The 60,084-nt window shown below is 41.5% G+C and overlaps 3 non-coding genes across 3 annotated transcripts; 1 reads left to right on the top strand and 2 right to left on the bottom strand.

Moving 5' to 3' along the window:
- The first annotated feature begins 21,033 nt into the window (after positions 1-21,033).
- TRNAV-UAC (transfer RNA valine (anticodon UAC)) lies at positions 21,034-21,106 on the top strand. The gene has a single exon. It is a non-coding gene; the product is annotated as a tRNA-Val (tRNA).
- A 15,571-nt stretch (positions 21,107-36,677) lies between these two features.
- TRNAV-UAC (transfer RNA valine (anticodon UAC)) lies at positions 36,678-36,750 on the bottom strand. The gene has a single exon. It is a non-coding gene; the product is annotated as a tRNA-Val (tRNA).
- Positions 36,751-49,044: 12,294 nt separating this feature from the next.
- On the bottom strand, positions 49,045-49,117 carry TRNAV-UAC (transfer RNA valine (anticodon UAC)). The gene has a single exon. It is a non-coding gene; the product is annotated as a tRNA-Val (tRNA).
- Between the last annotated feature and the right edge of the window lie 10,967 nt (positions 49,118-60,084).

The raw sequence follows: 60,084 nt of genomic DNA, 5'->3' as shown, positions 1-60,084 counted from the left end.
CAAGCTTCCGTCTAGCTGAATCGGTAAGTTTCTTGTTTTTCTTTTTGTAGTTTCTTGAAGCGAGTAATGGCGGACGATAGGGCTTTTTTTGTACCCCTTGTTGGTAATAGCAGGTGATGCTTTTGCCTCTCTGCTCCCCGAGCAGTCGGATAGTGATAACAAAATCCCTAACTGTCCTCGGCAAGAGTTCGCTGAAGTTTCTCAAAAGGTTTTGAAAGAAAAAACGAAACTTCTCTGTCCTTCTCGAGTCCGGATCTTCCAAGATTGTCGAGTCTTCTAGGCGCGTCAAACCTCCGGGTCCAATGGTGGACCTGGCTCTGCTTCCCTCCATTTATAATGAGGAAACCCTTCTTTCAGCTGTCCAAGATTTTGATCTTCCTTCCTCATGTCGGGTTAGGGCTCCCCACCCGATGAGAGGGTTGATTCATCCCTTTCGGGTGAATTTTCTCTGTATATAGATGCCTTTGGAAAGCGGGGTTCGCTTTCCCTTTTTTAATCCTTTGTTCTCCATGAGTTTTGAATCACTGGAACATTTGTCCCGGAATGCTCCTCCCCAATAGCTGGCGTCTCATCGTCGACTTCTTGGGTTTGTGTTTTGAGCTTGGCATTACGCCATCTCTTTCTCTCTTTGTACATTTTCATGTTCTTTCTATCTCCCATCCTCCCGGATGGGTTTTTCTTTCCAAACGCAATAAGGCTGAACTTGATTGGAGGGGCAGCATCCTTGTCAAAGGAACTTGCCCTTCTAACCACAAAAGATGGCGCGAACGATACTTTTTCCGTCGAGCGCCTCCATCGAGATCTTAACTTCCCAACCACCGGAGGAGGTTTACTTCTTCTTCCGAGAGTAACCGGGGCCTTCCCTTATCCAGAGAAGGCGAGGCGGCCATCGGGAAGATCAAATCCATTCCGTGGTATCAAGAGATACATGGATTTGAAGTGGAGTATAACTCCATCCTTCGATCTTGGGGCTTGGCTCATTGTGAGCTTCTAACCATCATCCTTTGATTTGGTGAAGTGATATGTTTTGAATTCGACTCTTGTCCTTCTTCTTTGCGGTGCCTCCCAGGAATGAACAACGAAAGCCTGCGGGTGAAGGCCGCTAGGGCCGTTGTGACAGCCGAGCAACGATCGCCCGGGGTCTTGACCATAGATCAAGAGGCTTCTCTTCCCTCTCCCGACCCCTCTTATAGGGGTATCGGGGAATATCGGGCACATGTGGCGATGCTTCGGGTAAAGGGAAGAAACCGATGGTGGAGAGGTCTAATGTCTCTTCCTCTGCCCGAAGCAAGAGGAGGCATGACACAATTGATGCTCCCTCCAACAAAAAATCCAAAGCTTTGACGGATGGTGAGGAGGTCTTCACCCCACGGTGGACCACGAAGATGACCGACGGGGTTACTCGGGATCCCGAGAAAGGCTGCAGAATGGAGCTCCCTCGGTCTTGCTCCTTCGATCGCCGGGAGTTTGAAGCCCTGGATGACACCTCCCTTGTTAGTCAATCTACAAGGTACCGGTCTTCTTGCTTAGTTATGCTTTCATAATTTCTTATGACTTCTTCTGATATCTTCCGCCTTCCCAGGAATGTTGTGTTGAGCTTTTATCAACACATGGAAGCATTGAGCCGGGTTGGTCGCACCAGCTCCTTGCTGCAAACTTGTGAAGAGAAATTGGCCAAGGCCAATTCCGAAATAGACCAGTGCTGCTGCGGCTACCGTGGAGCTGCAGAAAAAGCATGAGGAAGAAGTGATCTCCCTCAAGGAAGCCCTCGAGCGTCGAAGATTCGTGCTGCTGCTGCCGAGCACGAGGCCAGGAAGCAAAAAGCAGCTGCCACGTTGTTTGGTGACAGCCTTGAAATCAAAAGTAGGGAGCTCGAAGAACATCTGAAGTTGGCGATCCCTAGCAAGCCCGAGCATATTAAGCCAGAGCTTCGGAAGGAGTGCATTCGGAAATACCTGAACAGCGTACCTTTCTCCGAGCTGCTAGGTCTCTACAACATTCAAGCTTATCGCATGGGGCAGAACGACGTTTGGGAGCGAATCCTTGGATCGATCCCTGCCTTTGACACTGCTCCTTTTCGTGAGGTATGCCACAAAGAGGTCTTCGGGAAAGTTGGTATGGATCTCCCGGATTGGGCTCAGGAAGAAGATGATCCTTTTCCAGCTGACCCTCAATATGAGGCATACCTGAATGATGAGCCGGTACTTCCAGAGGAGAAATCAAAAACCGAGTCTCAAGTTGTTGCTGTAGAGGACTCAGCCGATGCCGCTCTTGAGGAAGGCTCTTCTCATGATCCCGAGAAAAGTTCTCCCGACCAAGGTCCCTCGGGCAACAATGAAGAAAAGTCTTAGGGAGTTGTCTTTTTGTTAAGATTTACCCTCAATTTAATGAATAGACATTTCTTTTTTCATGTTGGCCTCTATATTTCCCCGTCTCCTGCCGAAATCTTGCCTTGAATATCAAAGTATTAATGATAAAACTTATCACTTAACTTTTCATTCCTCGCCGAATAATAATCTTGTAGAAAAATTGTGAAGATGCGTTTCGGGAAGATGCATTAATCTTCCCCAGTACTTCATTTATTGCAAAGTCCGCACGTTTCCCTTCTGCGAAGTTCAAACGTTTTCCTCCTGCCTTTGTATACCATTCACTGTTTCCAATGAATCGGAAATACATCCGTTATTTTAATGGCGGTGCGACGATTGGAGGTATCTCTGCATGTTTCCATGTGGCATCCCCCTGACCGTTGATCTTGCTTTCTGCGGATTTCGAAGCGTCATTTCGACCTAGGTCGTCGGTTGTCCTTAGCCTTCAACTGTCGTCTTAATACCTGAGGCTATTTAAAGCCTTCGTGGGTACTCTCCATCTATCCTGACTTCTGCAAGTTAGATTTGCTAAAGTGCCAAAGCGACCTTTCGTCCTTCGGCCTGCTTCCGTATTCCTCGTACTCCAACAACAACTCTATCAACTTCTGAACAAGTGAGTTTTTTGATTACTCATCTCTTTCCCCACTTCCCCCCTGAGTAAACTGCATAGTAGTTATACTTGGGGTTCAGTTTGTTGTTTTGTCAGAAGTTATAGAAAACTAGGGTTTCCCCCCTGTTGTTGTCGTTTTTTTTCTGTCCTGATACGGCTGGTTTTTTTTTTTGCATAGTGGCTCCCAAGATCAACCCGAACTTTATCAGAGCAAAATCTTGCAAGAAAATCGTTCCGTCGGTGGTGGTTGGGGCCAATGTGGTGGTTTCAGCTAGTGAATCCTCCAAGTGTAAGGCGACTGCTGCCGGTGAATCTTCAAATCAGATTCCGGCAGTTTCTGTTGATGCCGTCCCTGCGCCTCCTTTGCCCGAAGTGATCGCTCGTCTTTCCCGGGGAAGATCTTGATCACTCCGTTGCCGATGGTGCTTGCCGGCGCTCCTGTTGGTGAGCTTTGTTGGTGCACCCCCGAAGGAGACTCTTCGGGCATCCGAGGCAACTATGTTGGCATCCGATGAAGGTGTGGTCCCAGCAGGTGTTGCTCCTATTTCTAACTCCAGTGCTTGTTTGGCATCCTCCTCCTCTCCTTGCGAGTTGGAGGATTTTGCCACTAGGAAGCGCCGTCGGGTGACAAGTGATGCAGCTCATCCTTCTCTTGGTGTAGCTCATCCTTCTCATCCTTCGCCTGAATTAGTGTCAAACGAGTTTGACAGAGCGTTGGAATGATGTCTTGCTGCTCGAATGACTTCCGAGAGCGCGGTTCTTTCCAAACTTCCGGATGAAGTCTTTACGAAGTCCCTTGGTGATGTAAGTCTTTCTTCATTATCTTCGATTCTGAAAAATTACTCTTCTTGCTCCTTTTTAACTCGGAAGTTGTTTTGCGGGAGTCTTCTTTGGTAACTTCCACAACCAAGTGGAAGCGGTTACTAGGCTCGGTGGGTTGAGCAATGAAGTTTCCAGGCTTCGGGAAATCTCCGAAGCTAAAGATCCTTGAGATTGCTCGCCTTCGGAAACTAGCTTGGGAGGTGGCGGGGAGAAAAAAATTCGATGATTGGTCGTCTTCGATCGGACTTGGATGATGCCGGGGAGAAGATCCGGTGCCCGGAGCGAACAGTTGGAAAGTCGGGGAGCCAAAGGATCCGAAACGTTACCGAAAGGCAAGATGTCGTTCCTTTGCCCAAATCCCTTCCAACTGATGTTCGCAAAGCTGCGTCTTCAAGTATTTACACGGTAAGCCTTTTGTTGATATGCTTTGAATGCTTATAACTTGCGGGCGTGCGGGATGGTGAGAACGAAGTATGGGAATCAATATTAAGGAAGGATCCTCATTTTGATCGACTCCCCACAGTCTTTGTTTGCCATCCTGAAGTATTTACCGACACGGGTATTCCTCCTCCCGATTGGACCAAGGATAAGATTGATCCTCCACCTTCCGATCCGGATATTATGCAATATCCGGAAGATTCTCCTGTTTATTCTCCGCTGGAAGAAGTCAATTATGACGAGCTTGTCTTGAATGCGAGTTTGGTCGAGGACCATTCTTCTCTGGACAAGCTTTGGACAAAGAGTGTGAAATTGCGGAGGATTTTATGCATACCGAAATATTTTTGTAATCCTCATTTCTTCTCTTCTTTTCCTTGAATCCCCACCAATGATTGACTCATATGTTTGTTCTAGTAAAGTCGCGTCGATCTTGTATAACTTCTTATGAGTCACCTATGATGACTTTCTTCTTTGATCGAAGGTTGTATCCAGCTCTTGTAATTGTTTTGATACTTTGGCCTCTTTGAATCTTTTGAAGAAATAAGAAATTACTTTATCTTTGAACTTTGCTAGCCACTTGAATCGCCGTTGCATTAGGTCTTAGTTGTTTGAAACAATGCCTTTACTTAAGGATTTCCGGAGAAATACAATAAGTCTGAGAAGGAACTCATTCGGGTTTTAAACCGATGCCTTTACTTAAGGATTTCCGGAGAAATACAATAAGTCGAGAAGGAACTCACTCGGGTTTTAAACCGATGCCTTTACTTAAGGATTTCCGGAGAAATACAATAAGTCGAGAAGGAACTCACTCGGGTTTTAAACCGATGCCTTTACTTAAGGATAATTCAAAAATTCAATAAGTCTCGAAGGAACTCACTCGGGTTTCAAACCGACGCCTTGCAAAAGGAACTCACTCGGATTTTCATCCGATGCCTCGACTTAAGAAAGTTCGAAAAATTTCCATAAGTGTTGAAGGACCCATACGAATTTTCATTCGATGCCTTATAGTTGGATCTTGTTCTTGAATGTGGTGTATGATGCCCCCCAATCAAAAGATAGTTTGTTGAAAGCCAAAAATTGCATTGATTGAGTTGAAAATGATTACATCGCGAACAAAATTGAAATCATCCTCAAGGATAAAACTTTTTGAGATGCCTAGCATTCCACGAACGATCCAACTCTTTCTGGGTATTGACGTTCTTCAGCCTCTAAGCTCCTGAACCGACCGGTTTCACAACCATATAAGGTCCTTCCCGGGGAAGGGTCCAATTTTCTTTGGTGACGCGGGTCGGAAGCTAGGGTGTTTCTCAACACCAAATCTCCGGCTAAGTACCGACGATTCTTCACTCGAGTATTATAATGAGACGCTATCCTTCTTTGATAATATTGAGTTCGTGCTATTGCCTTTGCCCGAACTTCGTCCAACAAATCAAGACTATCAAGCAGTCCTTGTTCATTTGCTTTTTCCTCGAACTCACGATCCCGTAACGTCCCTGCCATTATCTCCACTGGTGCCAATGCTTCGGATCCATATGCCAACCTGAATGGAGTTTCTCCTGTGGGTGTTCGAACCGTAGTTCTGTAAGCCCACAGTACATTATGAAGTTCTTCGACCCAAGAAGCTTTGTCGGCTTCGAGTCTTCTCTTTATTCCTTCCGGTAGCGTTCGGTTAGTAACCTCTACCTGTCCATTGCTTTGGGGGTATGCCACCTGAGGACATACGATGCTCGATCATATATGTTCCACAGAAATTGCTCAAATTGTGGACGGTCGAGACCGAGTACCATGGTCGGTGACAATAATCTTTGGAATCCCAAAGCGATATATGATTGATTCAAGCACAAATTTCTCCACTTTTCTCTCAGATAATTGCCGCGCCGGTGCACTCGCTTCTACCCATTTTGTGAAGTAATCAATTGCTACTATCGGATATTCCCGTCCCTTTGATGCCTTGGTGAATTTGCCCATGATATCAATTCCCCACATTGCAAAGGGAATGTGATTTAGAATTGAAGTCATAGTTTCCGCCGGGTGCTTCGATCTTTGTAGCATGAATTTGCGATGTTACCACATCGACGAACGTAGTCCATAGCAGTCTCTTGGACCTTAGGCCAATATAACCCAAGTCTTAGAATTTTGTGGGCCAGGGCTCGGCCACCCATGTGAGCTCCACAAATTCCTTCATGAACCTCAACCAAAGCTGATTTTGCTCCTTCGGGGCCTATACATCTCATAAGGGGTCCAGCATAAGATCTTTTGTATAGTCTCCCATTCTGAATGACAAATCTAGCTGATCGAATCTTGATCAACCTTGCCTCTCTTTGGATCCTCGGGTAATTTGTCATCCCTTAGATACTCGATTATTGGATCCATCCAGCAACGTTCTGCTTCAATATAAGAAATTTCTTTCTCATGATAACTAGGAAAAGTTATCTCTTCAATGTAGACCAAAGGGTCTAGATTCTTTTCCTTCTCATTGGCTAGTCGGGATAGCTCATCTGCCACTGAATTTTCATTCCTCGAAATCTGAGATATCTTCAAATTCCGAAATTGGTTTTGAAATGCCTGCACTATCTCCCGATATTTTTGCAAGCGTGGTTCTTTAATGCCATACTCCCCCTGGACTTGGTTGACTATAAGGTGAGAGTCACTATAAATAGTAACATCTGCAATAGCTAATGCTTTTGACAACCGAAGTCCTGCTATCGAGACCTCATATTCCGCTTCGTTATTACTTGCATCAAATGCGAATCTCAAAGCATATCGAATAATAAATCCTGCTGGACTTTTTAATAGAATTCCAGCTCTTGCTCCATCTTTATTACTCGAACCGTCCACATATACCTCCCAAGTGGTTGGTATAATGGGATCCTCAATGGTGGGTTCCACTGGTGCAGTAGTTTCTACTACAAAGTCGGCTAATGCACGAGCCTTGATTGCGGTTCTGGGCTTAAAGCTCACTTGGAACTCACCGAGCTCAACCGACCAGGACACCATCCTTCCGGACAAATCGGGTTTGTTAAGAACTTTACTAAGAGGAAAAGTTGTAAATACCTCAATTGGATGAGCCTGAAAATATGGCCTTAGCTTCTGGCGGCCATCATGAGAGCCGAGCACTGCTTCTCAATCTGCGAATATCTCGTCTCCGCATCTAGCAACACGTGGCTTACATAGTAAATCGGCCACTTGTTTTTTATCTTTCTCCCGAACAAGTACTTGCACCGACCGTCGAAAGGGACGTCGCTAGATATAGCTGTAATATTTCCCCCTTCTCTCGGCACGGACAGGATCGGTGGTTGTCCAAGTGCTTCTTTTAATTCCTCGAAAGTTTTCGGCACTCTTCGATCCACTTTGCTTCCTTACGCCCTTCGGGTCTTTAAGTGCCTTGAAGAAAGGCAAACATTTTTCTCCAGACTTGGAGATAAATCGATTTAAAGCTGCAACTCTCCCTGTCAAACACTGTACATCCCGAACGGTTTTGGGAGCCTCCATATCAATTAGAGCTTGTATTTTGGCAGGATTAGCCTCAATTCCCCTTTGTGAAACCATGAAGCCCAAAAATTTGCCCTAGGAGACTCCAAAGGCACATTTTTCTGGGTTTAGCTTCATTTGATGTTTCCTTAATACTGAGAAAACCTCAGTCAAATCTGCAATATGATTTGCTTTTGTAAAGCTTTTCACTAGCATGTCGTCAACATAAGCTTCAACATTCTTTCCTATCAGCTCTTTGAAAATCTTGTTGACAGCCCTTTGATATGTTGCTCCTGCATTCTTCCTCTGATATGTTGCTCCTGCATTCTTCAGGCCAAAAGGCATGACCTTGTAATAATAACTCTCACGATCAGTCATGAAAGCTGTATACTTCTCATCCTCCTTATTCATAAGGATCTGATTATACCCTGAGTAGGCATCCATGAAACTTAGAGTTTCATATCCTGCAGTCGCATCTATCAAGAGGTCAATTGGAGGCAAAGATAGCAGTCTTTAGGGCAAGCCTTGTTAAGATCTGTGTAGTCTGTACACATCCTCCACTTCCCATTCGCCTTTTTCACCATCACCACGTTGGCCAACCAAGTTGGGCACTCAATTGGTTCTATGAAACCAGAATTCTTAAGTTTTTCAACTTCGCTTCGCACGGCTTCATACTTTTCAATGGAGAAATTTCTTCTTTTACGTATCACTTGGTTTCGCCTTAGGGTCTATCCGAGTTTGTGCTCTCGCAATGGACCGATCGATTCCGGGCATGTCCTCGGCGGACCATGCGAATACATCTTTATTCTGTTGAAGAAATAACTTCAACTCATCTTTGAACTCTTCCACTTTGTTCGGACCCGATATAAGTAATCTTTTTCTTATCCTCGGTACACGGTTGGATTTGCTCCAGCTTCTCCACTGGTTCAGGCCTTTGCATCTCTGTCCCTTCCCGATCATCTCGAACTTCTATGGGGAGGGCGGTTACCTTCCTCGGACCCTCCTTGTCTTTTAAATAGGCAACATAACACCTGCCGAGAGATCTTCGGTCGAGAGGAGACTTGACCAATTCCCATATCGGTCGGGAATTTTATCTTCAGTGTTTTGTTGAAACAATAGCACCTATCTTGGATAAAGATGGTCGCCGAGAATCATATTATAGGCTGGTAGTTCTCGAACCACCAAAAAATTGATTCGGACAGTTGTTTCCTTAGGAAAACTTCCAATGGATAAATCCAAGCTGGACCGATCCTTCCGCCACTTTGCAGATGACCCTGCAAAGCCATATAGATGTGTGGATGAAGGTTTCATCAAGTCTCGATCCACCTTCAATTTTTGATACACTTCGTAGGAAATTAGGTCAGCTGCAGACCCTGTATCAATCAAAACTCTATGCACTTCCCGCCGTGCAATCTCTACCTTGATGACTATAGCATCATCATGAGGTAAACAAACGTCTCCTTCGTCTTCCTCGCTAAAGGTGATAGAATCTTCACCATTCAGCTTCTTCAGCTTCTGCGTCTCTCCGGTTCCAACAAATTTGGATTTTGTTTTCAGACTCCGGAGTGATTCGGGCTCTGGTCCTCCGAAGATGGTAAGGATCGGTGACCTACTAGCTTCAATCACCTCCTTGCCTTTCTTAGACTTCGGGGCCTCCCTTGATCGTTCCGAACTAACCGAACAATCCCTCTTTGGAGCAGCCGCACGTGGCTCACGTGGCTCCTCCTTTCTCCTGCTAACAAAATTGGACAGATGTCCCTGAGATATCAATCTCTCAATATCTGCCTTCAGATGACGACAATCATTAGTATAATGACCATAGTCCTTGTGGAATCGGCAATACTTTTCCCGATCCTGCTGCTCTCCGGGTTTCAAAAGAATTTTAGGCGGCCACTTAAAAATATTTTTTCTTTTGAGGATATTCAAAATATCAGCCCGAGGAGCATTCAATGGAGTGTACTCACTTTTACCGGGGGACCTTTGGCGCCAAGGCTGGGATTTTCCAACCCGATCGCGAACATTTTTCTTTGGCTTCTGCTTCTGCTCAGGAGCCTTTTGTTCCTTATTGGAGACTTTATTATCTCCTTGGCGCGCATCTAGAATCTCCATGACTTCAGCCTGCTTCGGCATCTCTGTACCAACTCGGCATAAGTCGCGGGCATATCCTGTAGTAATAACTCCGGGGAGTTTCCGATTAGTGAGTCCCGTGAATAGAGCGATTCCGGCTACTTGTTCATCCAAGTTTTCTATCTCCATCGTCACTTTGTTGAATCTTTTCGAGAAACTCTCTGATCGATTAGCTCTTTCCTTGGTTGACAGTAAACAAGGTTTCTTCCGTTTTCTTGACCTGTATTCCACTCTGGAATCGCCCTATGAATTGGCGCACCAATTCGTCAAAGTTTACGATCCTTCCAGAGGGGAGGTTAGAAAACCACTTTTGTGCTTGCTCCGTTAGAGATGAACCAAAAATCCCGCATAAAATTTCATCGAATTACACAGAACTGCCATGGTCTATTGGTAATAGCCGATGTGAGCTGTTGGATCTCCGGAGCCATCGAATGTTGAGAAGGTAGGCAAACGGAAGTTATGGGGAAACCGATATCCCGCAATTGGCTCAGCAAAGGGAGTCTTCCGAATGACTGAGTAAATATCCTCAGTTATTCTTCCCTTAGCCAACTGCCCTAATTTCTCATTGATGTTGGCCAATTCTTGACCAATGCTGGTCGGGTGATCTTCACCAATATGATCACGACCTCGATTAACACGATCATCCCATGCTACTCGATCATCACGAACAGCCCGTCCTTCCCGAGCATTCCTCTCGTCACGAACTGCTCGATCATCACGAACGGTTCTTCTGACAGTGGGTGAGTGAGTTCTTACCCCTGTATCCAACCTTGTGTTTGAATCAGTTGTACTCTCTTGCGGTCTGTCGAACCGATCGTCTCGCCTCGGTTGATCATCGATCCTCCGAAGTCCTCGGTCTCCTTCACGGAAATTCTAATCAATATTCCGGTCTTCAGCCGATCTCTGAGTCACGTGGCAATGCACGTCTCCCTGAATCGCGCCGATCGGGCTCTTGTGGTAAAACCACTCGTCTGCAGTGAGCATGCGGAGTGCTTGGCTCACCTCCAAGAGTTGAATCTTTACCCGATCCAATTGATCTTGGATTGTATCGGGAGGAGGATTACGTCCTCCCGGCCACCATCCACCTCGATAGGATTTTGGCTTTCCTGGGGAATATCTGGATTATTCACTCCAGGTATCTGAACACCGGAATTGCGTTGTGCAGCGGCTGCTGCGGCTGCTGATCTAGTCACCATGGCTTTTCAAGTCGTTTCCCACAGACGGCGCCAATTGATGCATCCAAAATCTGCTCAGCCCTTGGATCTTCACGTGATGTCCTGCAAACGCAAGCGTCGGATGTGGCCCGACCGCTGGGGTCGGGAGTCCACCTCCGAAGGCTAAGTCGGTTGATGAACTTAATCACAAACGGCTCTGCTAGAAGCGCGAGCTAAGGAATGAAGAAGCGGGAAAGGTGATCTAGATAGCAGATCGCTGATAGTTTAGGTCTATCAGTATGTATCTGAACCTGAGTCTCAGATAGTATTCTTTTTTCCCATCTCCCACCTTGTATGGTAGTGAGATTTATATATAGTGTACCTTCTAATCTCTTTCGTTGGATGCACTTGAGCCTTCTTCAGGTAGTCGTTGGATCTTATCAGTGAGATCCGTTGAGCAATAGACTTCTACTAGTTTGGGCTAGTAGAGGACTCTTGAGATAACCTTTAGGTTATACGATGTTTATCCCTTCAATAATGATTATCCGCAGCCGTTAATTCGAGTCTGCCATCATTAGGGTGATTACCCTAATCCATAAGTAGGATTAGGGCACGCTTGCAGCCGAATAAGCTTTCTTCTTCAGCAAGCCATCTTTTGGATCCGGTTTGCTCGGGAGAGAATCGGTTATTTCCATCTCGACCGGGGTCGAGGGTCGGACCAGGTATGAACCCGGTCTGATCATAATCCCTCCGTATCACACAGAAAAAAAGAAAAAAGAGACGAGGATTGAAGAAGATGAGTAGTCGGTTTCCGCACCTCTTTTTTATGAAAAGAAGACCGGTAGATGTATAAAACCACCTAGGTATTTTGCGATTTTAATAATAAGAATTAATTATGGATAATTTGAGGTTTACATTAAATTATATTCTTTTTAAGGGTAGTTTAGGGTTTTAAAAGAATATTTAACAGTGATAGTATACGATAACTGAAAATTTTAACAAAAGGGATGTGTTTGATACCTGGTAGGTAAGAATGGAGGTAAGTGATACTATCCAATCAAGAGGGGGATGTAAGTAATATTTACCTTAAAAATGTTGTCTCTTTACTATTAAAAGGGGTCTATTTGTGTTTCGATTTTAACTTGACTTGTGTAAAAATAAATAAAATGAGTGACCTAGGATCCATTGTCCATTAGGGATTTTAGGGGGGTTTTCTATTTTTTTTTAACAAAAATAAGATTTAAATGGGTACCAACATATTAAAAAAAAAAAGTCCAAAAATGAGAATGAGAATTGATACCAAAAAGGCCCTAAATGGCTAACCCTATACCGAGTCCTCCCTACATGTTTCCCTATATTTACGCACTCGTGTTTAAATGAAAAAGCAACCAAGATTACATGAAAGTTATTTTCCCTGTCATTTCCTTGTAAGGTGGTTGCTCTTCATGGATAAAATCTCTCAATAAGTGCTCAATGAATATAGGATTTTGTCCCGTGTTATATTCTAATCTAAGTGCATTTGTCGAATTTATCCTAACCCTTAAATAAGAATACTACATATAGCTGAATCTTATAATTCATTGGGCAATCATTGGAAGAGCCCCTCCAAGAAGAGGATCTTAATCCTCATTTCATTCTAACAAAGAAATTCATTTAATGGCACTAATTGTAATTATAGTCACAGCAAGTATGGAAATATCTCTTATTAAGTTGCATTGATATAATTTTCACCATGTCTACGACAGATACATAATTCAGTACCTAAATGCACAAATTAACTTATTAAGAAGGAAAGATATTCAGTTAGTGTGAGAAAGCTTTTTGTCGATGGAATGATTTAACCTTCGCAGGGTTGCTCGATTGGTCATGACCAACAACTCTTAGTAAAGTGGTCATAGGTTTGACTTCAGCTAATGGTATATATAATATCCCAATCCCCTATATATAAAAAAAAGTGCGTACAAAAAAAAATCATGATTTAATTCCAATTTACATTGCTAGACATGTATGAGTTCCTAACTGTGTAATTATCTCTGTTGCCTTAGCATAACAATTCTCTTTAGACACTACTTATGCTCCATAGGCACTACCTTAAAATCAATTCACTTTGGATTGTGAGAATTCTCTCTTTATCCTCTTAACTCTCATCAATCTCAAGAGTATCCTAATGTTAAGGATTTCCTTAATCCAATCCTTCAATTCCCTCCTCAATAGCCACAAACAATCATGCCTTCTTTCTTCTAGTCAAATGTTAATGTTCTTCCCTTTTTCTGGAATTGAGGTTTGCTCGGGGCAGCGTACGTGCACACACCTTGACTACTCCTCAGAGGATAGCTGTTACATATATAATTTAAATATATGGCAAGGCTTTGCCCCTAGTCTCGAGGGATTTGAACTCTAACCTCCTACATGAGGCATTAGTGTTTTTTTACTAAACAACCTCTCGAGGTTAATGTAGTGTTGTATATACATATAAAACCCTGCTTCAACAACCCAATTAGAAAGAGAAGAAAGAGTTGATCAATGACTCACAAGCAAAACAGTATGCCCATAAGCATACATAGTAGTTAACAAAGGTACCCCCACAAACAAGTAAAAGTGTAATAACCCAAACCATAGGACTACCAAAGAGAAAAGATTGGCCTACCAAAGATGCAGTGGTCCTGAACTGCAAAAAGTTTGGCCCCATTATGCTGTGAAACAAAACGAGTTCCATGAGATAATGCATTTATTAAGGGGTTTTTCTAGAATTTTCATTGAATTTTTGGATGAAAATGATTAAATAATTATTTCACTTATGTCCTAATACCTATTCTTTGCCAAAATGAATATGATGGTCATGTCAATGCAATATGCAACAACATTAAGAAGGCAGATTAGTAGCAAAAACTAACTTGAAACGCATTATCGTCATTGTAGAAGTACTTCACAATAGGTCCTGCATCATCAAGTGCTAGCTGAAGCAAGCAACTGAAATCTACATGTTTTTCTTTAATGCAAGACTTTCTAGTATGTCATTTCAATGGAAAATATATATAAAATAAAATACCAACTGACATAACAAAGAAAGTAAGAAGATTTTCTTTTATTGGTAAACAATATAGAGGAATTAGGAGATGTATAGACTTTAATTAGAATAATTAAAAAGAAAAAGAAACTGAAACTGTAGAGTAATTTGGATAAATTTTAGGTAAAGAAAATTTTAAAAGGATCTTTACCAATAAAGAAAGGTCTTGACACGCGCACACACACAAGCACATGCACACGCACACCCACATGCGCGTGCACACACATACGCCCACACACACAAGGCATATTAATGGAACTCCCATTAGTTTTGAAGTAGAAAGACAAAGAGTAATACAATGTTTGCAAGCAACTAGTGAAGGAAGGGCATCAGAGGTTGGAATCGTAATTTAGTTTGAAAAATGTTTCCTTGCAAATTTAGAATCTACAATGATTCATATCATGGAGTGAAATTTTCTAAGAAGGTTTTCTTTTTCTGGTGCTAACAGGGTATAAAGCTATAGTTGTACGCAATGGATTAACAGAGTTCTTATCATGTGACTCGCATCTTGTGACAATATGGATCAAATGTATCTAGAGTGGAGATCTCCATGAGTTATATGGCTTTCAATGTCTTCCATGTTATAAATGCAGCCCATAACCTAGTGGAGTAAAAATTGTTCAACTCTCTTTGAGAAAACTTAAGAGTGTAGGAATTGCCATTGATATATCAAAACGAGCAAAAAAAAAAGAGGTAATAACAAAGATTGGCACTAAGGGTGTTGTGCCATTAAATGCAAAAATATTAAGGTAGAGAAAATTGAGTTGAATAGGTTTACTTAAACTTCCAATGTATTCAATACCTTATTTTTATTTTTTTGGGCTCGAAAAACTTAATATTTCAATTTAGTTTTTTTCAAATTATATTGATTATAATGTTGATTTTAATTATTAGTAATTTTCTTTCTTTTTGTAATTTTGCAAACGTGCATCTGCACGTATGAGTTCTAACACAGCATTTGCAAGTGTGAGATTACCACAAAGAAATAAGTTTTGGAGTAAAAAGGTATCAATATTGCTACGTAGTCAATAAGTAATAGTTTGAATAAGTTGACTCTATTCACCAGTGGACTCGTCCACCGTAGGGTTGGATAGTTGTTAACTCTAAAGTAGTAAAAGACAACAAGGGAGGATAGATATAAATATGATGCCACTTGGAGGAACCACCAAGGATAAGTGGGGTTCGCCGCCATTGTTGGCAGTACCTTAGACACCAATATTTTTATTTGTGAGCTCAGAGGAATGTCGAGTTATGAAAAATTCATCGAATAGAATAATCAGCAAATTAGAGAAAAGAATAACACACGAATTTATGTAGAAAACCCTTAAAGGGAAAAAACCACGGGCAAGAGAGAAAACTCCACTATAGAAAAAGAAATATATAAGAAGGGAGATTTTGGGATAAATTACATGTGGAAGGAGAAGCATCATTTTATAGCCTCTCTCCATCCTACCTTCTCCCACATCTACTCGAACTGGGACTAAAATTCTCAACAAACTCCCACTTCATTTCGATGGAGGATAACAACTCCCATTTCTATTAGATGTGGGACTAAAACTATACAACAAGGAATTCTTTCTATATTATTGAGGATTCCCAATGATTGAGGTGAGATCGGATTCCATGACTGTGGTGCAAGTACTTAGCAACTCATGGCCATGTCCTGGTATGCACTAGACTTGGTTGAAGACATTGTTTTATTGAAGAATGGATTCTTGTTACTGTCGATTGATGTACCATGATGTTAAGGAAACAAACCGGTGTGATGATCTCTTGGTTGGTTTGATGCCGTTGCCTTGTGGGGTTTGACTCGACATTTCTTACTTGCCTGCTATCCTTCTCTTCTTATGTGTATATTTGTCAATAGCTTAAGGGCCTGTTTGGTTACATGAATCTAGAGATTTCAAATCTCTGGATTCATGAATCTGAGAATTTTACCCGTTTGGTTGTAAAAATCTCTAGATTCATGAAATCTAGAGATTCACATTTTTACATTAAAAACGTGAATCTGTAGATTTATGGGTAAGGGGTGAAATCTAGAGATTTCAAAAAAGCTATACATTTGTACATTCACAAAAATCACGTCGATCAAATAATTTTTTAGGATGAATCCACAAATTTCATTCCACAACCAAACATCTAATTTTATAAATTATAACTCCATAGACTTGAAATCTATAGATATTTGAAATCTCCAGACTCATGTAACCAAACAGGCCCTAATTTAGTTTTGAGAATGTAGTTTTCATTTGAAGAGATGTATGTTTTGAGAGTATGAAAGGATATTCCTCTTAAGGGGCATTTTTGTTCAATGAAATAGTATACCCAGACAAAACTGAGTTTGTACTTCTGTATGATAATGGTATGATTTGATTTTATATGTTTCTTTTTCTAGTTTTGATTACATGTAAGACGGAGAAAAAAAAAACCTCTGTTATGCACATCTCCCTGCTGTGCACAGTAGTGTGCAACCACAATTTGATACGTGGCATATTCCTAATAAACGGTTCAGATTAGAAGGCAAGGTTTTAAGTGAAAGTGACCCATCTTATGACCCGTTTAAAAAAAAACAAAATCCGTTTTGTGACCCGATTCTAAATATGGATACCCAAGATTTATTTGCATTTTACTCCCATCGTTTTCCAGCTATGTTCGATGTTCCTTTCCTTCGTTTCTCTCCCCAAAACTCTTCTACCCTTTCAATTCTCACTGGGTTTGCTAACCCACTTTTCCATTCCACTCGTTCTTGTTCCCATCTCATCCTCTCCGTAACTGCTGAATTCAATCCCACTTTTGATCCTCTTCCTCCTGCTTCTCCATTTACAATGCTGAACCAAGTCACACCTTGTGTATGATTCTGCAGAGCTTTATTGCCAGAGCGATATGCCACGTCTGTTCGAACAAGAACATCCACAGCCACAAAATTAGTGTCACTGAATCTGTTTTCACAACCAAAAATTTGTCTCCATTGTTGCTCGAGTGTGACCTGGTAATTACATCTTGGTAAGTTGAGTGCAATGGTTGGCTCGTTGGATTTATTCCAGATAAGACCTTTTCAAAGTTAAATCCTTATAATAGTTTTCCTCCACAATGAAAGGGGATGCAAAGAACTAAGGAACTAAGTAAAAAGAACAACATTGGTTCTTAGAAATCCTAAAAGCAATGGAAAGGAGTTAGTTGTTGTCCAAAAATAGAGCAGAATGTCCTCCTTCAGTGTTTCAGAAATAGAGTATATACATAAAAAACGAGTTAACTGCCAAAACAAACAACTTACACAGTTCAGATTACATGGAGATTCACAAACTGATATTTACAATAATCAAGATAGGGAAACCTGAACCAGATTTTGAATGAAATGGGGCATGGAGGAATAAAAGATTCACAACCTGAACCCCGGATTTTGAACCCCAGATTCACAAACGAAGGAGAAGAAGAAGAATAGGTTTATCAATCAAAGAACTTTTACCATGCAAATCGATCTCTCCAAACCCACAAACACAGTAGTCTAGCTTTCTCCACTACGCCTCCTCTTCTACCTGCAAGTCTGCAACTACTCCTGGGGCGAGAGAGACGGAGGAAAGGGAACATCGCGGCCAAATGATGGGAGTAAAATGGAAAGAAACCTTGGGCATCCATATTAGAACTGGGTCACAAAACGGGTTATGTTTTTTTTTTTTAAAAAAAACGGGTCATAAGATGGGTCACTTTCACTTAAAACCCTGCCTTCTAATCTGAACCATTTATTAGGAATATGTCACATCTCAAATTGTGGTGCTGCACTTATGAAATCCAACCCTAGCCTAACCCTAACCTTGACTTGGAATCCTTGATGTTTGTAGGTCCGAAGACCCGAAGTGGAGGAAGAAGACAATTATGGGCCCTCTCAGTAGAAAACATGGTGTTTGATTTTGAACTCATGGACATTGATGATGGTGTTCCATACTTGGATGCATTGTCAGTGTTTGATAAGAACATGGACCTTGAAGAAGGGGAGTTTAGTTGATGTACCTAATACACTTCCGGACTTGATTCGAAGGTAATTCTCTGACCTAAACTAGTTGATTGAGTTGTAGGAGAAAGCCCAAGTGAATTTGAATTGATCTGGCCTTCCATTTCCCAGTCTAAAGTTGTTGTTCTTGCTTGGTCAACCAGCCAGTCGACCAGTTGATTATTAAATACGAAAATTCTGATTTTTGGATTATTTTATGCCCTACTTAAGTGAACCTCGTAGTTAGAACCCTATCCTATTGCTAGGACCTCCTGAGAATGTGGAGAGACTCCTCTTAGGCCTCTCCTTGGCATTGGTGAAGATCTTCTACAAGAATCATAGTCTCTCTTCTCAAATTTCTTCTACAAGGTATGTAATATCTTATTCTCTCTCTAATCTACTCCTACCTCATCTCATTCTTGCTGTTGGGACTATGAAGATGGTGCTGCAACTTTGCAACCACCTCTTCTTGTGTTCTCTCCTTGCATTTGTATAAACCCCTCGCATTCTATCAATGCTATGCTCCCTATATTGATTCTTAACCTTGCATTCTTATGATTTTCTTCATAACAACATGATTTTATCTCCTAAATTGATTCCTATAGTATACCAAGTATGATTTTATGTTAATAATTGATTCTAATATATTGTTCATCATTCCCTTAATTGAATCCCTGCTTTCCCTTGCATTTGCAATTGATTTCATTGAAGAACATGATGTTTAGCATTTAGAAGCTAGGGTTTCAAATTGGGGAATCTTAATTTGACCATTGATTGATGTTAAATCTTTGCTATATAGTCTTCATTTATTGTTCCTAACATTCCTTTCAAATTTCGGAGTGATCCGAGTCCCGGAAGCTAAGTTTCAGATAAAAAATCTCATTTCAGCCCTGTTCTTGTTCATCTGGTCAACTGCTTGGTTGACGACCCAGTCAACCAGCTGAATACAGCTTTGATGTATTTGTCCGATTTGATCCGTTTGACCTTCGATTTGCTTGATTCTTCTTCTAATATTGCATCTATGATTGTCTAGGGTGCAAGTACTAACCTTGGGACCATTCTCTTTGATCTTTGGATTATCTTCAATTCAATTTAAGATAAGGACGGTTGTTACCATAATTACATAGATTATGTGAATGGTGTTTCTACTTTGGGAACTTCTTAGATTCACCTTATTTATCGTATTTCTTACATTATATGACTACTGTAGTACTTCAAGTATAGTAGTGCCATGTTTATATATTCTCTTGTTATCATGATAATTCATTCTTGTTAATTACATATGTAATTGATCATGTTATGATATATCTTTCTATATGATGAAGTATCATTTGTGTATGATATGATGGAATTGGGAATGTGATTGAATAGGTATGATTTGAGATTGAGGAATGTCCTATTGACATTTTTGTCCTTGGACATCAGAGGGAATAGTATTGGATGTTTCCGATGGTTTCCATTGACGCTTTCCAGGATTATTGGATGTCATACATAAGACTTGTCTAGTGGTATTGGCTAGGATGTCCTTGTTGTATCATACCCGATTCGGAAGGGTATTGAGACCGAACGACCTGTGGTAGCAATGTGGATTTGTGGGTGCTCAAGACTTATGAGTTATATCCGTGAGAGGACATAGATCACATTGCAGATACTCGTGAGAGGCCATTTATTGGTAGGGTTACAAATAGTAGACTTGGGCTCACGGACGCTCAAGACCGGTAACCAATCCGTGAGAGGACGTGAGAGCTTTCCGTCTATTATTTGTGGATGACCAATAGGGTTGATGAGTCTGTAGTCCGAGTTGGTTGTAGCCATAGGATACATGACTCTAGTGTGAAGGATACTAAACCGAGTTGGTTGGTGCCATAGGGGAAGTATCTGGATCTAACTTGATACGATTGAGTAGATGACTTGCATTGGGCTAGGCTTTACCTGATTGACATGCGCCAATACTTATACCACATGGTGATGTGAGAGAGCAGTGATCGGAACCCCAGCTATGGATTGTCCGAGAGGGATGCAGGACCCATTACCAACCAATAATGAGTGATTGGACTTTTCCAAGAAGTATGATGCTATGACTTAAAGCATGTCTACCATAGAGATTAACATACATAGAGTTAAATTCATACGTGCATTGTCTGTTTCATATCATCTTGCATCATGCTATATTTTGTATCATGTATTTATGTTATTGTGGAATAATTGCCTTGCTAAATTCTTTTGAACTCACTCCTTTTGTGCAGATGCTTTGTTAGACTATCCTACAGGAATAGAAGAGCTTGATGGCCCCTACTATGAGACGTCCGTTGATGAAGCATACTACCATCAAGGTGCTCACAAAGATTACTCTAAAGATCCCTCAATGGATTATGCTACATACCAGGATTAGTCCCACCCTGGAGCGGAGTTGGCCATGTCTAGTTTCATTTGTTTATGTTTATGAGAATATTTTGTGTAAGACTGAAGAAACATTAGTTTAGATATTTATCCCTTTATTTTCCTCTTTTGAGGATTGGATTGTAAACTTAATTATATTCGAACTACTTTCCGCCGCGATTTGGGGAGTGATTTCTCCATATACTATTTACTTATGATTTTCATATACTAGTATCATTTAAATTATGCACTCTGATTATATTGTCTCTCTTATTCTTATCAATCTTATTGTTTATATGATATTATATTGATTTTATCTTGCTCATGATTATGTTATTGTATATGTGGGAGGTTGGTTCCTCGATACTTGATCCTCGGGGCTGTGGATCACACACCCGGGTATGCTAGGTAGGGTATCAGCTAGGTGGATGTGACAGCACTGCTGTGCAAACAATTTTTTTTTTTTTTTTTGTCAAATAAGACTATCTATGTCAAATAAATTGAAAAACAATCATCTGGTTAGGGATTATCATGTTCCTATTTGCTTAGTTTAAGCATTTGGATTCTCCTGACTGCATCCAAATAAAGTTTTGCTACTCCTTCAACATGTTGATGCTGTGGTGTAGTGGTTATCACGTCAGTCTTACACACTGAAGGTCTCCAGTTCGATCCTGGGCAGCATCATTAGTATTTATTTTTATTTCCATAATGAATGGACTGATAATCTTTCTTATAAATTTACGTCATTTCAAATCAGCATCATGAATAATCATTTTTATTTGCATAATGAATGGACTGATAATCTTTCTTATAAAGTTTTTGTTTTTTGTGTAACAAATAAAGACTTTATTTATTTAGCTGAAATCCCCGTAGGATCTTACACATTAAAGAGTCAAAGAATAAAATTAAAGATAAAAAGGGGGGGGGGTAGGGGAAAGTGATACATGAATCAATCCTGTGAGAGGGCCGCTGAAGTGATACAATTTATTTCTTATAAACTTATGTCATTTCAAAGAAAGGGCAATCTTCTTATAAGACAACAATTGAATTATGGTAATGGAGATCCACATGAGAAATTAGAGAGACCACATCATCTGAAGATGAGCATGGAATGTTTGGTATGATGCATTTTGAACTATGAGGTTGGCTTTTTTTCTCCTCTCTACTTATTTGACGAAGAATATCACCACCATTTCAAGTTTCCAAGTTATTACAATTATAGCGAGTGAGATACTTACAAAGAATTTATGAAAAAAGAAAGAAGATACTTACAAAAATAAATGGCATTTTAGGAAAAAAAAAAAAAAAAGAAAAGAAGAAGAGAGAGAGAGAGTGTGTATGAAGCCACTTTCAGTTAATGAATGAAATATTCACGAGGATAACAATTGAATTATAGTGATGGAAATTAGCATGTCAAATCTTAGAGATATAACGTCATCTAAAGATGAGCATGGAATGCTTGATATGATGCTTTTGTTTATGCATGAAGCCCACCATATGAAACATATATCTAGCTTTATTCGCCATTTTGGGCCATGGAATTGACGTACAGGGTCACTTGGTTAGAACCATGGTCCGACATGCCACCGGGTATCGCCCTGTTGGTCCCTGGCGACACGGGCGATACCGGCAACATGTCGCCCGATTTTTTGCCAACAATCAAAGCTTCTCATGAGGTTCAAGTTTAGATAAACAAACCGCACAATCACGGTGGATGAGCTTTTCAGACCAGTAATAGAGTTGAAGGAGAACAGAGGAAGTGAATCAATCAGAGATTGATACTCAAGAGACATGCAGCAGCTGGAGGTGCAGTGAGCGTGATGCGAGTGATCCACAGAATCCTGGTTTCCATCACCAGATGATCTAGAGGTGGTGGAGGAAGATCGACTAAGGTAGTAGAGGAGAAGGTGAAGCAAACAGAGAAAATCAACACTACCATGAGAATCAAAGATATAAATCTATAATGAGAAGGCTAGGGTTTAGACTCCCTTTCAACGGCGACGGCGTCACAGAAGAATCATCACCACCACTATTCTCTGCCATTCCACTTCCAACCACCACTGTCACTGGCGGAGGTGGCGGCGGCAGCAATAAGTGGATAACCACTGCGAGCGAGACTGTGTGTGCGCGCCACAGAGAGAGAGAGAGAGAGAGAGAGAGAGTAGCCATCCATAGCCGCCACTGCGTTGGAGTGCTGCAGAGGTTCACTTACACCATTTATATTTTCAATGAGATTCTTACGGCTTTCTGCTCTTAGCATTGTCTTTACCTAATTGTTTATTACTATTGCCGTTTGTTTTGATCAACGATCGGGCAAGATGATGGAGGTAGATCCATCTGAATCCAAGATCCAACAGTTAGAGTAGCATTCGTAATCTACTCGTTATAAAGGTATATACAATGCATGGTTCTTTGATTGGTAAGATCAATACCTCTTAGTGAAAAAGGTGTGGGTTCGACTCTTGTTGATGGCGTATGTAAGGCCTCCATCCCCTATATATAAAAAAGCGGCTTTGTACCAAGAAAGGTATATCTAGATTGATAAATCCAATCAATTTGGACCATTGAATTGTACAACCAAACGATCTAACGGCTTAAGTTTGACCTCATATTGAGGTGATTATACATAATGGTACCTATCTATATAGAGTACGCCTTACAAATTATGAAGCTCTCTACCAATAGAAACCCCTAGATCACATAACAGACTATTGATTTTCATAAGTACTATGTGTTTTAGTCTAGTAAGTGCATAACAACACCTAAAATCAACAACTTTTGGGCTTTCTTGTATCTTGGGAGACAATCTGTTGTAACCCTTTTACACGCAGTGGTGGGGGCAAATTAAGTCTTAAGGAAAACAACACCGTACGTACCTAAAGGTGCCAACAACTAGTTTCTTTTGTGTTGTTTCGAATACTTATTTCTAACATGGCATGATAAAATAGAAAAACATTGTCTACAAAGAAAAGGCGAGTAATTTCAAGAGTACATTGTCTTCTTTCTTTCTTCTTTTTTTTTGGTGGAATTGAGGTTCATCCGGGCGTGCACCACGATTTACATCCTCGGGGGGGGGGGACTTTATATTAATGCGGCCGAGTGGGTGCGAACCCAAGACCTCCCCTAGGGAAGTTGGGTCTTTAACCGCTGCGTGTCTCTTGAGTATCAATCTCTGATTGATTCACCACCTTTGTTCTCCTTCAACTCAGTTACTGGTCTAAAAAGCTCATCCACCATGATTGTGCGGTTTATTTATCTAAACTTGAACCTCATGAAAAGCTTCGATTGGTGGCAAAAAATCGGGCGACATGTTGCCGGTATTGCCCGTGTCGCCAGGGACTGACAGGGCGACACCTGGCGACATGTCGGAGCATGGTTCTAACCAAGTGACCCTGTACGTCAATTCCATGGCCCAAAATGGCGAATTAAAGCTAGATATTTTTGTTTCATATGGTCGGCGGTGGGCTTCATGCATAAACAAAAGCATCATATCAAGCATTCCATACTAATCTTTAGATGAAGTGATATCTCTAAGATTTGACATGCTAATTTCCATCACTATAATTCAATTGTTATCCTTGTGAATATTTCATTCATTAACTGAAAGTGGCTTCATACACACACACTCTCTCTCTTTTTTTTTTTCCCTTCTGAAATGCCATTTATTTTTGTAAGTATCTTCTTTCTTTTTTCATAAATTCTTTGTAAGTATCTCACTCGCTATAATTGTAATAACTTGAAAACTTGAAATGGTGAGGATATTCTTCGTCAAATAAGTAGAGAGGAGAAAAAAGCCAACCTCATAGTTCAAAATGCATCATACCAAACTGATACGGAGAAATTATGATCAGACCAGGTTTCACACCTGGTCCGACCCTCGACCCCGGTCGAGACGGAGGGAACCGACTCGCTCCCGAGCGAACCGGATCCAGAAGATGGCTTGCTGAAGAAGAAAGCTTATTCGGCTACAAGCGTGCCCTAATCCTACTTATGGATTAGGGTAATTACCCTAATGATGGCCGACTCGAATTAACGGCTGCGGATAATCATTGTCGAAGGGATAATCATCACATAACCTAAAGGTTATCTCAGGAGTCCTCTACTAGTCCAAACTAGTAGAAGTCTATTGCTCAACGGATCTAACTGTTAAGATCCAACGACTACCCGAAGAAGGCTCAAGTGCATCCAATGAAGGAGATTCGAAGATACACTCTATATAAACCTCACTACCATACGAGGTGAGGGGATCGAAAACACACAATCTGAGACTCAGGTTCAGATACATACTGATAGACTTAAACTATCAGCGCTTTGCTATCTAGATCACCTTTCCCAGTTCTTCATTCCTTAGCTCTGTGCTTCTAGCAGGGCCGTTTGTGATTAAGTTCATCAACTGACTTAGCCTTCGGAGGTGGACTCCCGACCCCAGCGGTCAGGCCACATCTGACGCTTTCGTTTTGCAGGTCATCACGAGGAGATCTAAGGGCTGAGCAGATTTTGGATGCATCATTTGGCGCCGTTTGTGGGAAATGACTTGAAAAGCCATGGTGACTAGATCAGCAGCCGCAGTAGCCGCTGCACAACGCAATTCCGGTGTTCAGATCCCTGGAGCGAATAATCCAGATATTCCTCAGGGAAGCCAAAATCCTATCGAGGTAGATGAAGGTCAGGGAGGACGTAATCCTCCTGATACACTCCAAGATCAATTGGATCAGGTAAAGATTCAACTCTTGGAGGTGAGCCAAGCACTCCGCATGCTCACCAGACGAGTGGTTTTACCACAAGAACCTGATCAGCGCGATTCAGGGAGACGTGCATTGCCACGTGATCAGAGATTGGCTGAAGACCGGAATATCGGTCAGAATTTTTGGGAAGGAGACTGAGGACTTAGGAGGATTGATGATCAACCTAGGCGAGACGACCGGTTAGAAAGACCGCAAGAGAGTACAACTGATTCAAATACAAGGTTGGATACAGGGGTAAGAACTCACTCACCCACTGTCAGAAGAACCGTTCGTGATGATCGAGCAGTTTGCGACGAGCGGAATGCTCGGGAAGGACGGGCTGTTCGTGATGATCGAGTAGCACGGGATGATCGTGTTAATCGAGGTCGTGATCATATTGCTGAAGATCACCCGACCCAGATTGGTCAGGAATTGGCCAACATCAATGAGAAATTAGGGCAGTTGGCTAAGGGAAAAATAACTGAGGATATTTACTCAGTCATTCGGAAGACTCCCTTTGCCGAGCCAATTGCGGGATATCATTTTCCCCCGGTAAAAGTGAGTACACTCCATTGAATGTTCCTCGGGTTGATATTTTAAATATCCTCAAAAGAAAAAATATTTTGAAGTGGTCGCCTAAAATTCTTTTGAAACACGGAGAGCAGCAGGATCGAGAAAAGTATTGCCGATTCCACAAGGACTATGGTCATTATACAAATGACTGTCGTCATCTGGAAGCAGATATTGAGAGATTAATATCTCAGGGACATCTGTCCAGTTTTGTTAGTAGAAGGAGGGAGGAGCCACGTCCGGCTGCTCCTAAAAGGGATCGTTCGGTTAGTTCGGAATGATCAAGGGAGGCCCCGAAGTCTAAGAAGGGCAAGAAGGTGATTGAAGCTACTCGGTCATCGATCCTTACCATCTTCGGGGGACCAGAGCCCGAGTCACTCCGGAGTCTGAAAACAAAATCCAAATTTGTTGGAACCGGAGAGACGCAGAAGCGGAAGAAGCTGAATGGTGAAGATTCTATCACCTTTAGCGAGGAGGATGAAAGAGATGTTTGTTTACCTCATGATGATGCCATAGTCATCAAGGTAGAGATTGCACGCCGGGAAGTGCATAGAGTTTTGATTGATACAGGGTCTGCAGCTGACCTAATTTCTTACGAAGTGTATCAAAAATTGAAGGTGGATCAGGACTTGATGAAACCTTCATCCACACATCTATATGGTTTTGCAGGGTCATCTGCAGTGGCGGAAGGATCGGTCCAGTTGGACTTATCTATTGGAAGTTTTCCTAAGAAAACAACCGTCTGAATCAATTTTTTGGTGGTTCGGGAACTGCCAGCTTATAATATGATCCTCGGGCGACCATCTTTATCCAAGATAGGTGCTATTGTTTCGAAAAAGCACCTGAAGATAAAATTCCCGACTGATATGGGAATTGGTCAAGTCTCCTCTGACCAGAAGATCTCTCGGCAGTGTTACGTTGCCTATTTAAAAGACAAGGAGGGCCCGAGGAAGGTAACTGCCCTACCTATAGAAGTTCGAGACGATCGGGAAGAGGCAGAGATGCAAAGACTCGAACCAGTGGAGAAGCTGGAACAAATCCAGCTGTGTACCGAGGATGAGAAAAAGATTACTTATATCGGGTCTGAATAGCTGGAGGAATTTAAAGATGAGTTGAAGTTATTCCTTCAACAGAATAAAGATGTATTTGCATGGTCTGCTGAGGACATGCCAGGAATCGATCGGGCCGTCGCAGAGCACAAACTCTGGATAGATCCTAAGGTGAAACCAGTGATACAGAAAAGAAGAAATTTCTCCATTGAAAATATGAAGCCGTTCGTAGCGAAGTTGAAAAACTCAAGAATTATGGTTTCATAGAACCAATTGAATGCCCAACTTGGTTGGCCAACGTGGTAATGGTAAAAAAGGCGAATGGGAAGTGGAGGATGTGTACAGACTACACAGATCTTAATAAGGTTTGCCCTAAAGATTGCTATCCGTTGCCTCGGATTGACCTCTTGATAGATGCGACTGCAGGATATGAAACTTTAAGTTTCATGGATGCCTACTTAGGGTATAATCAGATCCTTATGAATAAGGAGGATGAGAAGTATACGGCTTTCATGACTGATCATGAAAGCTATTATTATAAGGTCATGCCTTTTGGCCTGAAGAATGCAGGAGCAACATATCAGAGGGCCGTCAACAAGATTTTCAAAGAGCTGATAGGAAAGAATGTTGAAGCTTATGTTGACGACATGCTAGTGAAAAGCTTTACAAAAGCAAATCATATTGCAGATTTGACTGATGTGTTTTCAGTATTGCGAAAATATTAAACGAAGCTAAACCCAGAAAAGTGTGCCTTTGGAGTCTCCTCGGGCAAATTTTTGGGCTTCATGGTATCACAGAGGGGAATTGAGGCTAATCCTGCCAAAATACAAGCTCTGGTTGATATGGAGGCTCCCAAAACTGTTCGTGATGTGCAGTGTTTAACAGGGAGAGTTGTTGCTTTGAATCGATTCATCTCCAAGTCTGGAGAAAAATGTTTGCCTTTCTTCAAGGCACTTAAGGACCTGAAGGGCAGCAAGGAAGCAAAATGGACTGAAGAGTGCCAGAAAGCTTTCGAGGAGTTAAAAGAAGCACTTGGACAACCACCGATCCTGTCCAGACCAGAGAAGGGGGAAATATTACAGCTATATCTAGCGGCGTCCTTTTCAGCGGTCAATGCAGTACTTGTTCGTGAAAAAGATAAAAAACAGCGGCCGATTTACTATGTAAGCCACGTGTTGCTAGATGCGGAGACAAGATATTCACAGATTGAGAAGCAGGCTCCGGCTCTCATGATGGCCTCCAGGAAGCTAAGGCCATATTTTCAGGCTCATCCAATTGAGGTATTTACAAATTTTCCTCTTACTAAAGTTCTTAATAAACCTGATTTGTCTGGAAGGATGGTGTCCTGGTCAGTTGAACTCAGCGAGTTCCAAGTGAGCTTTAAGCTCAGAACTGCAATCAAGGCTCAGGCATTAGCCGATTTTGTAGTAGAAACTACTGCACCGGTGGAATCCACCATCGAGGATCCCATTATACCAACCACTTGGGAGGAATATGTGGATGGTTCGAGTAATAAAGATGGAGCAGGAGCTGGAATTCTATTAAAAAGTCCAGCAGGATTTATTATTCGATATGCTTTGAGATTTGCATTTGAAGCAAGTAATAACGAGGCGAAACCAAGTCCAGGGGGGAGTATGGTATTAAAGAACCACGCTTGCGTAAATATCAAGAGATAGTGCAGGCATTTCAAAACCAATTTCGGAATTTGAAGATATCTCAGATTTCGAGGAATGAAAATTCAATGGCAGATGAGCTATCCCGACTAGCCAATGCCAAAGAAAAGAATCTAGACCCTTCGGTCTATATTGAAGAGATAACTTTTCCAAGTTATCATGAGAAAGAAATTTCTTATATTGAAGCAGAACGTTGCTGGATGGATCCGATAATCGAGTATCTAAGAGATGACAAATTACCTGAGGATCCAAAAGAGGCAAAGTTGATCAAGATTCGATCAGCTAGATTTGTCATTCAGAATGGGAGACTATACAAAAGATCTTATTCTGGACCCCTTATGAGATGTATAGGCCCCGAAGGAGCAAAATCAGCTTTGGCTGAGGTTCATGAAGGAATTTGTGGAGCTCACATGGGTGGACAAGCCCTGGCTCACAAAATTCTGAGACTTGGGTTATATTGGCCTAAGGTCCAAGAGGCTGCTATGGAATATGTTCGTCGATGTGGTAACTGTCAAATTCATGCTAAAGTATCGAAGCGTCCGGCGGAAACCATGACTTCAATTCTAGATCCCATTCCCTTTGCGATGTGGGGAATTGATATCATGGGCAAATTCACCAAGGCATCAGGCGGACGGGAATATCTGATAGTAGCAATTGATTACTTCACAAAATGGGTTGAAGCCAGTGCACTGGCAGCAATTACTGAGAAAAAAGTGGAGAAATTCGTGCTTGAATCAATCATATATCTCTTTGGGATTCCAAAGATTATCGTCACTGACCATGGTACTCAATTCGACTGTCCGCAATTTGAGCAATTTTGCGGAACATATATGATCAAGCATCGTATGTCCTCAGTGGCATACCCCCAGAGCAATGGACAGGTAGAGGTTACTAACCGAACGCTACTGGAAGGAATAAAGAGAAGACTCGAAGCTGACAAAGCTTCTTGGGTCGAAGAACTTCATAATGTACTATGGGCTTATAGAACTACGGTTCGAACACCCACAGGAGAAACTCCATTTAGATTGGCATATGGATCTGAAGCATTGGCACCAGTGGAGATAATGGCGGGGACATTAAGGGATCGTGACTTCGAGGAAAAAGCAAATGAACAAGGACTGCTTGATAGTCTTGATCTGTTGGACGAAGTTCGGGCAAAGGCAATAGCACGAACTCAACATTATCAAAGAAGGATAGCGTCTCATTATAATACTCGAGTGAAGAATCGTCAGTACTTAGCCGGAGATTTGGTGTTGAGAAACACCCTAGCTTCCGACCCCCGTCACCAAAGAAAATTGGACCCTTCCTGGGAAGGACCTTATATGGTTGTAAAACTAGTTGGTTCAGGAGCTTACAGGCTGAAGAACATCAACACCCATAAAGAGTTGGATCGTTCGTGGAATGCCAGGCATCTCAAAAAGTTTTATCCTTGATGATGATTTCAATTTTGTTCGCGATGTAATCATTTTCAACTCAATCAATGCAATTTTTGGCTTTCAAAAAAATATCTTTTGATTGGGGGGCATCATACACTACATTCAAGAACAATATCCAACTATAAGGCATCGGATGAAAATTCGTGTGGGTCCTTCAACACTTATGGAATTTTTTCGGACTTTCTTAAGTTGAGGCATCGGATGAAAATCCGAGTGAGTTCCTTTTGCAAGGCGTCGGTTTGAAACCCGAGTAAGTTCCTTCAAGACTTATTGAATTTTTGAATTATCCTTAAGTATAGGCATCGGTTTAAAACCCGAGTGAGTTCCTTCTCAGACTTATTGTATTTCTCCGGAAATCCTTAAGTAAAGGCATCGGTTTAAAACCCGAGTGAGTTCCTTCTCAGACTTATTGTATTTCTCCGGAAATCCTTAAGTAAAGGCATTGTTTCAAACAACTAAGACCTAATTCAATAGCAATTCAAGTGAATAGCAAAGCTCAAGATGAAGTTAATTTCTTATTTCTTCAAAAGATCAAAAGAGGCCAATATCAAAACAATTACAAAAGCTGGATACAATCTTCGGTCAAAAAAGAAAGTCATCATCAGTGACTGTTAAGAAGTTATACAAGATCGACGAGACTTTGCTAGAACAAGCATATGAGTCAACCATTGGTGTGGATTCAAGGTAAAGAAGGGAAGAAATGAGGATTACAAAAAATATTTCGGTATGCATAAAATCCTCTGCAATTTCATACTCTTTGTCCAGCTTGCCAAGGAGAAGTATGGTCCTCGACCAAACTTGCATTCAAGACGAGCTCGTCATAATTGACTTCTTCCAGGGGAGAATAAACAGGAGAATCTTCCAGATAATGCATAATATCTGGATCGGAAGGTGGAGGATCAATCTTATCTTTGGTCCCGTCAGTAGGAGGAATACCCAGGTCGGTAAATACTTCAGGATGGCAAACAACACTGTAGGGAGTTGTATCAAAATGAGGATCCTTCCTTAATATTGATTCCCATACTTCGTTCTCACCATCCCGATGACGCCGCAAGTTATAAGCATTCAGCATATCAACAAAGGGCTTACCGTGTAAATACTTGAAGACGCAGCTCTGCGAACATCAGTTGGAAGGGATTCGGGCAACGGAACGACAGCTTGCCTTTGAGGTAACGTTTCAGATCCTTTGGCTCCTGACTTTCCAACTGCTCGCTCTAGTCGCCGAATCTTCTCCCTGGCATCATCCAAGTCCGACTGAAGATGACCGATCATTGAATTCTTTTCTCCTGGCACCTCCCAAGCTAGTTTCCGAAGGCGAGCAATCTCAGTATCTTTAGCTTCAGAGATTTCCCGAAGCCTGGAAACTTCATTGCTCAACCTCATCGAGCCTAGAAACCGCTTCCACTTGGTTGTGGAAGTTACCAAAGAAGACTCCCGCAAACAACTTCCGAGTTAAAAAGGAGCGGAAGAGTAATTTTTCGGAATCGAAGATAATGAAGAAAGACTTACATCACCAGTGACTTCGTAAAGACTTCATCTGGAAGTTTGGAAAGAACTGCGCTCTCAAAAGTCATTCGAGCAGCAGTACACCATTCCAACGCTCTGTCAAACTCGTTTGACACTAATTCAAGCGAAGGATGAGAAGGATGAGCTACATCAAGAGAAGGATGAGCTGCATCACTTGTCACCCGACGGCGCTTCCTGGTGGCAAAATCCTCCAACTCGGAAGGAGAGGAGGAGGATGCCAAACAAGCACTAGAATTGGAAATAGGAGCAGCGCCTGCTGGGACCACACCTTCATCAGACCCCAACATAGTTGCCTCAGATGCTCGAAGAGTCTCTTTCGGGAAGGGTGCACCAACAGTCTCACCAGCAGGGGCGTCGGCAGCACCATCAGCAACGGAGTGATCAAGATCTTCCTAGGAAAGACGAGCGATCACTTCGGGCAAAAGAGGCGTATGAGCGACATCAATAGAAACTGTGGGAATCTGACTTGAAGATTCACCGACAGCAGTCGCCTTACGCTTGGAGGATTCACTAGCTGAAACCACCTCACTGGCCCCAACCACCACCGATGAAACAATTTTCTTGCTAGATTTTGCTCTGATAAAGTTCGGGTTGATCTTGGGAGCCACTATGCAAACAAACAAGCCGTATCGGTACAGAAATCAAACGACGACAAAAAGAGGGAAAACCCTAGTTTTCTATCACTTCTGACAAAACCAAATAACTAAACCCCAAGTATTACTACTGTGCAGTTTACTCAGGGGGGAAGTGGGGAAAGAGATGAGTAATCAAGAAACTCACTTGTTCAGAAATTGATAGAGCTGTTGTTGGAGTACGAGGAATACGGGAGCAGGCCGAAGGACGGAATGTCGCTTTAGCACTTTAGCAAATCTAACTTGCAGATAGCACGATAGATGAAGAGTACCCACGAAGGCTTTAAATAGCCTCAGGTATTAAGACGACGGTTGAAGGCTAAGGACAACCGACGACCTAGATCGAAATGACGCTTCGAAATCCACAGGAAGCAAGATCAACGGTCGGAGGGATGCCACATGGAAACATGTGGAAACGAGCACCTGACGCAGAGATACCTCCAATCGTCGCACCGCCATTAAAATAATGGATGTATTTCCGATTCATTGGAAACAGTGAATGGTATACAAAAGCAAGAAAACGTTTGAACTTCGCAGAAGGGAAACGTGCGGACTTTGCAATAAATGAAGTAGTGGGGAAGATTAATGCATCTTTCCGAAACGCGTCTTCACAATATTTCTACAAGATTATTATTCGGCGAAGAATGTAAAGTTAAGTGATAAGTTTTATCATTTATACTTTGATATTCAAGGCAAGATTTCGGCAGGAGACGGGGAAATGTAAAGGCCAACATGAAAAAGAAATGTCTATTCATTAATAAGAGGGTAAATCTTTACAATAAAAGATAACTCCCTAAGCCTCTTCTTCATTGTTGCCCGAGGGACCCTGGTCGGGAGGACTTTTCTCAGGATCTTGAGAAGAGCCTTCCTCAAGAATGGCATCGGCTGAGTCCTCTACAGCAGCAACTTGAGACTCGGCTTGTGATTTCTCCTCTGGAAGCGCCGGCTCGTCAGCCAGGTATGCCTCATATTGAGGGTCAGCTGGAAAAGGATCATCTTCTTCCCGAGCCCAGTCCGGGAGATCCATGCCAACTTTCCCGAAGACCTCTTTGTGGCACACCTCACGAAAGGGAGCAGTATCAAAGGAAGGGATTGATGCGAGAATTTGCTCCCAAACGTCGTTCTGTCCCAAGCGATAAGCTTGAATGTTGTAGGCACCTAGCAGCTCGGAGAAAGGTACGCTGTTCAGGTATTTCCGAACACAATCCTTCCGAAGCTCTGGCTTTATATGCTCGGGCTTGCTAGGGATCGCCAACTTCAGATGTTCTTCGAGCTCCCTGCATTTGAATTCAAGCCTGTCACCGAACAACGTGGCAGCTGCTTTTTGCTTCCTGGCCTCGTGCTCGGCAGCAGCGACATGAATCTTCGAAGCTTCGAGGGCCTCCTTAAGGGAGATCACTTCTTCCTCATGCTTTTTCTGCAGCTCCTCAGCAGCTGCAGTCAGCCGGTCTATTTCAGAATTGGCCTTGGCCAAATTCTCCTCACAGGTTTGTAGCAAGGAGCTGGTGTGACCATCCCGGCTCAATGCTTCCATGTATTGATAAAAGCTCAACACAGCATTCCTGGGAAGGCGGAAAATATCAGAAGAAGTCATAAGAAATTATGAAAAAATAAGTAAGCAAGAAGACCGGTACCTTGTAGATTGACAAACAAGGGAGATGTCATCCAGGGCTTCAAATTCCTGGCGATCAGAAGGAGCAAGACTGAGGGAGCTCCACTCTGCAGCTTTCTCAGGATCCCGAGTCACCCTGTCGGTCAGCTTCAGGGTCCACTGGGGGGTGAAGACCTCCTCACAATCCGTTGAAACTATGGATTTTTTTATGGGAGGAAGCATCAATTGTGTCATGCCTCCTTTTGGTTCGGGCGGAGGAAGAGACATTAAACCTCTCCAGCATCAGTTTTTTCCCTTTACCCGAAGCATCAGCCACGGGCCTGATATTCCTGATACCCCTATAAGAGGGGTCGGGAGAGGGAACAGAAGCCTCTTAATCTACGGTCAAGGCTCTGGGTGATCGTTGCTCGGCTGTCACAACGGCCCTAGCGGCCTTCACTCGCAGGTTCTCAGGGTTCATTCTTGGAGGCACTGCAAAGAAGAATGACAAGAGTCAAAATTAAGGACATATCACTTCAGTAAAATTAAAGGATGGTGGTTAGAAGCTCACAATGAGCCAGGCCCCAGTACTGAAGAATGGAGTTATACTCCACTTCGAGTCCATGTATCTTTTGATACCATGCAATGGATTTGATCTTCCTGACGGCCGCCTCGTCTTGATAAGGGAAGGCCTCGGTTATTCTCGAAAGAAGAAGTACACCTCCTCCAGGCGGTTGGGAAGTTAAGATCTGATGGAGGCGCTCGACAGAAAAAGTATCGTTCGCGCCATCTTTTGTGGTTAGAAGGGCAAGTTCCTTTAACAAGGATGTTGCCCCTCCAATCAAGTTCAACCTTATTGCGTTTGGATAGAAAAACCCATCCGGGAGGATGGGAGATAGAAAGAACATGAAAATGTACAAAGAGAGAAAGAGATGGCGTAATGCCAAGTTCAAAACACAAACCGAAGAAACCGACGATGAGACGCCAGCTATTGGGGAGGAGCATTCCGGGACAAATGTCCCAATGATTCAGAACTGCGGAGAACAAAGGATTAAAAAAGGGAAAGCGAACCCCGCTTTCCAGTGCATCTATATACAGAGAGAATTCACCCAAAAGGGTTGAATCAACCCTCTTATCAGGGTGGGGAGCCCTAACCTGATAAGAGGAAGGAAAATCAAAATCTTGGATGGCTAAAAGAAGGGTTTCCTCATTATAAATGGAGGGAACAGAGCCAGGTCCACCATCGGACCTGGAAGTTTGAGGCTGCCTAGAAGACTCGACAATCTTGGAAGATCCAGACTCGAGGAGGGCAGGAGAAGTTTCGGTTTTTCTTTCTAAACCTTTTCGAGAAACTTCAGCAAACTCGCGCCAGAGGAAAGTTAGGGTTTTGTTGTCACTATCCGACTGTTCGGGAGCAGGAGAAGCAAAAGCCTCACTGCTATTACCAACACTGGGTACCAGAGAAGCCCCATCGTCCGCCATTACTTGTTTCAGTAAACTAAAAAAAGAAAAAGACCAGTAAACTTACTGATTCAGTTAGGCGGAAGCTTGAGAGCAAGAAGGCGCGAAGCAGACAACAAAGGTTCAAATTCCAGACAGGAAGAATGAAACCTACGAAGACAACGAACCGCTTTTAAAACTCCCGCACGAGTGTTCGGGAATCTGAACGATCGAGATTGATTCAAAATCAACGATCAAGATTGAAAGACGTTTTGAATGTTTGAACTCACGAATCCAAAATAGGCGTTCGGAAACCGTCGCTTGGATGACGTGAGCCACGACAGATCAACTGCAAAGAGATACGTGACCTTACACTCACAACGCTCGAGGAAAAGTGACCACCGCATTAAATGTGATATGACATTTAATGAAGCACGCAGAGATTATCACCTGACGAAGAACCCAGTTAAAAACCAAGCCCTCGGGATCGACCGAACGCTTGGTCTGGGGGGCTCGTGATACGGAGAAATTATGATCAGACTGGGTTCACACTGGTCCGACCCTCGACCCCGGTCGAGACAGAGGGAACCGACTTGCTCCCGAGCGAACCGGATCCAGAAGATGGCTTGCTGAAGAAGAAAGCTTATTCGGCTACAAGCGTGCCCTAATCCTACTTATGGATTAGGGTAATTACCCTAATGATGGCAGACTCGAATTAACGGCTGCGGATAATCATTGTCGAAGGGATAATCATCACATAACCTAAAGGTTATCTCAGGAGTCCTCTACTAGTCCAAACTAGTAGAAGTCTATTGCTCAACGGATCTAACTGTTAAGATCCAACGACTACCCGAAGAAGGCTCAAGTGCATCCAACGAAGGAGATTCGAAGGTACACTCTATATAAACCTCACTACCATACGAGGTGAGGGGATCAAAAACACACAATCTGAGACTCAGGTTCAGATACATACTGATAGACTTAAACTATCAGCGCTCTACTATCTAGATCACCTTTCCCAGTTCTTCATTCCTTAGCTCTGTGATTCTAGCAGGGCCGTTTGTGATTAAGTTCATCAACTGACTTAGCCTTCGGAGGTGGACTCCCGACCCCAGCGGTCGGGCCACATCTGACGCTTTCGTTTTGCAGGTCATCACGAGGAGATCTAAGGGCTGAGCAGATTTTGGACGCATCACAAACATTCCATGCTCATCTTCAGATGATGTGGTCTCTCTAATTTCTCATGTGGATCTCCATTACCATAATTCAATTGTTGTCTTATAAGAAGATTGCCCTTTCTTTGAAATGACATAAGTTTATAAGAAATAAATTGTATCACTTCAGCGGCCCTCTCACAGGATTGATTCATGTATCACTTTTCCCTACCCCCTTTTTATCTTTAATTACTCTTTGACTTTTTAATGTGTAAGATCTACAGGGATTTCAGCTAAATAAATAAAGTCTTTATTTGTTACCCAAAAAACAAAAACTTTATAAGAAAGATTATCAGTCCATTCATTATGCAAATAAAAATGATTATTTGATTTGAAATGACGTAAATTTATATGAAAGATTATCAGTCCATTCATTATGGAAATAAAAATAAATACTAATGATGCTGCCCAGGATCGAACTGGAGACCTTCAGTGTGTAAGACTGACGTGATAACCACTACACCACAGCATCAACATGTTGAAGGTGCAGCAAAACTTTATTTGGATACAGTCAGGAGAATCCAAATGCTTAAACTAAGCAAATAGGAACATGATAATCCCTAACCAGATGATTGTTTTTCAATTTATTTGACATAGATAGTCTTATTTGACAAAAAAAAAAAAAAAAAAAAAAAAAAAACTTTTGCTGTGCACAGCAGTGCTGTCACATCCACCTAGCCGATACCCTACCTAGCATACCCGGGTGTGTGATCCACAGCCCCGAGGATCAAGTATCGAGGAACCAACCTCCCACATATACAATAACATAATCATGAGCAGGATAAAATCAATATAATATCATATAAACAATAAGATCGATAAGAATAAGAGAGATAATATAATCAGAGTGCATGATTTAAATGATACCAGTATATGAAAATCATAAGTAAATAGTATATGGAGAAATCACTCCCCAAATCGAGGCGGAAAGTAGTACGAATATAATTAAGTTTACAATCCAATCCTCAAAAGAGGAAAATAAAGGGATGAACATCTAAACTAATGTTTCTTCAGTCTTATACAAAATATTCTCATAAACATAAACAAATGAAACTAGACATGGCCAACTCCGCTCCAGGGTAGGACTAATCCTGGTATGCAGCATAATCCATTGAGGGATCTTTAGAGTAATCTTCGTGAGCACCTTGATGGTAGTATGCTTCATCAACGGTCGTCTCATAGTAGGAGCCATCAAGCTCTTCTATTCCTGTAGGATAGTCTAACAAAGCATCTGCACAAAAGGAGTGAGTTCAAAAGAATTCAGCAAGGTAATTATTCCACAATAACATAAATACATGATACAAAACATAGCATGATGCAAGATGATATGAAACAGACAATGCACGTATGAATCTAACTCTATGTATGCTAATCTTTATGGTAGACATGCTTTAAGTCATAGCACCATACTTCTTGGAATAGTCCAATAACTCATCATTGTTTGGTAATGGGTCCTGCATCCCTCTCGGACAATCCATGGCTGGGTTTCCGATCACTGCTCTCTCACATCACCATGTGGTATAAGTATTGGCGCATGTCAATCAGGTAAAGCCTAGCCCAATGCAAGTCATCTACTTAGTAGTATCAAGTCAGATCCAAATACTTCCCCTATGGCACCAACAAACTCGGTTTAGTATCCTTCACACTAGAATCACGTATGCTATGGCTACAACCAACTCGGACTACGGACTCATCAACCCTATTGGTCATCCAAAAATAATAGACGGAAAGCTCTCACGTCCTCTCACGGATTGGTTACCGGTCTTAAGCGTCCGTGAGCCCAAGTCTACTATTTGCAACCCTACCAATAAATGGCCTCTCACGAGTATTCGCAATGTGATCTATGTCTTCTCATGGATGTAACTCACTGGTCTTGAATACCCACAAATCCACATTGCTACCACAGGTCGTTCGGTCTCAATACACTTCCGAATCGGGTCTGATACAACAAGAACATCCTAGCGAATACTACTAGACAAGTCCTATGTATGACATCTGTTGGTAATACATCAAAAGTAATTCAATTCAGTTAATTGATGGGGGAAAGATTTCTTACCTGGATTCGCTTTCCCTTACTTGAAGTATTCGCAGCTGAAGTCTAGATCCACGTTCTCGTTCCACCACCAAAGCTTTACCGGGGAGATTCCACAATCACTGGGAAAGGGAATAATATCCACAACCCAAATGCAGTGGATTAATGGAATGAAGATCAAAAACTAGGAAAGGAAAATTTTCCAAGCCTGCGATTCTAAGAGAGAGGAAGAGAGAGATGGAGCCACCGTTTCTCAGAGATAAATCTCGTGCGAATGAATCACTCAGTTACTCACTAATGCGGTGGTTACCAAAATATATAACCCTATTTTGTAACCGCCCTAATAGTGAGTTTCCAATATTGCCCTTGGGCATTTAATTTATTAATCATATTAATAAATTCCAACAGCTCCCACTTGCACAAGGGCAAGTGTTAATCTTTCAATGTGTCCAAGACACACTTGTATATCCCAGATATACACATTCAATCTCTCTGCTATGTATCCCGGATACATAGACCTCTTGTGTCCCGGACACACATGTATATCCTAGATATACATATTCAATCTCTCTCCGTATGTATCCCGATACATAGACCTCTTGTGTCCCGTACACACATGTATATCCCAGGTATATATATATATATTGATCTCTTCACTATGTATCCCAGATACATAGACCACATGTGTCCCAGACACTAACATCCACAAGTCATACTGGCAAAATGGGTTGTGCGACCGGTGATATACCTGCACGCGTGAGCCCCAAACTAGAAACCTTCCCGAGAAGGCCGAATGGCACATCACTCATAGAAACAAATCAAATAAGCATTAGTATAACACAGTGTCCTAGGTTTATTCAAACTCACCGGACTAAAGGTATCTCGATCCCTCCGAGAGATCACCTTCTTGTCCTTAAAATGTTCACTACTCAGTAACACATACAATTGGCGCCAGAGAACACTTTTTAGGGTGCAGTTGAATCAAACCTTTCCTTTCGCCCCAGACCATCACTACACTTAGGATTGACTCCTTTCCTGGTAGTGCCGCTTTAGGTCGAATCAATCATGACCATAGGTAACACCCCAAAGTAGCCACATCAACCCTTCGTTTCATGATGTCATCGAAAGTCACTAAGAACACTAATGGACCATAAGGTCCAGGACTCACACAATGAGAGGAGCAGGGATCCATCCTCTTATTTCCAATGATCGCTAAGCACACATAGTATGATATATGTGCTATGGTGGAGCATTCTATATACAATAGAACGTATGTCCTTCTCAACACCATACAGGTCTTAGTCTAGTCGCAACCTCTTGCGCCTAACTCGAGTTTCTTCATTGTCGCCACCCTAGCGCCACATAAAGTACTCGCACCTAGCTCCTATAGGCAACATGAATAGTGGGAACATTCATGTCGATTCTCTTTATAATAGAGAAACTCATCTTGATTCCAAATCAAGGCGACATCATGATTATGAATTGACCTACACAAAGTCATTCACAATCAGTCTCATCTCCGCTCGTCTCCAAGGCGCCAGAGGCGAATGCTCGTGTGAGTGAGCCATTCTCTTGCCTATTGACATATCTTGTTTTATGCTAGCAAAACACAATCACACAGAAAGTGAATAAAAAAAATGCTGGAATGAACTCATATTACTCATTAATAAGAAAGTCTCAGTACAAAAAATAAGTCACAATCTACGCAAGCCCAAGGATTTTACATGAGAAATAAAAACATCCTTGGCTATAGGTTTGGTAAGAGGGTTAGCTACCATCAAACTAGTAGATATGTGCTTAAGTACAACTTTCTTTCTTGATGTAATGTCTCTAAAAAAGTGATATCTCAACTGTATATGTTTGGTCTTCCCATGATACTTGGGGTCCTTGACATAGCTAAGGGCTGCCGTACTATTACAGTAGACAAGGGTAGCCTCTTTGGATGTCATCACAATCCCAATATGTCGAAGGAATCTCCTCAACCAAACAGCCTCTTGAACCGCAGCTGAGCATGCCACATACTCTGCTTCCATGGTTGAGAGGGATATACAAGCCTGCTTCTTGCTACACCACGAAATGGCCCCGCCATTCAGCAAGAAAGCATATCCAGAGGTTGATTTGCGCTCATCGATGTCTCCAGCCCAGTCGGCATCACTATAGCCAACTAACCGCAAATCCGATCCTTGGTAACACAACATGTAGTTACTCGTTCCTCCGAGATATCTCAATATCCTCTTGATCGCTTTCAGTGCTTTATGCCCGGGTTTGATTGGTACCGACTAACCAAACCCACCGCATAACAAATATCCGGCCTAGTACACATCATAGCGTACATAAGGCTACCCACCGCACTAGAATATGGAACTCTTTCCATCTTGGTTTTCTCCTCCGGAGTCTTAGGACCCATATCAAGGCTCAAATGCAAACCCTTCTCCACCGGAGTATCAATTGGTTTGCGGTTGTGCATCTGTATCTCGTCAAGACATTGTCAATATAGGTCTCTTGAGATAAACCCAGGAATCTCTTTTGCCTATTTCTCGACAATCTTGACACCAAGCACATAGCTTGCTTCACCCATGTCCTTCATATCAAATACGGAGGACAACCATTTCTTAATGGTTTCCAATAGCTCCTTGCTATTGCTAGCCATAAGTATGTCATCTACATACGAGTGTCGAATGACATAATTATTATCGATCTCTTGGTGTAAACACAAGTGGTCTTCCTCAAGCATGAAAAAACCATTTTCCATCATAGCTTGGTGGAAGCGCACATTCCACTGTCCAGATGCTTGATTTAAGCCATATATGAACTTCTTAAGCTTGCACACTTTGCGCTCAAGTCCATGTGCTTCAAAGCCTTGAGGTTGATCCATATAGATCTCTTCCTCAAGTTCTCCATTGAGAAAAGCAGTTTTACATCCATCCGATAAAGCTCCAAGTCCAACCGAGCAACAATGGCTAGTATGAGGCGAATTGAGGCAAACCTAACCACAGGGGAAAAAGTTTCCTCATAATCAATGCCCTCTCGTTGGGTGTAGCCCTTAGCCACTAAACGAGCCTTGAATCTCTCAATAGATCCATCCGCCTTTCTTTTGATCTTAAGAACCCACTTGTTCCCAGTTGCCTTTCGGCCTGGCGGCAAGTCAACCAAGTCCCAGACATGATTAACTTTCATCGACTCCAACATTTCCTTTATTGCTTTTAACCATTCCTTTGAGCTTGACCCCGCAAGAGCTTCCTGCACGCTCTTTGGTTCATGCTCATCGACTGAAATCATCTCACGCCGATCTCTTCAGGAGTTACCATGTAGGCTTCATCCTCTATGTCGAAACGTCGACGAGGAACTAGCCCGTGCCCACTACGGCGCAAGTGCATGTCAGATTGCTCACCGTCTAAGGTAACTATCACATCTGCACTCCCACTCCCACTAGGATCTTCCGGATGAACCCCGGGTTCATTATCCAGAAATCTGAATCCTCGGAGTGACAAGACCACTATCTTGTATCTCAAAGAATTCCGATGATTCTTTGTTAACTCCTGAAAGAGATGGAAAATCATTCTCCAAGAATGTTGCATCCCTAGACTCAAGTTCCGTTCTCCTCTCACTCTCATCTAGTCCAATGAAGACATGGCCCTTTGAGGGTTCAGAATATCTCACAAAGATACACTTTCTTCCTCTGGGTCCAAGCTTTCCATATTGGTGAGAAGTAGAGTGAACATATGCCGCACATCCCCATGCGCGCAAGTAACTCAAATCTGGCTTCCTTCGGTCCACAACTCATATGGTGTGGAAGGAACCGATTTGATTGGAACTCTGTTGAGGATATAGGCCGCAGTTAGCAAAGCATCTCCCCAATAAGAGATGGGTAGATTTGCCTGCGCCATCATGGATCTCACCATGTCTAGCAAGGTTCTATTCCTCCTCTCAACAACCCCATTTTGCTGTGGAGTCCCTGGAATAGTAAGTTGTCTAGATATCCCCTTTTCATCACATAACCCTTTGAACATATCGGAGAGATACTCTCTACCTCTATCCGTTCTAAGAGTTTTAATCTTTTTATCTAACTGATTCTCAACTAAGCTCATGAATTTCTTAAAACATTCCAAAGCTTCTGACTTATGAGAAATTAGATAAATGTGACCATACCGTGTATAGTCATCTATGAATGTGATGAAATAAGCCTGTCTTTTTCTAGTATGCACATTCATGGGTCCACACACATCTGAATGGATAAGTTGTAAAGGAAGAGAGGCTCTCAAAGCCTTTTTAAATGGTTTTCTAGTTGCTTTTCCTGCTAGACATGACTCACAAAGTTGGCAAATCAGGATAGTGAACCTTGGCCTAAGAGACCTTCTCTTGCCAACCTGTTCATCCTATCTAAGCCAATATGTCCTAGTCTAGCATGCCACAAATTAGAATCAATACACACAGTATTTTGGCAAACAAAAGCATTACTAGAATTAAATGAATAATCAATTGTATCCAATACAATGAAACCATTATCAAGAAAACCATAACCATAAACTGTATCACCCAGATACAAAACCAAAGAATTGTTTTCAAATACAACTCTAAAACCATGTCTTAAAAGATAAATAACAGAAACAAGATTTCGCCGAATGTCCGGAGCATACAACACATCATGGAGTAACAACTACACGGCCACGTCGCAAAACTAATTTGCATGTGCCTATGCCATGAACCTCCACGCTTTAGTTGTTCCCCATCGTTATTCTTTTGCTTCCTCTTGGAATACGACGGTATTCCACGAAGCTCGAGCGTTCCCTTGTTATGTGTTCTGTCGCACCTGAATCAACAATCCACAAATGATTTAGTTCAGCAAGCATAGTAGAACTTGTTACATAACAAGATGATGTATAACACACAGTACATACCTCTTGCTCAGTGCAATCACGAGCAAAATGACCAGGCTTGCGGCACTTGAAGCAAATCAAAGCTGATTTCTTCTTGCCAAGCACTAGTCCCCCTTGAACGCTTGGGCCCACTCTTGTTTTTGTTCCCACCCCGGTTACTTTGCTTGGACCGCCGAGGTTGAGCTTTCTCTCTCTTGCGCTTGAAGCCCGCACCCTTACTAGTGCTAGCTTCAGTAGCAAATACATCGCTTGTGGGTATCGGCCAACATCCGATCCTCATCAAGCTCAAGGTGCTTGGCAGCTTGATCGAAAGTCTTGACTTCATCGGCATGAGTCAAGAAGATCTTCATATGCTCCCAAGTCTTTGGCAATGACTCGATGACTGCGGAGACTTGCTCCTCATCAGTCTTCTGGCGCCCACATGCGCTCAACTCACTAATCATGTTAGACATGATGGTTATATGCTGCCTCATGGTGTGACCCTGGCGCATCTTATAACCGTCAAAAGTGAGTCCGAGCTGGCGGCCTCTTGTGGTGGAAGTCCCTCCATACTGGAACTTCACAGCCTCCCACAAAGACTTTGCAGTCATATGCTTCTCATAACGAAGCATCAGGTCATCCCTCATGGAGCTCGGGATTGTAATCCCGGCTACCCGGTCTTTCCTCTTCCAAGCATTGTATGTATCAAGGTCCCTGCGATGCTTGTGCAGTGGTACCTTCCTCAGGTGGGTTCATGGTTTGGTTTATGGTCTCCAGCATATCCTGCTCTTCCAGGAGATATTGCACCTTTCGGTGCCAGAGGTCATAATTCCTCTCATTCAACTTATCTCCTTTAGTGAGGTCAGCAACAATGCTCTTGGTAGTAGCCATTTTTCTAGAGATATTATATACAAGAATGAGTTCAATAAATCTAGCATAAAACACAACTCATGCAACAACAAATCACACTAGCATAGTCAACCTATGGGATAAGCACTTAAACCAAAAGAGATGCTTAAAAAAAAACATTCAATCAAATTCTCATGCAAACCCACATAGACTTATACACTAGCTTCACTCTGTGCAAGAAACATGATTGATAGACCCATAAATAAAAAAAATAGTTTTATTAAAATAAAACATGCAATTATGTTAAAGCTATGAGGTGGTTCACACAGAACACTTCTACCTCATTAGCTCCCACTAGGCCCCAATAGGCCCTCAATGCCCAAACATCACACAAATTGTCGGGCCATTGGTGTCCAGTAAGTTAGAAACACATTCTCGAATCGGACAGACCAATATCCAAAAAAATCCATCTCCCAGACGGACTGCCGTTTGCCCAGACGGAATTCCGTCTGCCTTTTATGCCCAGACGGATGACCGTCTGCCCAGACGGAAATTCCGTCTGGCATTTTGTGACCAGACGGATGACCGTCTCCCAAACGGAAATTTTGTCTGGGTCACTGTGACTACTCTGATAATAGACGGACGACCTCTGGTCCACAGTGACCAAAAACGACGATTTTTCAATTTTTCTTGAACGAAATTTTTTTCAAAAAAAACGGAAAACACGTTTTTTCACCCAAAAAATCATCCAAAAAAAATACATGAAAAAAAATCCAGCATCAATTATTAAACAAAAATAATTATCATCATGGATTATCAATTCATGCAAATCTTCATTAGGGAAATTCACAGGGATCCTCCCACTCGGATTCGAATCAAAATTAAGGGTTTCCAAAAACCCTATCAATTCTCCCATGGGTTTCGTATTAAACCCTTGATCCTCCCATTGGATCCATACAATTAAAATAAACAATGGGGAGGAACAAAGAACCGTGGGAACCTTTGGCTCTGATGCCAATGTTGGTAATACATCAAAATTAATTCAATTCAATTAATTGATGGGGGAAAGATTCCTTACCTGGATTCGTTTTCCCTTACTTGAAGTATTCACAGCGGAAGTCTAGATCCACGTTCTCGTTCCACCACCAAAGCTTTACCGGGGAGATTCCACAATCACTGGGAAAGGGAATAATATCCACAACCCAAATGTCGTGGATTAATGGAATGAAGATCAAAAACTAGGAAAGGAAAAATTTCCAAGCCTGCGATTCTAAGAGAGAGGAAGAGAGAGATGGAGCCGCCGTTTCTCAGAGATAAATCTCGTGCGAATGAATCACTCAGTTACTCACTAATGCGGTGGTTACCAAAATATATAACCCTATTTTGTAACCGCCCTAATAGTGAGTTTCCAATATTGCCCTTGGGCATTTAATTTATTAATCATATTAATAAATTCCAACAACATCTAATAATCCTGGAAAGCGTCAATGGACATCATCGGAAACATCCAATACTATTCCCTCTGATGTCCAAGGACAAAAATGTCAACAGGACATTCCTCAATCTCAAATCTCAAATCATCTCATTTGATGGGAGGTTGGCTTCCATTGGTAATGGGCTTGCCCCAACAGTGGTATAGGCTTATGTGCTTCAAAATATTCCTAGTGGGCTTTAGCTGCTCTGTCTGCAACTTCGGTTGGGGTCCGATTCTTGATATCAAATGGAGTTTGGATCTACCATTCCTGCTTGGCTTGGTTCACCTTTTTTGGTTCTGTTGTGAACTTTTACTCAAAAGAAAAATGCAATTATACCTTCCTTCCGTCTGCTTCTGCTCTTTTAACAGAGCTGTCAGTGATCTAACATTTAGGTTTGCTTGTACTTTTGGTGCTGACCTTGTATTACTGAGCTCTGTAAGTTAAGCTCTCTCTCTCTCTCCATCTTCTTGATGATAAATTTAGGTTCATGAAAATGATATGTTCATATGTTAATTATTAATAAATAGCGGTTGTCAAATTTGTATCTTGGCGTTGTTATTATGAGATAAAATGCTAAAAGAATGGTTCTGTCTAGATGGGCTGTTTTGATAATCCATGATGTGGTAATTCTCACTGTCAGATAGGTAAGACATGATCTGAATTGGTCAGAAGTCATATTTCAGAGCCAAAATCAAATCATATACTTCCTCCTTTGCATTGGCATGCACCCGTATGTAGTCTCTTTCTTGGTCCGTCTCCTTGATAGTCTTGGATTTTCCAACCCTTATTTTACTGTTTTCCCAATGTTGATCTGCTGAAAAACATATGAATTGGGGGCCTCAGGTGGGTTTGTGTTTGTGCGATCTCCCTCCCTCCCTCCCTCCAGCAGTTGACCAAACCCGAATTGACATTTTAGGATGACAATATAAGCTGTAGATGACCAGACAATGTTTGCCTATTATATATGTTTGGATTGCCAATTTTAAAATTGATCACACTAAATGGTTGATTCCTAAAGCTGAATGCGAATATACTGATCTGTGTCAGTCATTCATGTAAATGCTGAATTGCTGTTTGTAATGAATCTTCTTATTGTTGTGACTGCTCATGTGTGTGAGCTTTAAAACCAACTCTGTATATGCTTTTCCCAATTCATAAAAGGAGAAGCAAAGGAGTGTAACATTGATTCTGCAAGAAGTGCACCTGAAGGCATCACAAGTACAGCTTCTGTAAATAGGTATCAGCCGGTAGTTCTAACCAAGTGACCCTGTACGTCAATTCCATGGCACAAAATGGCGACTTAAAGCTAGGTATATTTGTTTCATATGGTGGGTTTTATGCATAAACAAAAGCATCATATCAAGCATTCCATGCTCATCTTTAGATGACGTGATATCTCTATGATTTGAAATGATAATTTCCATCACTATAATTCAATTGTTATCCTCGTGAATCTTTCATTCATTAACTGAAAGTGGCTTCATATACATACTCTCGTTTTTTCCCTGAAATGCCATTTATTTTTGTAAGTATCTTCTTTCTTTTTTCATAAATTCTTTGTAAGTATTTCACTCGCTATAATTGTAATAACTTGAAAACTTGGAATGGTGGAGATATTCTTCGTCAAATAAGTAGAGACGAGAAAAAAGCCAACCTCATAGTTCAAAATGCATCATACCAAACATTCCATGCTCATCTTCAAATAACGTGGTCTCTCTAATTTCTCATGTGGATCTCCATTACCATAATTCAATTGTTGTCTTATAAAAAGATTGTCCTTTCTTTGAAATGACATAAGTTTATAAGAAATAAACTGTATCACTTCAGTGGCCTTCTCACAGGATTGATTCATGTATCACTTCTCCCCCCCCCCCTTTTTATCTTGAATTTTACTCTTTGACTCTTTAATGTGTAAGATCCTGCGGAAATTTCAGTTAAATAAATAAAGTCTTTATTTTTTCACCCAAAAAAAAAAAAACTTTATAAGGAAGATTATCAGTCCATTCATTATGCAAATAAAAATGATTATTCATGATGCTGCGCAGGATCGAACTAGAGACTAGGGAACGAAATCTCGGGCGATATCGCCGATTCGCTACCTGGCGAATTGGCGATTTTGCTGATCTCCTCAAGGTATTTAATTTCCCAGAACCCATTCCCAACTCTTAATATGAAATATCATGATAGTATGACTCATACTGTATGAGTGTATGACATGAGTCTCACTCTCACAACTTTTAATAAAAATCAATATTTTTCAACACATTTTCCCCATCACACAAACCCAATTCAGCCTATTTTCATTCCACGCAACCCCAAATCCCCAGCCCATTTCCATCATCATGAAACCCAAGAGAAGATATTTCTTCACTTCAGACTTCACGTATTATTCTTTTCTTATTTTTTAAAGTTGGGTTGCGTGTGGGAATTGGGTCACAGTTCACCTCTTCAGGTCACTCACTGTTCTCTGATATTTTAAACAAGCAAAAATATATAGGGTGGTTCCGGCGAGGCAAAAAGAGGAGAAACAGGGTGATTCCGGCGAAAGTGTTTTTTTTTTCAAGCAGTGATTTTGGCGATTCCGACGCTGTTTTTTTTCAGGCAGTGATTTTAGCGATTCTGACACTGAGAGCACCACAAAGGCCAAAAACGCTAAAAGCCTCGTCTTCCCATCGTATTCTCACCTTGAACATTTTCCTTTGTCACTGCTAAAATTTTCGTGAATTGGTTTCTATTCTCTGATCTCATCTCTACTTTGATTATATATGTGGAAAAATCCAATCCAATTTTTTTCTCTTTAATTGCGAAAGTTTCGAATTTTTTCTCTTCGATCGCCGAAATTCGGTGATTTCCGCCCCGGCGAACCGAAACCAGGGGGCAAACGATAATTGTCGGAAATGGCGAAATAAATTGATTTTCCGGCGAAATCTTCGAAACTTCGGTGATCAAAGAGAAAAAAATTCGAAACTTTCACAATCAAAGAGAAAAAGATTCAGTGATTTCGCCCCCGGCGAACCGAAACCGGGGCAAACGATAATTGTCGGAAATGGCGAAATAAACTGATTTTCCGGCGAAATCTTCGAAACTTCGGCGATCAAAGAGGGCAAACGATAATTGTCGGAAATGGCGAAATAAACTGATTTTCCAGCGAAATCTTCGAAACTTCAGCGATCAAAGAGAAAAAATTTGAAACTTTCGCAATCAAAGAGAAAAAAATTCGGTGATTTCGCCCCCGGCGAACCGAAACCAGGGGGCAAATGATAATTGTCGGAAATGGCGAAATCTTCGAAACTTCGGCAATCAAAGAGAAAAAATTCGAAACTTTCGCAATCAAAGAGAAAAAAATTGGATTGGATTCGGTGATCGCCGAAGTTTCGAAGATTTCGCCTGAAAATCAGTTTATTTCGCCATTTCCGACAATTATCGTTTGCCCCCTGGTTTCTGTTCGCCGGGGGCGAAATTCACCGAATTTCGCCAAAACCCTCTTTGAAATGAGGTAAATTTATAAGAAAGATTATCAGTCCATTCATTATGCAAATAAAAATAATTATTCATGATGCTGCCCAGGATCGAACTGGAGACCTTCAGTGTGTAAGACTGACGTGATAACCACTACACCACAGCATCGGCATGTTGAATTGCAACAAAACTTTATTGGATGTACTTAGGAGAATCCGAATGCTTAAACTAAGCAAATAGGAACATGATAATCCCTAACCAGATGATTGTTTTTCAATTTATTTGACATAGATAATCTTATATGGAAAAAAAAATCCTCTGCTGTGCACGAACAGTGCGGCACCAAAATTTGACACATGGCATATTCCTAATAAATGGTTCAGATTAGAAAGCAGGGTTTTAAGTGAAAGTGACCCATCTTATGACCCGTTCAAAAAATAATAATAACCCGTTTTGTGATCCAGTTCTAAATATGGATGCCCAAGGTTTCTTTCCATTTTACTCCCATCATTTTCCCACGATGTTCCCTTTCCTCCATCTCTCTCGCCCCAGGAGCAGTTGCAGACTTGCAAGTAGAAGAGGACGCCTAGTGGAGAAAGCTAGACTACTGTGTTTGTGGGTTTGGAGAGATCGATTTGCAGGTAAAAGTTCTCTGATTGATTCACCCGTTCTTCTTCTTCTCCTTCATTTGTGAATTTGGGGTTCAGGTTGTGAATCTTTTATTCCTCCATGCCCCATTTCGTTCAAAATCTGGTTTAGGTTTCCCTATCATGATTGTTGTGAATATCAGTTTGTGAATCTCCATGTAATCTGAATTGTGTAAGTTGTTTCTTTTGGCAGTTAACTCGTTTTTTATGTATATACTCTGTTTCTAAAACAGTGAAGGAGGAAATTCTGCTCTATTTTTTGACAACAGCTAACTACTTTCCATTGCTTTAAGGATTTCTAAGAACCAATGTTGTTCTTTTTACTTAGTACCTCAGTTCTTTGCATCCCCTTTCATTGTGGAGGGAAACTATTATAAGGATTTAACTTTGGAAAGGTCTTATCTGGAATAAATCCAACAAGCCAACCATTGCACTCGACTTACTAAGATGTAATTACCAGGTCACACTCGAGCAACAATGGAGACAAATTTTTGGTTGTGAAAACAGATTCAGTAACACTAATTTTGTGGCTGTGGATGTTCTTGTTCGAACAGACATGGCATATCCCTTTGGGAAAGGTAGCTAGTATCCGCCCTCCCACGGGGAGGTCCTGGGATCACACCCACTTGGCGGCGTATATTAGTAATTTAATTTCCACCCCATAGTAACAAGATACATTTAAAAAAAAAAAGATGTGCAGATCAGAGGATTTTTTTCCCGTCTTATAAGTAATCAAAACTAGAAAAAGAAACATATAAAATCAAATCATACTATTATCATACAGAAGTACAAACTCAGTTTTGTCTGGGTATGCTATTTCATTGAACAAAAATGCCCCTTAAGAGGAATATCCTTTCATACTCTCAAAACATGCATCTCTTCAAATGAAAACTACATTCTCAAAACTAAATTAGGGCCTGTTTTGTTACATGAGTCATAATTTATAAAATTAAATGTTTGGTTGTGGAATGAAATTTGTGGATTCATCCTAAAAAACTATTTGATTGACGTGATTTTTGTGAATATGCAAATATATCGCCGACACGAGGAACCATGGCCGGTACTAATCTGAACTCTAAGTGCCACTTTTGGGTGTACATTCTACATAAGTGATGCATTCCAATGAATCATATCCAAGCAGCCTTACTTTCAAATTGTGTCCGTCTGACAATTGCAACAACTAAAAAATCAGCAAAGGAGTTCTAGGATCTCTTAACCGAACAGAAAAAAACAGCTCAAAATTTTTGCAGTAACTCTCTATATCTCCTGCTAGACTAGAAGCCACCCAATCGTAGGAGTTTGGAATGCGATTCAAGATCTTCACAGCTTGGAAACAATCTGAAAATACGCATATATGTTTCAAATTTAGAGTTGCAGCCAGCTGAATGCTGTCCCTAATAGTCTCCATTTCCATTGCCTCAGCAGATTTAGACTTTGAGGTCTTTTCAGGGATGGGTTTTCGAGACCCATGAAGTGTTGAGCTTTAGAAGATGAGATGGCATACATGTTAGAAATTTCATCATACTCGTAAACTTGTAATATGTTGCTTGTAAAGGATAAGTCTCTGAATTCAAATTCAAATCCACCGTAACTAACTCTATCATCGATTGATCTTATCTCCATCCGATCAAGAAGAGTTTTGAGTTATAGTTAAAGCATCAACAAGTTGTAGAGTTTGATTGTAAACAAGTTGTAGTTCAAACTCAAATATTTGAATTGTAATTCATATAATATTAATATACATCTCCCACTCACTAATCTGAGTGTGGAAGAATTCTCTCTCAAACGAAATTCTAACTTCAGTTTTTCAGCCTTTGACCGTCGTCTACACGATCTTTAAGACCAGCTCCACCACTGCCATGGCTTCTTTTCTGATTTCACCTACCAACATCGTTTCTGTCACACCCCACCCGCCGGTCTCGGTTACCCGCTAGACAACTCGTCGGAGCGATCCGTCACAGGATTCACGGTTCTAGTCTATTAGTAATAATAAATGCAAGTAAAGACAATCATGAGCAAGAATAGTTCAATAATTAAACAAAAGGATTACAGGAGTCCAAATAATCCAATAAAATAATCAATGAAAGAATAATAAATCAAAAGAATACGAGTTCAGCGAAAGCAATCAAAAAGAATTAAATTATTTTCTTTCCAGTTTCTTTCTCTAAAGCTAAGTAATGTTTTTCATGAATTTCAAAAAAAGGAGTCTTTCAGTTCTTCTCCATTCGTTGAGCAAACTGTATGGCAACCTGTCTCCTCCGCCCATCAATGGGTGCGATAAGCGCATTCCATGCACCTGCAGGAACTCCCGCACAAGCTATCTACATTTCCCATTGCCGGTGCCACATGTGAAACCCAGCCCTAACCTTGACCCGGAAACCCCGTTGTTTGTAGGTCCGACAACCCGAAGTAAAGCAAGAAGTCAGCTATGGGCCATCCCAGTGGAAGACTTGGTGACTGGCTTTGAATCCATGAGTGTTGATGTCAGTGTTCCATTTATGGAAATTGTATCATGTTGAAGATTGGATTAGTTGATGGACTTGGAGTGCTCTCTGTCATGGTTCGAAGGCATTTCTACCTACTAGGTAAGTCACTTGGTGTGTGTGCAAAACCCCTTGATGTTTGGATTTGATCTAAGCCTTCATTTCCCTGTTTTGGTCTTGCTGTTCTGATTGGTCGACCGGACGACCCGGACCAATCCAATCGACCAATGGGTTCTGTTTTTGCTAATTAGGTCTTGCTTGCTCTATTTAAGTTCAATCTCGAGTCTACTTTGTATTTGCTGCCTCCAAACTCTATGGAACGTACCAGAGACCTCTGCAAGACATCTTCCTTGCAACCTTGGTTGATCCCTCGCAAGAACTCAAGTAATCTTCTTCCTCTTGCATCAAAAGGTATGTCTACACTCTTTTTCTTCTCCATCTTTGATTTCTTTCCTCTTTGGGTTGAGACAGTAGAGAAGATGCTGCATTCTCTGTTGCAAACATCTCTTTACTTATCTCTCATAATTTCCTAAGGATTAATGGCTAAAGCAATTGCAAGCTTTTGAAGGAATCATGATCTAAATCATGATCTTGTCTTCGTTCATCTTTTGATTTAAATTATGATATTCTTAGATCTATTTTATTGATCATATTAGTAGTCAATCGCTATGTTTTCTTTACAAGATCTATAACCTATCAATCTCTAGTTCTAGCTCCTTGATCCTACTATGTTCTTTCTTTAAGAACCATGATTGATCTAATTATGGTAACTTTTGTTTCTTAATTTGTAACTTGAAAACTTGATTCGATTAGTGTTTTGAAGTTCTCTATATACTAGGATGCTGCCATTGTAGTTTACCCCTTGTTTAGTACCCTTTTGAACCACCAAATTCGGTTCTTTATTCTCAAAATTCTGATTTTTGAAGGCCACTGTCTCGGTTGGTCGACTCATTGGTCGACTGAGGCAGTAGACCAAGTCAATCGACCAATGAGTACAGCAACTCAATATTTGGTCTGTTTTGGATGTTTTGATATCTTTCCTAATACGTTGTATACACTTGTTTAGGACCTTCTTCTCAAGTTTTGTCAAGATCTTACTTGATTCCTTAAGATTCCTTAAGATTCCTTTGCGAGTTATAAAAGGTAAGGATGGTTACTTCCTTAACTACATAGATTGCATATCTTAGTTTCTATATTTGAATCTTGTTAGTTTATTTCTTTAATTAGATTCTTACAATGTTATACTACTGTTGTACTATCTTGATTTCAATAGCTTTACTTGTTTATGATTCATGTATGATTTACTTATTAATTATACGCAAAATATATGTTGTTATTGATTTCTTTCCATATATGAAGTTACTAAATATGTGATGTTATGGATTCATGTTTGTGTATGATTAAGTATGGTTTGGAAAGGGGAGGTGTCCTTTTGACACTTCTATCCTTGGACTACTACGGGAATATTATGGGATGTTTCCGGAGATGCCCTTTGGACACCTTCCTAAACTGTTGGATGACATATTTAGGACTGTCTAGTAGTGTTTGGCTAGGATGTCCCGTTATGTCAGACCCTAATCAGAGGGGTATTCGGAGGGGTATTGAGACCGAACGACCGGTGGTAGCAATGGGGATTCATGGGTGCTCAAGACCGGTAACTAATCCGTGAGAGGACAAGAATCACATTGTGGGGACCATTTATCGATAGGGTTGCATATGGTTAGACTTGGGCTCACGGGCGCTCAAGACCGGTAACCAACCCGTGAGGGGACGTGAGAGCTTCCCGTTTACCATATGTGGATGACCTATAGGGTTGATGAGTCCATAGTCAGGGACTATGAGGACTCTTGTGTGAAGGATACCGGAAAGGATCGCCATGGGCCAGGAATGGACATATCTGGATCTGACTTGATGTAACTGAGTAGGAGACTTGCATTTGGCTAGGCTTTGACCCTGACATGCGCCAGTACTTAGACCAATGGTGATGTGAGAGAGTGGTGACTTAACCCCCAGCCATGGAATGTCCCGAGGGATGCCGGACCCACTACCAAAAGGCGTTGTGTGATGAGACCTTCCTAAAGAAGTACGGTGCTATGACTTAAAGCATGTCTGCCAATAGAGATCAGCATACATAGAGTTAGAATCATATTGCATCATGTGTTTCATATCATATAGCATTTTACTTTGCTTTGAAATCCTGCCATTTATGTTATGGATTAACTGCCTTACTAAGTTTCTTTGAAACTCATTCATTTTGTGCAATGTTTTGTTAGACTACTCTACAGGTTCCGAGTATCATGATTGCTCGTATGAAGAAGCTCAAGGAGAAGAGGCATATCTCCAGGAAGGTGATTGCGGTTACGACAATTACACTGAAGATTCCGCGGGTGGTTATGCTGCGTACGATGCTTAGTCCGACCATAGAGTGGAAGGCCCTTGCCCCATTTTTGAGATTTATACTTATAGAGATGTCATCTATAAGATTGAGAACAATTTAGTTACTTATTGTACCTGCTATTGGGATTAGTTTTCATTCCTTTTCCTTTTCTTTTAGTACTACTTTTCCGCTGGTTGTAGAGTGGGATTCCGCCTCACTTTACTTTATTGATTTGACATTCTGATTATCTTTCATACTCTGATTATATATGATTTACTCTTTCCTTATTTTGATCTTTTGTTTATCTTTTACACATTGATTATTATTGTTCATGATTATGTTATTGTCTATGTGGGAGGCTGATTACCTCGATACTTGGTCTTCGGGGCTGTGGATCACACACTCGGGTATGCCACATCTTCTTCATACGGGAAGGTTCCTTCACAGGAAACCAATCCATCTTCCGACACATTTCCTCCATCTGCGCAAGCTAATAAAACATATACAAATATAGAAATCAGTAAGAACAATACCAATTCCCATCCATATGTCCAACCAATCAGAAATGCATATATGATATGTATGAGTACAAAGTGTGAATGTTGCTAAGATCTAACTATGCAAGTCTCTAACAGTTGACATGCTTTAAGATATACACCAGCCCTCCTCTAGGTAGGTCTAGTCACTCTGATCCGGCAAGGACTGGTTACCTCTATAGGGATCCTGGGTAAAATGGAAAGTCCACACCTGGCTCTCAAACCATGGTTGGGGTTAAGTCAACACTCTCTCACCACGACCATTGGCATGAGTACTAGCGTATGTCGGGGTTTCTAATCTAATGTAAGGTCATATTGGTAACATACTACATGAAGTCCAGATACATCCCCTATGGCACCAACCAACTCGGTTCAGTATCCTTTGCAACCTAGGAATGAGAACCCTCACGAACTGGCTACCGCTATTGGATTTCATTCCATAACCCTATGGTCATCCACATATTGTTGGGGCGGAATGCTCTCATGATTCCTCACGACACCCAGTCCGTTCCTTGGACGTCCATGAGCCCAACCCTAACATATGCAACCCTACCATTTATATGACTAACAGTGGACCATTGTCACATCACTATCATCACGGGTCATCCGGCTTCAATTCCCCTACCGAAAGGGTAGTAGCATGTGGGGTACCTAGCCATGCAACTCTAGATTCTACCTAAGTATGTCATCCAGTAGTTATGACAGGTCTGGAGACATCAGCAGGCATGTGTCCTATACCACATCCTTCTGATATCCCAAGCTAAGATATCCAAATAGAATACCTATTCCATCAGAACCACGTACTATCAACCAACATCATATCACATTCATAATCGACAAAGTGCATGTATAAACAATACAAACAGCAGTCATATAACAAGATCAGCATGTGAAACATGGTTACAACAACATATGAAATGAAAGATTAATAATACCAGACACTGGACTAGCATGTTCAAGTCAATTCATAAAGACAGGATTGTATGCCCTTACCTGCATATAAGTAATTCGTCCGTAAAAAGTAATCCGTAACAAGATCAGCATGTGAAACATGGTTACAACAACATATGAAATGAAAGATTAATAATACTAGACACTGGACTAGCATGTTCAAGTCAATTCATAAAGACAGGATTGTATGCCCTTACCTGCATATAAGTAATTCGTCCGTAAAAAGTAATCCGTAAACAATTATAAAACTTTCTCTTCAAACAGAGGACACCTATATACAGGGTTACAATAAGGTATAAGTCGAATGAATCAAATCGGATAAAAACCAGAAGTCAATTGGTCACTGGAAACCAGCCGGTCGCTCGGGCCGGTCGCTTAGGTTGAGCGACCGCTACTAGTGACCGCCCCAAAACCAGAGAGTTTCAATCCGAAACTCAGGCTCTGATCATCCGTTTTCAATCCGAATTTTGAATGATTATAGTCCGAATCTCAAATCTATTACTCCCATAACCACAGGTGATACTAAACCTAAACAAAGACATCAAATTGGAAATCCAGAAACCTCCCTCTTGATTAGATCAGCCCTTTTCACGAAAGCAAGGGTTTCGTTTTGGATCTGATCTCACCAAGATTAACAAAAAGGTAGTCATTGCAATAGAAGGATCAAGAACAACCAAAGGGAAACACTAATATACTTTTATCATAGCAAGTGGTGAAGCATGAGTGAACAGGGAATCACTTACCTCAACCATATCAACTATGAATGACAGGTAGAACCTTCTGGACTCTAACAACACTTCAGATCTGCTTCTAGCACTTCTCCACAGCCGTCTAACCTCCAAAAACGGTAATCCCGAATAAAATATTCGTAAAATAAGCGAGGGTTACTATTTATAGGAGTCAGGGGAAAAAATAGGGCAAAATCCAGCAACCAGAACCAGACGGTCGCTTGAGGCGGTCACTTGGTTCAATCAACTGCCACTAGCAACCGCCCCCATGTATTTTGCTATACAAGGGTGCTTTGCTAGGGGGGTTGATGTCCAAGTACAACCTAACCCTAAAGAAGACATGGGGGAGATCTTACCTTCATTCTAGACATCTCCAGACATCACTTGCCTTCTAGAAGTCCAACTACCAAGCAAGGCAGGCTCTTCAGTCAGAGAATCAAGATCCATGGGTTCATGGTATGGATCATGGACTTCTATCCGGACACTCCACAAATTTACCCGACTAGACCTTCGGGTTCTCGGACCTGCAATACGGATCCCGGGTTAAAAATACAGGGGTTGTTACAGTTTCTCTCCTACCTGTAAAGCTTGATTGAAGCAACTATCTCCTCTGGAAATCTCAATTTCTTCCTCTACTTCATGCACATGACCTATGGCTATGTTGATGGAACCAATCTAGCTCCTCCTCAAACCATAGCCAATCCCTCCACCACATCACCCACATCAACCTCCATTCCTAACCCTGCATATTCTCAATGGCGCAAGCAAGACCAGATGATCTTATCTTGGATCATCTCATCCCTTTCTGAATGTGCTCTTTCTCAAATCGTTGGTCTCACCACTTCCCACGCTGCTTGGAATTCCCTTGAACGGACTTATGCCTCCCAATCTCAAGCCCGCATTATGCAATTGAAATACCAACTTTTGCAAATTCGCAAAGGCCACTCTTCTATGGCCGAATATGTTCAGAAGATTAAATCTATTTGTTGATCATCTTGCCACTGCTGCTCACTCAGTTTCTGATGCGGATATTATCCTCACAATGCTTCGTGGCCTAGGCCATGAGTATGAATCCTTTGCCACCTCAATTACCTCCCGTCTTGACCCTCTTCCCCTTGATGATTTCATAGGCCTTTTACTGAATCAAGAAATCTTCAAAGATCAAACAAGACAACAACTTGACTTGCCTTCATCAGAAGTTAATCTATCCACCAGATCAACCCCCCCACCCACTAACCGAAATCGTGGCCCCTTTCACAGCTATGGCAGAAGACAAGCTTGAGGTTACTACAATCGTGGTCGACATGCAAAACATCTTCCACCTCTCCTCCCTACCCCTATGGTTGCTTGTCAAATTTGCAACAAAAGTAATCATACAGCGGTGCAATGTTATTTTTGCTATGCACCAGGTGACAATGCCTCCAAGCTGAATTCTTCTCTAGAAGCTTTCTTGGCAGGACCCACGGCTTCATTTGATCCTTCTTGGTACCCTAACTCAGGTGCCACTCATCATGTTACATCCAATGTAACTCACATGGATACAACAATGCCTTACCATGGTATTTATCAACTTCACATTGGTAATGGTTCAAGTTTGCATATAAAAATATTGGAAGTGCTTCTCTATCAACGCCTTTTAAAATTCTTATTTTATCTAAAGTGCTACATGTTCCTTCTATTACTAAAAATTTGCTCTCTGTGAGTAAATTTACAAGTGATAATGATGTTTATATGGAATTTCATCCAAGTTCGTGCTTTGTGAAGAATCTCAAAACGGGGACTGTTCTACTTCAAGGATCAATTGAAGCTGGCCTCTATCACTTCTATCCACCATCCGCATCTCCCTCTATTCATCTCAACGAACATGTGTCTCAAGAAGTGTGGCATGACCGATTAGGGCATTTGTCGAAGAGAACTTTGGACTCTCTCCTTTGCAGAGCTGGCCTACACCAACCTTCATCTATTTCACCAGTTTTGTATGTCCCAGGCTAGATGGGAAAATCACATAAATTGCCTTTCAAGTTGAATAAATCAAGGGCAGTATCTCCATTGCAATTATTGCACTCTGATATTTGGAGCCCCTCCCCTTCACCATCTACACAAAGGTTACAATTATTATATTTCTTTCTTGGATGATTACAGTAGATTTACATGGATTTTTCCACTTGTACATCGTTCTGATGCAATTTTCGTATTCAAGCAATTCTATTATTATGCAACCAATGTCTTTAATTCCAAGATTCAAGTTTTTCAATATGATGGTGCCAAGGAATATGAATATTTTGATCATTTTTTTAAAAAAATAATGGTATATCTCATCAGTATTCATGCCCACACACTTCTAAACAGAATGGGAGAGCGGAACGAAAGCATAGACATATAGTAGAAACAGCCCTCACTCTTATGGCTAGTGCTTCAGTCCCCCTTATTTTATGGCTAGCCACCTTTGAAACGGCCGTCTTCTTAATTAACATAATGCCTACACCGGTACTTGGGAATAAATCTCCATTTCAGGTGTTATATCACAAAGATCCAGATTTTTTATTTCTCAGAATATTCAGTTGTGCATGTTTTCCTTGGTTACGATCTTATAAGAAAAACAAGCTGCAATATCGCTCCAGGCAATGCATCTTTCTTGGATACAGCAACTCACACAAGGGGTATGTATGTTATGATCGAACTCTTGGCCGATCCTACATCTCTAGACGTGTAGTTTTTGAGGAAACCAAGTTTCCCTTTGCAACTCAACCTCTTAACCACCCTTCCCGCTCTCACTCCACTCCCACCATAGTTACAGTTGACAATCACTTTTCAAATTCAAATTTTGAAATCTCCCATCCCACCCAAAATTCCAATTCAAATTTTGAATTTTCCCATCCCACCTGAACTTCGAATTCAAATTCAAATTTTGAACTCTCCTTTCCCAGTCAAAATTCAAATTCAAATTCAAATTTTGAAATTTTGGAAACTCTATCACAACCTCTCCCTGCAACTGAAACCTTAGCCCATAACCCACCCGAAACCCTAGCCCATAACTCACCTGCACCATCCCAACCAACTCAACCTTACCATGTGCAAACCCGATCCAAAACGGGTCATCCTAAACCCATCTCTAAACTAAACCTCCTAGTCACCACTTTTGTTGATAATCCTGAAATCGAACCCACCTCATATACCACTGCCAGTAAAGACCCCAAGTGGAGGCTTGTTATGAGTGACGAATTTGATGCTCTCTTACGTAATGGTACTTGGAGTCTAGTTCCTCATTAGCCTCACATGAATTTCATTGGATATAAATGGGTTTACAGAATCAAACAAAACAGTGATGGCTCTATTTCATGTTATAAGGCTCGTTTGGTCGCCAAGGGAATTCATCAACGTGAAGGAATTGATTATTTTGACACTTTTAGTAC

Source organism: Hakea prostrata, chromosome 2 (genome assembly GCF_041222555.1).
Source record: "Hakea prostrata isolate BN-2017 chromosome 2, UWA_Hpros_2, whole genome shotgun sequence".
Classification (NCBI taxonomy): domain Eukaryota; kingdom Viridiplantae; phylum Streptophyta; class Magnoliopsida; order Proteales; family Proteaceae; genus Hakea; species Hakea prostrata.
This window is presented reverse-complemented; position numbering and strand designations above follow the sequence as displayed.